The 60,251-nt window shown below is 33.4% G+C and overlaps 1 protein-coding gene and 1 long non-coding RNA gene across 2 annotated transcripts; both read right to left on the bottom strand.

Moving 5' to 3' along the window:
- Window positions 1-8,982: 8,982 nt before the first annotated feature.
- MBTPS2 (membrane bound transcription factor peptidase, site 2) lies at window positions 8,983-52,509 on the bottom strand. The gene is made up of 11 exons (XM_074300932.1): window positions 52,217-52,509; window positions 49,396-49,544; window positions 48,686-48,824; window positions 43,434-43,537; window positions 42,891-43,018; window positions 31,643-31,761; window positions 30,417-30,597; window positions 21,707-21,801; window positions 18,931-19,126; window positions 11,534-11,609; window positions 8,983-10,136 (listed from the first exon to the last, which is right to left on the bottom strand). Exons 1-11 carry the CDS (start codon window positions 52,289-52,291, stop codon window positions 9,914-9,916), a joined length of 1,485 nt encoding a protein of 494 aa, XP_074157033.1. The 5' UTR covers window positions 52,292-52,509; the 3' UTR covers window positions 8,983-9,913.
- Window positions 12,095-17,697, bottom strand: LOC141561417 (uncharacterized). The gene is made up of 2 exons (XR_012488045.1): window positions 16,906-17,697; window positions 12,095-13,286 (listed from the first exon to the last, which is right to left on the bottom strand). It is a non-coding gene; the product is annotated as an uncharacterized LOC141561417 (long non-coding RNA).
- Window positions 52,510-60,251: the final 7,742 nt, after the last annotated feature.

Here is a 60,251-nt window from a genome sequence, read left to right on the forward strand (position 1 = left end):
GTAGGTCCTATTTACAATGAGGAAACTGAGATGAAGAGAAATGGCTTGCTCAGCTTCACATAGATTAGTAAAAATATGAGGTAGGATTTGAATTGGGGTTCTTCTGACTCAATGAGCTGTGTCCTACTCACTATACTATCTCCTATATGCCAGGCTTTATAAAAGTTAAGTGCTAGAGATAGAAAAGTGAGATAGTTTTGCCCTCATAGAGCTTATATTCTGCTGGGGGTGTGTAGAATGTTTACAAGTAAATAAATACAGAGGACCCTACAGTATTTTTTATTTTATTTTATTTTTTGGGGTGATGAGTGAACACTAAGTGGAACGATCAGAAACAAACTCTTGAAAGTGTTGCCTGAGTCTTAAAGGGACCTTTCTATTCCAAGAGGTGGAGGTGAGGAGTGAGAATATTCCAGACATGGGGAACAGCCTGGGCAAAGTTAAAGAGATAAGAGATAGAAAACCAAGTAGACTAGTTTGGTTGGAATTTCAATGTGGAGAGTAATTGATAATCACTCTGGAAAGGCAGGCTAAAGCCAAACCCCAATCAAACAGGAGCTGTATTTCCAAAGCTTCATGAGCAGAGTGATTATTAGAACTCACTTGGGCGGCAATGTGAAAGATGGATTGAGGAGATGAGAGACTATTACATTGCTAATAGTCTAGGCTAGAAGCAATATGAGCCTGAATTAGGGTGGTTGTGGTTTTAAGTAGAAAGAAGTGCAAAGACACAACAGATGCCTTGAATGGATCAAGTGTAACTGACAAGACTTAATGAATGATTGCTTGGATATATGAAGTGATACTGAAGATTAAAGGAAAATCCTAGTTTTCAAAGCTGCAACTGGAATAATGGTAATTCCTCAAAAGAAATAGGGATATTGGGAGAAAGGATGAGTTTAGGAGGTAATTGATTTTATTTTGGATAGTTTGAGAAGTCTCTGGGACATCTGGATAGAGATAGCAGGCTGTTAGAGGCGTGGGAATGAAGTTCAGGAGAAACTATTGATCTGGATTTGGGAGTCAACTATACAGAAATGGCAATTGAAAACACTGTGAGAAGAAATCGAGAAGAGCCAGAGAACAGTTCCACTAATGGCTCATAAGAACATTAAGAAAAAGATGGAACAGTGTGTAAGGTAAGAGGACTAGGATTGTCATGTGTTTTTGCAGCCAGAGGAAGAGACAGCCTTATCCAGGAAAAGGTGATCAATAGTGTAAGTCAAGGAAGATGAGGACTCTGCTTTGGTGACTTTTGAAAGAGCTGTTTGAAAGGAGATGGGAGGGGGAAGGCAGATTGTAAAAGGTTGAAGAGTTGGTAGGGGTGAAAGGGAGGCATTAGAGATAGAAACCTTTTTAAAAATAATTTAGCAGTTAAGGGGAGGTCTAGTAGGAACACGGGACATTAACTGGATGAGACACAATTATCCGGTGAAGGCCTTTTAAGAATTGAGGATACATAAGCAATGCCTATTGCCAAAAAGGAAGTTGCCAGTAGAGACGGGACTGAATAAGTTTGGAGTACAGTACTAGAGACTATGGCATCAAAGGCTTAGTCGGAGAGTATTCATCTTTTTGAAAAATAAGGCATACTTTTTATCTGTGGCCAGGAGAGACAATGCTGTGAAGTCTTTGAAAAAGATGGGGAAAGATGGTAAGGGAGTTCATATTCTAAGACTCCAGTCTTCCTAGTGATAAGTAGTAAAAGCAATAAAACAAAACACTAACTCTTGGGGGAGGTAAGACTTGGGTAAATTAAAAAATTTAAATAAGCAATATTTGTCTCAAAGATGTTAGATAGAAATAAAAACCCAAATGGATTTTAGATAGAAAATTTATTATAAGTAGAAAAAATACTAAAATAAATAGCAACAAATACAATTCAAACACATATACTCAATTATCTTAGTTTCAACATTGTCAGAATGTACCACTCTCTGAAACTTACAAATAAACAATACATGTACGGGACAGCTAATCCAGAAATGCAATATTTCAGAATTACTCATTTAGAATACCCAAGTAGATGAAGATAAAGATTACATTCTTATTTTAAACTGAGAGAACCATCCACTCATAGATTCTATACATTTAAGATGAATGATAATCCACAGAGAAAGATATTAAAATCACAAAGCATTTGCAGGCAAGCAGATTTTCCAATTAATAACATTGAAATTATATACATATTTAATTATATATATGCATATATATATATATATATACACACACACACACACACACACACACACATACAGATGTATGCATATATGTATATAATTGAGAATACAATACCCCAACATTTTTGGAAATGACCTCTATTGTACTTCAATGAAATGTGGTTAAAGGGAAAATCATTTAACTGTTTTCTACATTTAAAAATACTAAATGCTATAGTCTTCCATATGTATGTAACAATATTTGAGGTTTTCTTGGGGGGGAAAGTTATTACTGAGCCAACAAGAATGTTAACATACATATGTGAAAAGATTTAAACTTTATTGTCAAGTATGATGGGAAGAATCCATGTATTTCTAGATGCTATACTGAGAGAAAAATTAATTGTACAGAAAAGCCTTAAACATAGGACCTCTCTTACACAAGAATTATTTTATATGTTAAGGGGTAAAATTTCCAAGTGAAGTTTCTTTGTAATATGAGAAAGAATATTTTTCATTTCCTTAAGTATAAACAGTGAATAAATTTTTTGTTTAATTTTAATACTTAGACCTAACATTTTGGTTAAACATATAGAAAATATCCCCTAGAAAATAAAGAGCTTCCAAGTAGGGCAGGGATGCCATTGAACCAGGGGAAAGGAAAGGACTATGGAAAAATGAAAGTTATAGAAATGAAAGAAAATAATAGGAAATGAAAATACTCAGTAACAAATTAACTCACCATCATTCACTAACATATTCTTTATAGAAAGGAATCAATCTAATTAGTTTCAGAGAGCAAATTCCTGGAGGGATTAAGGCACAGGTTAAAAAAAGGATGACTCCCTTGGCCTTGCATTGGCTGTTCTCTATACCTGGAATGCTCTGCCCTTTACCCTGGAATCTTTTTACTTGAGATTCCTTTAAAATTCAGCTCAAGTCCTATACAGTCCAAGTCTCTTTTACAAGAGACCTTTCCCTATTCCCCAAAGATGTTGGTGTTATTTCTCAGAGAATCACTTTCTTTTATCCTATATGATTCTGTATGTACCTAGTTATTTACTTTTTGACCAGAAGCTGTTTTGCCTTTCTTTGCTTGCTTAGACACTTAGCTTAGTGTCAGCACACAGTAAGCTCTTAATACTTGTTGACTTATTTAAAGGAAAAAAAAAAACACAAAAAAACCCTAAACAAACCTACTGGGCTAAAAGGAACAACTTTTGACAAGAAAGCTTAACTTCAACTATAGGGACATATCTAAATTCTTATGCTGAGATTTTTCTTTACTTGCTCACTCTTTTTCAAATGTAAAATCTGTAATACTAGGTCTTTCTAGGTAATACTGGGTCTTTCTAGTTATTTTATTCTGCAGTATATCCCTTCTCCCCCAGCAATGATTAATCATCTTGGGACAGTTTTAACATGTTTTTAGAAACTGCTGCATTAGCACAATTTCTTTTATTTATTCCTTTTGACTTTTTTCTGAAGGATGCCTATTAATCTTTAACCATGGTATGTAGTTTTTAGTTTGCCAATAAGAAACCTGGTGCCATTTCTCTAGTTTTTAAGTTTATGACCCTTTTCTTCCAATGACTATTCACATTTTTTGTATTTTTATTTCTTTACTATGAAGATACCTTTTCTTTTGAGAATTCCCATAAAATTAAAAATTTACAGAGTTCAATTTCTTTTTTCTTGTTTCAATTTAGATTTCCAATAGATAAAGGAGAAAAACTACCATTTCTCTTATAATTCTTAATAATGACTTGGTTCTTTAGAACAGCACAAAGGTCCACTTTGATGAACCATGGTCAGCCTAGGCAAGAAGTCTTTTCCTACCAATAAATTTTAAATTATAATATTCCATAGACTGCATGCTTTCAGATTTGGATCATATCAGTCTGTCCATGAAGAACAATTGATTTCAGAACCCAGTTTCGGAAATATTAAGCATTATCTGCTTCAAGAAGCTTTTTCTGATCTTTCTAATTTTAAAGTGATCATCTCTTTCTCCAATATTCCCGGAGCACTTTGACTCTTTTCTTTGATCCTATCATATTCTACCTTGAACTGTATTTCTGAACATATTGTGTAACTTACCATAGAGCAAGTTGTAAGCTGTGTGGGAGGGATTGTTTTATTTTTTTATCTTGGTATCCCTAGTGTACACAGACTGTACTTTAATAAATAAATTAATGTCTGTTGAAAGAGGGTAATCCAGGCAAATGTTGGCTCAGACCTTTTAAGAAAAAATGCTAGAGTCAAAATCAATTAGGCTACACACAAATAAGAGTATTACTAAAAACCAAAATCAAGTATTCATTGATTATAGTGATGAGGCACCGAGTGGATTATAGTGGATAGAGCACCGAATCTGGAGTCAAAAAGACTTGAATTCAAATTTGACTTCAGACACTATTTATTAGATGAGTGATCCTATGCAAGTCAATTAACCTTTGTCTGCTTCAGTTTCATCAACTGTAAAATGGAGACAATAATAGCAACTACCTCCCAGAATTGCTATGAAGATTAAATAGAAATATTTGTAAAGTGCTTATTATTAGCACAGTGCACACAGTAGGTGCTTAATAAGTGCCTATTTCTTTCTTCCATTCAAATATGTTATTTATGGTACTTTAGAATGAAAGCCTGACAGGCAAAGAAGTAGATATTTGAAAATAAATTTGATGGGAATAAAAATGAAATTGAATTAAGTTTTTTTTTTTTTTTTTTTTTTTTTTTTTTTTAAAGAAAATGAAAATGATATAAAAAAGTATTAAGGGTTTTTTTTTTTGAAAAAAAAAAAAAACCACCACTTTATATTCTACATATTCCATGGGAAGTAGTTAGCCAAAAACTATTTCTAAGACAAAGTAATACTTGCAATTATTCTGTTGAACCAAACAAACTCAGCAAAACATAAAATTTATAGAATTTTCATCATCTCCTGAAACTGGGAATCATGAAGTAAAGGCATTTCCCTCCTCTTCCCCCCCACCCCCGCTTAATACTAAAGTAAATTATACAATAGTGAACCTGGGTAACTAGAATTACAGCTTCCTGGATCCATTTTTATCTATCTCCACCCTAAGGAGTACAACCTATTGTACCATTAATAAGGTCAGAAAAAGAGGTTTTCCTTTCATTGAATTCATTTGCCATGCTCTGATAAAATATACAATGGATCATTCAAATGAGTGAAGCCTCACAAGTAAAATAAACATTTTAGAGACATAGATTAAAATAGGTTTATTGTCTCTTAAATAAAATGTAACTACATAGACTATTTAATTTTCTCTATTCTTTTGAAATAATGAACATATTTAATTCATCAGCAAGCTAACAGTCTGGAAAGAAACAGATTCTCTACTTAATCGAAGCAAGATTAAAAAAAAAAACTTTTGAGTATCAGAAATTATATTTTGATTTTCTTTCTAACTTAACTTTCATTTATCAGAGAAGTTCTATTTCTTCTTCTATCCCATCATAAACATAGAGCTCACACTTGAAAAGGGCTCAGGAATATCAAAGGATTTGCCTAGAGCAGAAAAAAAAAATCATCATTTATTACAATAAAATAAAAAGACTCAGGCATGAAAACTTCCCTAGCCAATTGTCCATTTTCAAGAAGTAAAATTACAGCTGTTCCTAACCTGTTTTGATAAGTGCAACTTACTGGGCTTTATGAAATACAGCCAGAGCTTGGGTGGAAAACTTTTTGAAAGAAATATTAGATATGGAGGTTTAAGAACTTGATACAACATAAAACAAACAGCTAAAATCTCTTTCCTGAAAATCCCTACAAAACTGAAACATTTTAAAAAGTTAATTGATGTAAATATTTTTAAAAATTAATTTTATGTGCAAATAAAATATTGTTATATCTAAAGGTTAAATACATCACCATAGACATAAAATTAGTTACTGCAAAAGAACAGAATTTAAAATAAGCTTCAGAGTTTGTACCAAGAATAGAAATTTCTGAAATCAACACAGAGAACCAGTGACTGGTTTTAGTAGGAATGTTTTCATTTTAGACAAAAATATGAAAATATTATAGGCAATTAAGACATTATTAAATCAACAAAAGAGAATTATTTAATCAGAAGGAAGTAGAATTGAATCAGTATAAACATAAAGTACAAAATTTAGTTTCATGTTGTTATTAACATCAGCTGCCAGCAATTAAGTTGTCTTTAAGTTGAAGCATAACTTTTTTTAGGGGGAAGAAGAGAAACTGGCTCTCCTTATTTTGCACAGGCTGGACATTCAGCAGCCACTGACGGATTATTCTCACTATTAATCAGTATGGAAACTTTAACCTGCTCTGTTTCTGACTTGAGACAAGTTGACCCTGCTTAGACAACCTATAGTTCTGTTCTCAAAGGGGCTAATCAGGTTGGTATCATATTTAGTTTAGACACCTGATCATCTTTGGCTCTACCACAGCTCAGAATTTCTGAGCTTCGGACTTTCCCAGCAGCAGGCAATACAGGCATACATTATCATGCCTAGATGTCTATTATTATTATTTTTTTTAAGAAAAAGGTTTCATTGTACATATAATACAGTATGGTCAAAAGGCTTTTTAGGAGCTTATGTATCACTAATATGTAGACATTTAATACATGCAATCTGATGATTTAGCTCAACAAGTTGATAATATGTTCACACATTTCAGTTTGGAATAAGGTAATGATTTCTACAGAAATAGTATCAGAAAGGTAAAATTCAGTATGTTTTGACAAGTGGAGATGTTTTACAGAAAACAAAATTTTAATTTGTTACATAAAAAATGTTTTCTAAAGAAAAAAGGAAAAAAAAGTATAAATATGGCACCATAGTTGGAACACTACAAAGTTTGGAAAGTAGTGGTTTCCTTTCTTAAATTAAATGGCAGCACAATGACAATTTTCTTTATTCCTAAAATAATTCATTTTCATAATCATGCTAAGCAATTAAAAATGGACATTATCCCATAAGACAAGTAACATGAGAACTACAATTTTTATATCTTTTGCACAAAGGCATATCTTGCCATTTTAAACACAGAAACATGTTTTCCTACTCCATAAATTTCTCTTTAATCATGATCATCTCATACACATTTCTATCAAATACCACCCTTTACACAATTCACTAGTGAACTCATTTAATAAAACAAATTCCACAGCCAAAGAAATGATCTCTTTTCAGTTTTCTGTTTTTCAAAATGGCATCAAGGGATGCTTTCCTGAAATTGTGTATAATTGTCTTTTATGATTTCACTCACATTCTTTGTTTTTATCTAAATTTGAAAAATTTTATTTCTTTAATCCTCCAGTTTATCCAGGATCTTTCGATGCAATTCTTTTCCTTGCATTTTATGGTGCCTTGGAGTTTGAGAAAACTTTTTATTACTATTCCTTATTGGAATAACAGAACTAGTGTGGTTGTTTCAATAAAAGACAAACTTCAATGCCTTCATAAAACACTGTCCTTACATATAATAACCATTTTAGCTTAAGCCTTCTATACCAATGGGACTATGAGGCTATTACTCACATAATACTTAAATGCTTGGTTCTGAATTTGCATTAACCTCTCTAAAGCATTCTTTAGTTGTTTCCAGGCTAAAAATATTTACCTTGATCTACTAAAAAGACCTTTCTCAGATTCCTCAAGTGATTGTCAGACTGGGTTATTTTAAGCCAAATTCTATTGGTAAATCTAAAATGGAAATGATTTTAGCATATTCTTGGAAATGTCTTTAAGCTCAAAAATCATTATAAATAAAGGACACCAGAACTTTTAGTTTGACATATTCGTGACAGATAAGAAAACTGGTTCAATCATGGAGACCATTCCTTCCTTACCTACTTTCCCAGATTATCAGGGTAGCTTGTGACCCAATAAAGGATAAGAAGGGCAGCCTAAAACAGGGAGAAAATCATGTTCAAGGGGAGAATTGGGAATTAAGAGAAGGGCTTGCAGTTGTCAAGGGTTTCACCCATATTGAATAGATCATAGAAAGGATTCAAGAAATATAAGAAACTGTAAATATCAAGTTGTTTTGAACAACAAGAACCCTTGCTCTCAAGAACACTATAATAATTATGGCAACAGAAAACTTAGGGAAATTCATTCTATGCACATATTGTGACAAATTAATCATACTATTAGTGTCTAGGGAATGAGTAGATTCAAAGAACTCTTCCCAAGTAACTAATCAATCTTCCCTCTTTCAGGGAAAAAAGATAATGCTCGTGTAAAGTCTAGTATCTGTGAGGCCATGTATTTCCAGAATGGCTCAGATCATACCAATAAATTATACTGACTTTTAGCCCTAATAAAGTCTTAAGACTTTACTTTGTGTTTGATATCAAACTGAAAGATCCATTTGGGCTGGGATGGAATGCCATTCCCGTTTCTATGTTCCCACTTAACTGCCTCCTTGGAAAGGTAGCTCCTGTTGTAGAAGTCTGACACCAAGGCTAGGACTAAGTGAAGCAAGCCACAAATGCCTTTAGTCTAGGGGAAAGTCAGACTCCAGCCAAACTAGCCAGGCACAGGAGAGGAAAGACCCTGAAAGAACATAATGTTCATAAAGCAACTTACTATGAGTAGCAGGTTTAAAAACACTGTCAAGGCAGACTGATAAAATATGACACAAGGTTACCAATAAAATGGTTTTTTAAAGATAAGATGATACCTTATCCAAGAGTTACCTACTGTTACAGTGCTAGAAAGGAAACCTCACGATGTGGTGGGTCCCAACTTCTACCTTTTTTTTCTCTCTAAGCATATTTAGAGTCACAGACAGGGCCTGAAAAATGTCTAGATGTTTTCTTTTTTTGTTGTCAATTTACACACACATACACACACCCACACCCACACCACTGAACAATTCAGGGAAATTTCTGAATACCACATCTATGTAAACAAAATTTTATCAAGAGAATAATGTTTAATCAGAGCTGCTTTAAAAAAAAAATTTTTTTTTTGGTCTGGATCTGTTGGTGCATTGGTGTGGAAAACTTGGGGTGAGGAAACTCCCTCTCCTAATGTTAATCACTAACAATTCTGTAACTTCCAGTCTTAGCACACTAATAGACATTGGTCTTGTCTAATGTTACAAAGCCAGCTATGTGGCAGATTCAGGATTTGCCCTCAAGTCTTCTTGACTCAGAGGCCAGATCTGCTTTTGCTACCCAAGCTTTGTCATGTGACACATAATCCAGCACTAAACTGAAAACAGTGAAAATCAAAGATTGTTTGATTCAGTTGTGACCAGCCTAAAAAATTCTCAGCTTTCCTATGTGGTTACAAAATATCTCTTGCTTCCTTCAAAACCTGATAAAATTCATCTCTTCATTCCCTTCCCCAAGATAACACACTGCTTAGACATTATAATACAATTTTTATAGATGAACTTATAAAGTCCAAATTAACGTACATGTTATCATAACCAGGCTAAAATAGTTTGAGGTCAGAGATCAGGTCTTTCTTATTTCTTTTGTTACTGGGGTAACAAAAGATATTTTGGAGAACACCTAGTGTAAAAACTCTAGATTTAATAGCATCTCATTAAGTGTTGCTGATTGAAATAGATTTAATGAAGTTTTTTATATTTCAAAACAAGCAAAAAAAATTTCTTTTAAATCAGCAACAAATTTTAGGGGTTTTGTGTTTTGTTTTTGCACATTATAACTCATAGATTTTGTTGACACAGTCCAGATACAGATATCTATACATATCATCTATATCTCTATATATTATCGGGCAGTCACCATCCAGAGTCCCAGGGCCACATTGGCAGCCAAAAGTGTACTACCAGCAAGCAAGATCAAAAATCCTAGCAAATCTCTATTTTGCTTGTCTATAATTAGTGAACTGAGGGTGGCTTCAAGAAAAGAGTTTAACATCCACTGTCCATCTAAAGCAAAACAGGGCACAGCATTAATGACAGCCAGTGCTCCTGAGAGTGAAATCAGGTATCTGGTTATCAGTAGTTAAGCAGAAAAAATAATAAAGGTTCTAACATTACCATTGAAAACCATAATTCAGAGAAACTTTTCAGTATCATTGAATTTAAACTATAGTAGTCTTTTCTCCTTAAAAGTAAAATCACTCTTTTTCCTAAGCTTTTGCAATATAAAAGAGGCTATGTCTTTTTTGACAATCAAATGAACATATTTTTAAGTATGATTAGCTTAAAGAAGATAACATGCCTTCCTTTATCATTAAGCTGTATAATTCTGACTATAATGATACAAAGAGGAGAACAGTTAGGGAGGGAAAGGAAGTAAAAAAAATAACTACTTTTTGACCTTGTGTACATTATGATAGGACAAATGAAAGTTTTGTTTCTTGAATATTATTTAATTTAACTTCTTAGCGGCAGGGTGTAGAGAATAATTCTCTTAATTATGGCAGCTATATAAATCAAATGGCAAATTTAATACCTTTTGAATGAATTGCATATATAGCTTCTTCCCTTTTCTTTCTCTGTTAAACCTTTAAAGTTAGAAACACAGGAAAACAGCAAACTAATATAAATTAATGCACTTTTCAAAATATATGTTCTAGTTGCCATCAAGCTTATTAAAACATTGTACTATATTCATTCTCCCCCAATATTGTCTTACTGATATATCATGTGATTAGATATATTTTTCAAGCAATGCAGTGGTAATAGACAATGCTACTCTGTTTATTTTCTTAAACACTCCTGTTTAGGGCTTGTTCCCCCTTAATGGCACAGATAAGACAAAGAGCTAGCTATGTTTACAGACAGTCTGTAGCCATGACAAAAAGTCAACAAATTAACTGGCCCAAATGGGGGCAGAAAGCATATCACTGCTCTCGTTAACAATACAAATGCTTTATCCATGTGAGGTAAGCACTAATAAGCCAAATCAATAGAAAAGTTTCTGATTTATCTATCCATCTAACTCTAAGTGTCTTTTAGACATTCCCAAAATATCTTATGCTTTATTTTTCTCCCTAACAATCTTGTTTTATATTCCAAGCAGACTTTTAATCTCTATCCAATTTTAAAATGACTCCCTTCATCACAGGGATTCTTGCCAGTTCTTTATTTACTTTTAAAGATTAAAAACATAAATTTATGTAGCGTTTCAATACACATGGTCTCAGTTGATCCTTGTGATGAAGGCAAGTATTATCCTACCCACTTTACAAAGAAGGAAACAGGCTTATAAAAGTTATATGACTTGCCTTATGACATGTTATAATTGATAAAATTGGGACTCAAATCCAATAAGGGTTATTGGTCCTATGCCCTGCTGCCTAACTACTATGTGCTCATATTCTGTGCAGCACACTTGTCATACAAACCTTTTGTATAAAATAACACATATTTGAAAGGATACTTGAAAAATGTCTCCATTATCACAGGTAGATCAATGCTTAGAAAGTTGAATCGTGGGATGAAACTGCTGAGGCTCACTAAAAAAAATAAAGGAAAATGGTAATAATGCGTATTATTGAGTCAACAGATAGCACATATTTAATGATTTAATTTAATTAATAATTAAATATATGCATTTATTCAAAGTTGATTAGTAATCTCCAACCTCTCAATCAGTGATTGGGCAAAAATAAATCATTAAAGGAAGTTCTTCAAATATACTAGGAAGGTTAGAAGTTTTAATAGAAATAGGAAAAAAGAAGAGAATCCCATTTTCTTAGGGTGTTGCTTTGGAATAATATAGAGTAGTAGAATACGGTATAATTCCCAACATAGAATCCTATTTGAGGAGAGAAATGGGATAAAGCTAGTGTAACTGGATGTGATTTTAAAAAAATATCAGAAACCAGACATCAAAAATGAGTTTTATTCCCTTTAAAATATCCATATCTTTTTCTTAGCTTTCTTCAACAGGACCAGATCATTCTGAGACTTAGCTCTCCATATTCTTTTTCTTTCTTTCTTTTTTTTTTTTTAATTATAGCTTTTTATTTACCAGATATATGCATGGGTAATTTTACAGCATTGACAATTGCCAAACCTTTTGTTCCAATTTTTTCCCCTCCTTCCCACCACCCCCTCCCCCAGATGGCAGGTTGACCAATACACATTAAATTCCATATTATTCTTAAAGGACCATGCTATTCTTACATATTCATGCTTGCCCTGGCTTCTATTTTCAGTACCTTTAAAAAATTTAACCCAGTTCAACAATATTTATCAAAGCATATGAAAAGTCCTGTGCTGGGTGCCAGATACAAAGACAAAACTAAGAATCTTTGCCCTACAGGAGTTTATATTATGCTGGGAGGGAGATAATACACGTATGTAAACAAGTACATACAGAGTAATTTCAGGAGGGAGATGGGTTTTAGATATTCAGTTGTATCTGACTCCTTATAACCCCATTTGGGGTTTCTTGGCAAAGATACTGGTGTGTCTCCTCCACCTCATTTTACAAATGAGGAAACTGAGGCAAACAATACAGTATTAAGTACCTAATTCAGGGTTACACAGCTACTAAGTATCTGAGACCAGATTTGAACTCAGGAACATGAATCTCCCAGACTTCAGGCTCAGTATTCTATCACTGAGTCATCCAGTTGTCCTTTTAGGGGGATAGCAACAGTGAAGTTGATAAGAGAATTAAGCCTAAAGAAAGACAAGGATTATAAAGAGGAATGATGAGAAATACATTCCAGAGGGTGAGAATAAAGATAAGAGATGACACATTGATAGTTGATCTGGAATAAAAATATGAAGGAAAGAATAATATAAAATGTCTATTATAAAAGTAAGAATAAGCCTGTCAAGATCTTTAAATGTGTTTGGCTGAGGAATTTGTATTTTATCCTAGACATAAGCAACCACTGAAGATTTTTGAGTACAGGATTGACATTGTTAGGCAAGTGTCTCAGAAATATTTATTTAGGTGCTATGTGAAAGATGGATTAGAGAGAGAAAATAAGTTGGGAAATCAATTAAAAGGTTATAGCACAATACCCTTTTATCCAGCAGTGTTACTACTGGGCTTATTCCCCAAAGAGATTTTAAAGAAGGAAAAGGGACCTGTATGTGCAAAAATATTTGTGGCAGCCCTTTTTTGTAGTGACCAGAAACTGGAAATTGAATGGATTCCATCAACTGGAGAATGGCTGAATAAATTATGGTATATGAATGTTATAGAATATTATTGTTAGGTAAGAAATGACCAGCAGGATGATTTCAGAAAGGCCTGGAGAGATTTTCGTGAACTGATGCTGAGTGAAATGAGCAGAACTAGGAGATCACCATACATTTCAACAACAATACTGCATAAGGATCAATTCTGATGGAAGTAGCTTTAAGCTTTACCAATGAGAGGATCCAAATCAGTTCCAATTGTTAAGTAATGAAGAGAACCAGCGACACCCAGCGAAAGAACTATGAGAAATGAGTGTGGATCACAACATAGTTATTGTCTACTTACATTTTTATTTTCCTTCTCAGGTTATTTTTACATTCTTTCTAAATCTGATTTTTCTTGTGCAACAAGACAACTATATAAATAGGTATACATATATTGTATTTAACATATACTTTAACATATTTAACATGTATTAGACTGCCTGCCATCTAAGGGAGGTGGGGGGAAAGAGGGGAAAATTTGGAACAGAAGGTTTCAAAAGGGTCAAGGATGAAACATTACCCGTGCATATGTTTTGCAAATAAAAAGCTATAAAATTAAAAAAAAAAAAAAAAAGAAATCATAAAAGAGGGGGAAAAAAGTTATAGCACAGAACCAGGAGAACATTTAAATAGTAATAGCAATATTGTGAGGATGATCAATAATAAAAGACTTAGCTACCTCTGATCAAGTCAAAGATCCAAAACAATTCCAAAAGACTTGTGATGAAAATTATTATCCACCTCAGAGAAAGAAGTGATGAATTTTGAATGCAGGCTGAAGAATTATATTTTTACTTTATTTTTCTTGTGCTTTTTTTCCCCCTAGGCTTTCTTTTGTAACATGACTTTACATATATAACCAATATCAAATTGCCTGATTTCTCAAGGAAGGGGAAAAAAGGAGTAAATTTGGAAGTTTATTTTTAAAAATGTAAAAAAAAAAAATTCTACATGTAATTGAGAAATATTTAACAATATATGTGCATATATGTGTAATTAAAAAAAAAAACAAACAACTACAATATATTCCAGGTGTGAAATAATGAAAACCCAAATAAGGGTGATGGATATATGAGTGGAAAGAAGGATGTGTGTATACACACACACACACACACACACACACACACACACACACACACACACTCTATTATAAAATAACAGGTCTAACAAGTGATTAATTCTCTGGGGTAAGGGAGAATGAGAAGTTAAAATGACAATGAAGTTGTTGTGAACCTGAAGAATGGAACAAAATAGTGCCCAGAAGAATAACAGAAAGTTCGATCAAAGGGTGGGTTTGGTAATAAAGACAATGTAATGAGATGGATGATGTAGATTACAATCTGTCTGTGACTCATCCTGAGTGAGTCACTCTATTCCACAGAAAAAGTAAGGAGGAGGACAAGCAGGGCCCTTTCTTCCTTATTGATCTTTGCTCAGAAGGTCTTATTTAAAATAGACATGAGGTGATCCAATAGGCAGAGAGGGTGGGTATGACTGGCTGTGTGCTTTTGGAATTTTCTCAACATTTTATAGATGTGGTTGTGGCTTCCTGAATAACAGATTATACTTGCCCTGGCCAATGTCCAGCATAGGATGAGGAGTTGGGAACTTGAATAGTTGAGGAAGGAGTTGGTTGTGTAAGAAACAAGTCCCATGATTACACATTTCAAGGAGAATGAGATGAGACACTTTCTCTCACTCTGATTGGTGATACACTCTGTTGGGTGATTATACACACTGGGTAATGATACTCATTGGTGATACTACACTCCATGGTGTCAAGTCACGAGCCCTACTTTAGAGACCACTGTTCTACAAAAATACAGAAAATTGGAGGAAGGACTGGTTTCAAGGAAACAATGAATTAAATAAAATATCAAATGATAAGAGTTGAAACAGACTTCAGTGACATTCTAATCCAATTTATAGTTGAAAAGGAATCCTCACTATCACAATCTGATTATTTAAACTTTGCTTTTAGACTTCTAACGGCTGATAAAGAAGTCCTTTCATTTCAAGGCAATTATTGGGAAATGTTTTTCTTCAAACCAAGCCTATATATACCTTTGCAACTTCAAAGTACTATTCCTGATTATATCAGTAGAGTCAAAAAGAATAGTCTAATCATTCTCCCACATAACAATCCTTCAAATGCTTGAAGATAGTTATCTATAATGATAGTTATCTATCATGTTTCATCAATGTCATCTCTTCTCCAGGCTATATTCCCAGTTCCTTCAACTCATACTCATTTTATAAATTCAAGATCCAATACCATCCTGGTTGGCTTCCTTTGAACACTTTAGCTAAATAATGTCTTTCTTAAACCATGGTGTCCCAAACTGAAAACAAAACTTCAGATAAACTCTGACATGGAGAGAGTATGAAGGTATAATCACTTTGGTTTTGGAAGTTATAACTCTCTCTCTCTCTCTTTTTTAAAAAATAATAATAGTTTTTATTTACCAGATATTTGCATGGATAATTTTACAACATTGACAATTGCCAAAACTTTTTTTCCCCAAAATTTCCCCTCCTTCCCCCCCACCCCAGATGGCAGGTCGACCAATACATGTTAAATATGTTAAGAATATAAAATTAAATACAATATATGTATACATGACCAAACAGTTGTTTTGCTGAACAAAAAGAATCAGACTTTGAAATAGTGTACATTTAGCATGTGAAGGAAATCCAAAATGCAGATGGACAAAATTAGAAGGACTGGAAATTCTATGTAGTGGTTCATAGTCATCTCCCAGAGTTCTTTCGCTGAGTGTAGCTGCTCTATTGGAACTGATTTGATTCATCTCATTGTTGGAGATGGCCACGTCCATCAGAATTGATCATCATATAGTATTGTTGTTGAAGTATACAACGATCTCCTGGTCCTCCTCATTTCACTCAACATCAGTTCATGTAAGTCTCTCCAGGCCTTTCTGAAATCATCCTGTTGGTCATTTCTTACAGAACAATAATATTCCATACTATTCATATACCACAATTTATTCAGCCAATCTCCAATTGATGGGCATCCACGGGAATTATAACTCTCTTAATACAATCCCAAATTTCATTAGCTTTCTTTCATATCACACTGCTGATTGCCCCATGTTAGCTCACTGAGACTACCAGATAGTATTCAAAATGCTATCAAATAATGCCTAATCAATTAAGTTGATTTTAAAAAATTTACATATAAGATTCAATAAGATCTCTGTTGAATTACATCTTATTTGATTCATTCCAAAATTGTAGCCTCTCATGACCTTTTTGGAAACTGACTCCTTGTCCTAGCTATTCCTCCAACTTTGGATCATTTTGAGTTCTACTTTGGATTTGCTGGGGTTTAAGATACTTGCAAAGGGATATCCAGGTGGAACTATCCAACAAACAGTTGGGATGCAGAAATGAAGATCAGGAGAAAGACAGGGTTAGGCATATAGATTTGGGAATCATTTAGATGGAACTAATAATTCAGCTGATGGGAGGTGGTAAGATAACCAAAAATGTAGAAAGCCATAAGAAATGAGCTCAGGAAGGAGCTGTAATTAAGTATCCCATCTTAATGGATAGGAGATTGATAATGAGCTTGAGAAGAGAGACTGAGCAAACTGTGGTTATGAAAGAGTAGGATCAAGAAAAGTCAGTTTAACAAATATAAGTAAGGAAAGCATAACCAAGAGGAGAGGGTGTTCAAAAGCTACAGAGAAGTTGAGTTGAATGAAGTCTTAAAAAAGGACACATTGAATATAGCAGTTAAGAAATCTAATGGCAATCTTGGGAGACTGAAAGGAGTTAAGAACCTTCCTACCAAATCAATCTTCTTCTTCTTTTTTTTTTTTTTGAGGCTGGGGTTAAGTGACTTGCCCAGGGTCACACAGCTAGGAAGTGTTAAGTGTCTGAGACCAGATTTGAACTCAGGTCCTCCTGAATTCAAGGCTGGTACTCTATCCACTGCGCCACCTAGCTGCCCCCAAATCAATCTTCTTAAAACAAATATTTGAAACCATCTATAACATCTGAATCAGTAATGCCACTGAAGCTTCCTCAAGAAGTCAAAGATAGAACCAAAGGTCCAACACATGTCATTCTTTTGGGTGCTAAAGAATTATAAAGTAGATGATCTTTGATAGGGGAAAAACAACCCTCAAAAAACATAATTTGGATGTTGTTTATTACTGTGGAACATAATGATGAATATGAGGAATTCAAAGAAATATGGAAAAAATAGAGAAAATAGTGCAGAGTGAAAAAAGCAGAATCAAAAGAACAATATATACAAAGATTGCAATAATGTAAATGATCTTATCACTATAAAAAAGTAGGACAAATAATTAGAAAACCAATTAACAGTTAAGAATGTCTTTCCTTACTGCAGACAGCTATATACAAATAGGGTCCTCACAATTAGTTTCTTTGCTAGTTTTTTCTTTAAGAAAGGGTTTGATCTAGATATGGAACAGCTTTTAACTTTGGAAACCCATGAAGTATGGACAAATGGCATCAGTAGAACTTAATTATAAAATAAACAAACCATAGATTTGATCATGCCACATTAGAGTGATGAATGAAAGAAAAAGTTGGTCTGCCTTTGAACCTCTCAAGTATTTAATGATGGAAGTTACCAAAGAATTTTCTTACAGCACTACAGTGGGAAAAAAGAAATGGATTTGGAATCAAAAGACTTGGGTTCAAATTTTGATTCTGTCTTTTCCAGCGTAACCTTCAATAATTTATTTGACGCTGAGTCTCATTTTCCTCACTTAAGATCCTTCTAGTTCTAAATCTATGACCCTGTGTGCTTCTAGGCAGGAGACCTAAGGAAATGGAAACAAATCTAAACTGACTGCTGAGTGCCTTGCATATATATGTGGGTCTGTCTGGACAGCTCACCCTTTTCCTCTATTTCGTTTTCTTTCCTTAGTTGGTGGTGCCCTAGTTTCTGTCTCCATGGCTTTGTAAAAACTCTCCTCTATGCTAGTAATGCTACCCTTCCACATTTCTGCCTCTTAAGATCCCTTTTAATGTTAAGTTCAAACATTATGAGGCTTATCCTGCATGTACCAGTGCTAGTGCCCCTCTCCAAAATTCCCATGTGCTAACTTTGCATAGATTTCTTTTGAGGCAGATTAGTTCATAAATTTTGAGAGACATGTTGTCTCTCCTAACAGAATGCAAAGCTCCACGAATTAGGTCTGTTTGATTTTTGTACTCACAGTGTTACCCTGTTCCATGTACTAGTTTCTTAAGTGGCTCTGAGAGATCACTGGGGGAACTAGATGAACTGGTGGCTGTCCCACACTGCCAGCTAACACAAAAGACTCTATATTTGAAATGGATATGTAGGAAAGCAACAGCTGGTGAAAAAAGGAAGATTTTTCTCCCCCCACTACTATTATATATTGCCCAAGGAACCAGAGAAGAATAGCCAGGCAAACATTCTAAGAACGTTTTTGGTTTGGTCACCTATATTTAGTTTGGCTTGCTTTGAGTACATTCTCAGAGTAGCCTTTGAACAACAACAACAACAAAAAAATTGTTCACTTTAGAATAGAATTGGTGCCAAAGATTTTCCAAGAGTATTTGGGATTTCAGAGATTCTTCAAGGTTCTAACAATAATTACTAACCTGTATACTGAAGATGCAATGGATGTCCTACAAACAGCATGTCAATCTGAGGTGAGTGTTTCACTCTTATTAATCGAGTTTGATTTTCCAAAGAGGGTATTACACATAAACTTGAAATAAAGTCCTTTTGACAATCTGCATTACTTCGACAAACTTGATTGGCTTCAATTGTTTTCCGGGCTGGCAGACAGGCATGCTAGAAATAAAATTTTAATTAGTCATAAAATCAAAAGCATTATATCTTAGTTATGAGTCATAACTATATCAATTATGTCTTGTTATAAAAACAAAAGTGATTCATTTTCAGGAAAAATGTAACAAGTTATATTTTCTCATACTGATGACATAGCACATCTCTTATTTGATACTCTTTTGTGTCACAGGCCCCTTTGTTTCTTTTTTCAATAGTAACTCAATTTTTCTAAATAAGATAAAGGCAAAGATAGTTTTCAACATTTATCTTTGCAAAATCTTGTATTCCAAATTTTTCTTCCTCTCTCTCTCCTCCCCAAGACAGGAAGCAATTAAATATAAGTTAACTCTTCTAAAGAAATTTCCCTATCTGTCATGCCGTGAAAGAAAAAGTAAAGGAAAAAAGGGAAAAAAAAAAACACATGAGAAAGAAAAAAGCAAATGGCAAACAAAGAACAATAACAAAAGGTGAAAATACTATGCTCTGATCCACATTCAGTCTCCATAGTTCCTTCTCTGGATGCAAATGGCACATTCCATCAAGTTTATTGGAATTGCCTTGAACCACCTCATTGTTGAGAGGCAAGTTTTGGAATTTATAATTCTGTTAAAATCATGGCCTCTTTTTTTGAATAATTTTTTTTAAAATTCACAACTGAAGGAATACTATATTTCAACAAAAGATTAATGAAAATAAAAATGTAATTTTTTTTTCATATCCAAGTTTACAGACTACCTGATATCTATGGACTCCTTGGGGTTCTGTGGACCCCCAGATTAAGAGCTTCTGCCTTTTAAGCATTTATGATTGCATAGGTCTAGGTACTTGTTCAGGTTTTTTATGCTGTGCCTTTCACAGAAGCTCTACTCAACACATAGGAAAAATCTTCAGATTCTTTTAGTACCCTAAAGATACAATTATATCACTTTAGCTATCTTTCATTCTTCATTTCTGACCAATTTTATCTTGTTTCAGTGGTGATATTTATACTTTTGATAATGTCTTTTATATCATAACTATTTTAACTTAAATGCTTCAGAAGCTGTAAAGGAAAGTCATTTCATAAAAATAAAATGGTGATAAAATAAATAAAATGATGTCTTATTAAAGACATCATCACTATTAACCAGTACTTTTTTTCCTTTTGGTATCAGTTTAACTATCTGTTAAATGAGGGAATTAAAAAAAGGAGTTGCAGTTTTGAAGTTCTGACTTGAGATCGCAAGTCTAGCCTATACAGAAATCATTTTGGTAAAATAAATTGGTATTTAATATGAGTATGTTCTTCGCCAATCAAAGTCTTAGTAAGGCAGAGAATACTGTCTATCAAATGAGCACCAGCTTAGTTAAGTTAAGAGATTTATCCCCAGAAGTTTGAGCATTAGGTGATCAAAGATTGCAGTCATAATAATTTAGGAAGAATAGGTACTAAATCATGCAACGTTTTGCATCTGTAGAGGTGATATTAGCTTGGATGCTTGTTATTCCTTCCCTTTCTAGTTTTCTCTAATGCAGCACTCTATATTTTACCCAGAAATGTATTTTTACAAACATGGGGCTGGGGAACTATGTTAGTCATATTTTGGTTCAGTGGCTATCTAGGGTCTCCAAGACCATATCCCAGTTCCATACCTTATTTATTGTATTATTTATTCAGGTCTTCTAAGACAAGTGAAGTCAAACTCAAATAGAAACAGGTCACTAAACTGTACACAAAGATCCATTTGGGTTGAACATTAAACTTAGAAAAACACATATTATCATGTTTACTGTATTTTAAATTTATTTTGCTAAATAATCATATTTTAATTTGTTCCTAGCCCACTTGGGAGTGTTGCCCCTGAAACACTTCTGTCCCAAGGCACTGGGATATGTTTACATTCAAGTCTTAGATGGCCAAAGACACTTATGCATTGCATCAGCATTGTGTAAAACTGCATAACACAAAAATGCTTTTGGTACCCCTGAAGCTCAAAATTAACATCCAATTAAAATATGGTATAGTGCAAAGAGTGCTGGATTTTTGATTAAATATTAAGTGATAAAAATGAAGTAATAGCAATAAAAATTCTATTTTAATTCTTCATGTTCATTTTATCCTTTAAACATTCCCAAAGATCCCTGATTTCATCTGGGTGGATATTTCCTCCATCAATGTAGATCACTACCTTTACTTTGTAGATGGTTTCATAAGATGCTGTAGCAAACAAAACAAAAAAAAAAACAAAAACAAAAGAAAAAAAACATTTTACTGGTAGTCGGGCAGCTTTTCAATGAGCAACAACTCTAAATTTAGGCAGGCTGGTTCTCTATCATCAAGGCTGAACTTGTATCCTTTTTTAGCTTAATGAGTTTGGACTAAGTTTGTGCTCCATTGGCAAATTTTTGAAGAGTTGGAGTTACCTGCATTCTTAAACAAGGCATTACTCGACAAGATACTTTTATGAAGGTGACACATTTTAAAGTAATTATATCTTTCACTAGCTTTTCCATTGTCAGAGTCATTACTTTAGGCTCAATTTTTGTTTTTCCTTATTCTGTTTATGCTAAGATAATTATCAGTCCACTCCAGAGATTACTTACCAAATGAGTATCCACATTATTACTGTAGGAAAAGCAGATATCTGTGAGGCTGTTGTTGCTACAACATTCAACTGTCCCATCAAGCCTTTTGTAAACTACAGAGAGACATAATTAGTTACATGAAAAACACACTTATAATAAACTTCAAGGTTGAAAAGAGAAAGGGTTTTTATAAGTTAAAAGAATTGAATGACTTCTAGAGTTGCTGTCATAATTTATATTTTAGCTTAATGATTTTTTACAGTCTAGTTTTGATAGTTTATTAATATTATGAGGTATATATCCATTTTTCTAACTGATGAATAGGACTGATATCTAGAGTTTGGTTTAATTATAGAAATTTAATTATAATCTGAAGTCTCACCAAAATCACTCCCATATCACTCCCAATGAATTAACTAACAAGTCTTTACTGAATACCCATGTGCCCATTATATAGTAAGTTTAATGTAATATAATTTTAAGTCTGATATGGCTAGCCACCTTCCTTTGCATTTTTTCCCATTAATCCTATTGATATTCTCGACCTTTTGTTCTTCCTGGTGAATTTTGTTATTTTTTTCTAATTCTTTAAAGTAACTTTAAGGGCAATTTGATTGGTACGGCATTGAATAAGTAGATTAATTTAGGTACAACTGTCATTTTAAATATATTAGCTCGACCTATCCATGAGTAAGTGATATTTTTCCAAATGTTTAGATCTAATTTTATTCATGTGAAAGATTTAGAATTGTGTTCATATAGTCCCTGGTTTTGTCTTGTCAGGTATAGCTCTAAATACTTTAGATTTTAAATGGGATTTCTCTTTCTATTTCTTGCTGCTAGGCTTTTTTTTTTATTAACATATAGAAATGCTGATGATTTATGTGGGTTTATTTTATAAATTGCAACTTTGCTAAAGTTCTTAATTGTTTCAAGTAGTTTTTTAGTTGTTTCTCTAAGATCCTCTAAATATATCATCATATCATATGCAAAGAGTGATAATTTCGCTTCCTCATTACCTAATATAGTAGGTTCAATGTGTTTGGACTTTATTCATTCAAGTTTTCCCCTCTAAGTACCCATACTGCTGCTAAATTCAGAACATAGTAGAAGATAATGCCTAGGGACTATCTAGAACTATAGACATTATTACAGAAGTATGAAGAGGTATACTATATGAAGAGGTTTAATCCTATAGTAAAGGGACAAAAGATGAAAGCTTCAAAGAGGCAGATTTAGGTTTGATGCCTAGAAAAACTCATAAAGGTATAGTCCCAAAGTAGAAAAAGCTGCCCTAGGAAGTAGTGAGAACCTTTAATTAGAGGTCTTTAAGCAAAGGTTGTATGACTAGTAGTCAAATCTGTTGGAGAGAGGATTCTTGTTCAGGTCAGTTTGGAGTGAATGAGTTCTGAGATCCCTTCAAATTCTTAGATCCTGTGAAGTCTGCCATTATTGCTCACCTTGGTAACTTTCTCACAGGGGCCTACTTTGACCAAATTGAACTGTTTATTGCTATTTATGTAGAAGGTCTCAGACACCATTTTAAAAATGATATGCTGAAGGATAGACTGTTTACCTCCATGGATTTTTTTTCCCAAATGTTCTTTGGTATAATACAAGTAGACATCAATTCCCCTTGGGGCAATATAAAAAAAGCTAGCTTGCTGGTCCACATGGGGAAAAGACATTTCACTTCATCATTTCTGGTCTTCTTCACTGACTTTAAATGTTTAAAATTTCAAATGTATTAGATACAAAAGAGTAATCAGAATTTAGATTTAACTAAAAATTAACATCCTCAGACTAACACTATATTTCAAGAAGAAAACTATAAATTTTATATGTATATAATTCTTGGGTTATGGTACAGTTTTAATATTAGCCTAAACTATTATATAATTCAAAAATTTCTTTAATACCATTAACAAATGGTTTACTTCAATAGTTCTTGGCATCGTGCAAAAATTCTGAGGTCTCCTAATGTGTTTAATTTGGACACTTAAAACCTTTATAATTTTGAGCTTAGTTTTTTCATCAGTAAAATGAGATAATTTGAAGGTGATTCTGGAGATCCTTTCCAGCTCTTTTATTTATGTGCATTAGATGTTGATATGATATCCAAATATCTATATATGTAAAAGAAAATATTATGTAAGCTGTATTAGTAAATCAATATATGATTATATAAAATGACTAGAAAGAACCTTCAAAATCACCTAATTAAATACTTTCAATTAATAAATTGAGGAAAATTAAATTAAAGAAATTGAGGTCCAAGGTCACAGAGGTATTAAGTGTAGACTGGGAAGACTAGACGAGTTAAAATTTTCATGCTGACATAAAGCATTTGTTAATGATACTAAATAGTCTCAGATTGTAACATGTTGGATTTTTACACTGGTAAAAAGACTAAACTTAGCACTTATAAAGACGCTTTACTCTTGAATATGTAATTTTGTTAAACTGAATTAGTAACATTTTAATTAAACAAGAAACATATATGGTCTAAGATTTAGGTCTTAGATGTGTCAGGATGTAAAAAAGGATGCTTGTACATGTGTGCAAGGATACACATAAACACTTTGGGAAAACATTTTTTCCAATCTTTTCTATTTATGCAGGTTAGTTCTTTGTAATGAAAACATGGTACAAAATACAGGGAAATATTAGGGTAATTCAGGCCAGTTCAGATTTTTCTAAGTATGACAATTGTCGTTTCAAATTTCCACTTTGTTTTGACTGTTAAGACATGCTTTTTTTCCCCCTTTTAAGTAATGACTAAAAAAAATAAGAATTTAAGGATGCTTAAAATACCTCTAGGACCCATGATTTTATTATTGTGGGTTAAGGCTAAAAAAAGAAAAAAAAAGTGAGTGTGCAACCTTCTGACCACTAAACGCTCTGAACTTAAATAGTCTAGTTCTCAAACAAAAAGCCTAGTGATCACCCTAGGACTGGACTCAAAACCATTCGATCTTGAGAGGGTTTGCCAGAGTGTGTACTATGCTAAAATAATCTTTAGAAACCTTTACACTAAAATGAAATAAAACATTCAAGTAGGATTTTAATGGAAGTTGTTGATGCTCACTTAGTTGAAATTCTTATTGCAAATTCCTAAGTATCTATTGGCAGACAGCTCTAGTATATGCCATGCTTACAATTACTTGACTGATTTTATCTACTACTCAATCCTCAAATACCAATCAATTATCAAGAATTTACCAAGTACTTGTTATTTTCTAGGCTCTGTGCTAGGTGTTGAGGACACAAACAAAAACTAAATAGTCTGTGCTTCCCAGGAACATACATTCTACAGAGAGAGAGAACTTGTATAAAACATATGTATACACAATAAATACATGTTTGTATAGGAAGAGAAAGAACTTTTGTTGAGATGATCAAGAAAGACTTCATGTAGAAGGTGATGCTTGAGATGAGTATTGAAGGCGATAAGAAATTCTATAAGGAGATGGCAAGGGGGAAAATCAGTAAGCACAAGGAATGACCAATACAAAGGTACTGAGATAGACGATAAAAGGTAGATAGAAAGTATGTGAAAAATAGTAAGAACTAGAAATTGGAAACTGCAAGAAAGAAAGTAATGTATAATGAGGGTAGAAGGTTAAATTGGGGACAGATATGAAATGTTTTAAAAGCCAGTGAAGTTTATTCCTAGAAGTAATAAGGATCTACTACAGTTTATTGATTATTATCAGAGCTATGCTTAAGACCTAAATCAATTTCCTATTTTTAATAGTGAATAGGAATTATAATGATATCTAGCATTTTTCATTAACATATTTCTTTTAAGAAACACACACACAAATAAAAATATTGATATAACTGTAGTCTCAGTATACTATATGTATGTGTGTATGCATGTACATATGTGTATATACACATAAATGTGTATATGTATGCAGGTATATATGTATGTGTGTGTTCTGGTTGGCAGCATTAAAGCCAAATAATCTAGCTAAAGTTAATTTAAAACCTCTAAAATAGCCAGACATGTGGTCCCTGAACTTTCTAGCTAATGTTACTTCATTCCTAAGAATGTCTAAAGATCATAAGCTGCTTGAGGACAGGGACTGCTTCATTTTTTGCCTATGTATTCCAAGTATATAAGCACAGTTCTTTGCACATGACAGGTACTTAAATACTTAAATGAATGGAAAGGTAAATCCAATTCTGTCCCAGGAAGTAAAATTAGAATAGGACTGAAATGAGCCTTAGAATTATTAGCCTTAGAATTACTCTTTCATCTATTTTGCCTGTGGAAAGTTATAATTTAATTTGGGTGATCTTTTTTGAAAAACAAAATTAATCATCGTAGGGTAAGTTTTAGTATTCTTGGCTCAAATATGCTGCCTATGATTGTTTATTTGGAGATGATTTGGTTCACAATAAACTGAAGAAAATAAATGCTAATATATATATATGTATATATATATATGTGTGTGTATATATATATATGCTAATATATATAACTCAGTATCATCACTGTTGCTCTCTCTATATATGCTAATATATATAACTCAGTATCATCACTGTTGCTCTATTCTACCAAGGGCACATAAAACAAGATTTCCAAGGAAAAAAAAAAAGTGCATTTATGTAAAGTACCAAAGAAATATAGATGAAAAAAGATGTAAAAGCAAGCCAATGTTAGCTGAAATGTGCTCAAATTTGTGTTGATCACCTAATAAGCATTGCTTATTGACATGTCATTTGAGATCCCCAAATCAAAAACCTTTTAATAAACAGAAAGTATGCTACACATTCTTACACAAATTAAATCAAATGCCTGTAAACCTGGGATTATACATTTCCTACTTTCCTACCCCCAAATGACTCTATTTTTATTATGCACTGAAATACTTTCTAGATTTAGAGAAAATTTTGGTACAGAAACAACTAGTGATGCTACAAAGGTTCAAGGAGTTTTAGTTTTATTAGTTCTAAAGTTAAGTTAGAATGGTTCTTGTTATGTTACTTCCTTTGGTAAAGATTAAATTGGATGACATAATAGTCTTATCCCATTCCACTAAGGGCATATGCCAAGGGTTCCCTCACCTCCTTTAGATGGGGATTAAGGTTGTCCAAGTGGGATACGTGAGATCTGACTCATAGCTTCAATTAGGGGTCTCAATTTTCTCCTTTAGTATTCAATCCCATTCTCCTTAAAATAGTAGGTTCATCCAGGCTGGATTTGCTGAATATGTTGCCTTTTAGCCAACACAATGCTTTCAAAAAAGAAAAAAGGAATTTAAACTCCATAAATATTTGAAATGCAATGTCTTTCAAATAATGAAAAAGAGGGGAGAATGTAAACTATCTTCAAGGTAAAAATAATAACAACAAAAATTCAAAACCAATCAACCAAGAATTAGAATAGCATTTAACTTTCATTTCTATTCAAAATACTAAGTGGGAGATGAGTGTACAATCAAAACAATGCCAAGAAGGGTTTTGCTAATTTACCAGCAGATCCTCAGGAATTTGGATCTAGATGCTAAGTTCAGGGGAAGAGTTTGCCTGCTATGTGTTCTAACCCATAATAGCTATTGAGAAATTTTTTGTTTCAGAGATACATTGGAAACTTTAGTCTATAACTGCTAAGAGTCAGTGTGAGAGAAGTGGGTAGAGAGCTGGCTAAAAGACATGGATTCAAGTTTCTTATAAGGACTGGCACTATCACTATGGTCAAATCACTTAACTATCAGCTCCCCCAGACAAATCTCTAAGGCAAAATTGAAGAATTTGCATTAGTATGAGTTGAATTTGCTCCCTAGGATTTCCATGCATCAATGAAGTCACGGGTCTGGACTACAACAAACCCCAACAGACAACTATTACAGAAGTAGCCCTTCCAGAAACTCAATTTTCCCAAAATTTATTCTGAAATCGATAAATGAAAGACCAATGAAAATCCTCCCAGACCCAGCATTATTATGCCCCCAACTCCAAAAATAGCTTGAGATTAGACTGTTCTTTAATGGGTAAGGGCAATAATTAAGAGTAATAGGATATTTAACCTAAATTAAGAGAGTGAAAATTAAGATAACAAGAAATTGATTCTAATGATTTTTATAAAATACATAGTTAGGTAAATTGTTTTCCTGAGCTTACTTATCAGAAATTTAACTTTCTCTCTAAGAATGCCTTTTAAATTAACCAAGTACTCTATAGCTGTTCATACAGCTTTCTTATTTTCTGTGACCCAGTAATGGACATTTCTTTATTCAAAATATTTAATTACTTCTATTACCTACTTAATGAAGGCCAGAGTTTAGTGGTTTGTATCAAACTAAGAAATGACAATCCATTTCCAATGTACCAACATAAGAAATGGAGTAACAATGTACCAACATAAGAAATGGAGTAAGGGTGGGGATAAAAGAGTCAAGAAGAGAAATCAGGTAAGGTAGACAAACTGGGAAAATCAGATAATTCTTTCCATAGTAGCTTAATGAGTGGAAATATTATGATGTATCTTTCTCTCAATTTTATGTAACAATATTAAAATAAAAATTTAAAAAGCTTATTCCATATTTAATATAAATGACTTTTAGAAAAACAGCCTCTAATTTTTTCCTCTATTCACATTAAGAAATGACTTATAATTCATTTTACTGAAAAGGGCAGAAAATCCACTTTTAACCAAAATGTAGGTACAATGCTTATATGAGATTTGTTTATTATCTTAGTGCCTACCCATTTGACATGCAAATATATTTCAGATTACTATTTTAAAGCCATTTATAGCTCTTAAAAGAATGGATAATATCTCTATAAATGAACTAATTATCTATATTTTAAAAAACAGATGGTTAAATTGAAACAAATGTTTATCAGGAACCACATAATAAGAGTAATAAAGTTGGTATTAAAATCCTAAGTGCTCCATGTTCTAATCTAGTGTTCAGGCCATCATTCCAAATTAAATACGAATATTGTGACCCAAAAGTAGATAAAATGATGGCTATAGAAATATATTTTGATTAAACTCTATAATTGATTCCAACTCCAGAATGGCAAAATTATTAATCATTTTTGACTATTTAGAGATACCAATAAAAAAGCATTTGAACCACACAAGCAATAAGGAAAAAATTTAGAAAGATTTCTGAATAATTTTTACCTAAATTCTAAATGATAAGAAAAGTTTTATTGCATTTGGCAATGAAGGCATCCTTATAAAACTTCAGAATTGGTCAAATTTCTTATTAGATTATTAAGTCACTTGAGATTTCATAGTTTAAGATGGAGACGAATCACAGAAAAGCAAAGAAGATGACAAAGGATTGAAGACAAAACTGAACAAAGCTTAACATAACTAGTTATTTAGTTATCTAAATATCAGGAAAAAGGATAACTTAATAGTCTTCAATTATTTGAATTTTGAAAGAATATGGTGTCCTTTTTGGTCACCTGTGAGTCTAGATTAAGAAAAATGTATTAAATATCAATCTTAAAGAACTGTATTAGGCATAGGGAAAAACATCCTTATCATAAGGTATTTTTGTAATCAAGAACTTTTTTTAAAACTAAGCTTTCATCATTTACTTGTCTTGTATAAGCTATAACCAGTAGTATTATCATCTAATCTTTCATCTATAATATTGTGAATGTCACAAAATACTTTTTAATATCTATTTTCTGATGTGAGTCTCACAATCATCTTGTAAGTTAACAAGAGAGGTATTACATCATTTTGACGATGTGAATACTGAAGTTCAGGGAAGTTAAGGGTCTCATACAAAGTTATATAACTAATTACGGCAGATATAGGCTGGAACTCCAAACTCTGGATTTTATAGCACTGATTTTTTAACTAAACTTCTTAAATTACTTCAAACTGCTTTTGCTTTAAAAGGATCATAAACATCAATGTAGGATACTTCTTTCTAGCAACAAAGATACACGTTGTGTTCTTAACTCCTGTAGCTGACCTTAGGTAAGATGGGCTCCTTCAGCTTCAGTCCACAATAGCTATGTGATCCTAAGAACCAGAGCAGTATCAGTCAAGATAGAGTTATCCCTATTACCCAAAAGACTGTCTGTGGATGTGTGTATGCTCCGTCAAGTAGCAGACATCGCAATAGAGTGGACAAAGTCGGGGAGTCAGAAGATCAGGGCTTTCTTCCCTGCTTTGGCACTTACTAACTGTATGAGAAATTATGTTATTCAACTAGGCTTTGCTTCTTAATGTGTAAAATGAAGATAAAATACCCACTTTGCCAAGATCATAAAGTTGCTGAAAACTTCCCATAAGATAATACTTGTGAATAAACGTCTGTGAGTTATAAAGAATTGTAAAAATAACTGATTGATACTTTCTGCATAGCCACTATTTATATTGTTAGGTCTTAAGATAATGATCATCTAAGTTTTGATACATTTTTGACAGAGGCAATATTAAGTTCAACTTTTTTATTCTAGTTTCCTTATCACTGCTGACTGTACATACATATCTTTGAAAGTATAGGGAAGTAACTTTAGAAATTTCAAGATTTAAGAATGAAATAGAAAATTTCAACAGGCTGAAATGGATTTATGAAAAAGAAAGTTTGGATGACAATATCAAATTTAGTAGAGAAAGACCACTAGTATTTTGTTTTAGTACAGTGCTACTGAATTTTAAGAAATCTATCTTTGAACAAAGAAACCTTAAAGAAATTATATGCTTAACGTTACAGGTTTAGTATATTCAGCATATACACACCTCTGGCTGGGAAGGTTAACTGTTGCAAAGTTGCTGAACTTATACAGTAACCAATCTGTGGTTCCTGTGAAATGATCCCTAAACAGGAATTCCAATCTTCCACTTTATGAACTGAACAGTCTTGTAGTTGGGTGACTAGGTCTCCCACAAAGAGACCTCTGGGTCCATTAGCAGGTGAATCCTTAAAAATAAGAAGGAGGAGGAGAGTTTAGGGGGAGGGAGAGAAAAACAGGCTGGAAATAATCCTTTAAAGTATTTTCACTTTACTCCATTTACATATAACATGTGAAATCAATTTCTAAGTACCCTAAATATATAGTACTTAAAAAAAGATGAGTTAATTTATCTGGAATATTTTTTGTTACTACAGATTAATTTTAATTGAAGAACAATATTTTTATTTAAATCAATATTAGATGTTTTTAGCAACATCAAATATATTTAATATGGTGTAGTAGTAAACTGAAAAGCTTTGTCTAACTATAATTTGTACACATTCTACAATTGTTTTTATTAAAGGACAAGTGCTTTTAAAAACAACAGCTTTTCATTTTTCCAAATACAGGAAAAGATAGTTTTCAACATGCATCTTTGCAAAACCTTGTGTTCCAAATTTTTCTTCTTTCCTCTCTCCTACCCTTTTCCCCTAGGACAATGTTTTAAAACTCTTTAACATTTTTCAATAGATATAAATTTTAAGATTTTTTTCCTTCTGACTAAAACTTTCTATGATTCATTGATCATTATCTATCTGGAAATTATTCTTTTTTTAAATCTAGAATCTAAACAAAAATTCTAATATAAACACTCATAGTATTGTCTGAATTTAGAGAATTAACTTGTCCTCCCATTAAATCTACCATAAAACAAGTTTCAGTTTAATTTCTTTATTCCTTAAGAATCATCATATTTGAAAGATTAAGCTACAAATTTAAACACAGAGAAATCATCTATGTGTATCAACAAACAAAAGGCATCACATTCTATCTTTGATGATTCTGTAAGTCTGTCTGCCTTTAAAAAAAAAAAAATCTGTTGTTTTACATAGCATAATTTGCTAGAACTATAAGGCATGGAGCAATTTCTCTTGAACAAAACTAAGTCTTTTGTACCTAAGGATATATAGACAATTATTGTTCACATTAAAGAATATGATACCATATAAAGGTTGATAGAATCTTTGTTGCTGCTGCTGCTAATTAAACAATCTGCCTGACTAGTCTTACCTCAGTGACATCAAGGATAAGGGCCCCAACTCCAGTGTAGTAAAGTGGAAAAAGAATTACAGGTAGCAGAAAGAGAGCCACAAGACTTAAAACACCAAGTACAAAATTGTGCCAGACACCTGAAAAGAGAATAAAATCTATGAATATGTGCAGACAACAGTAAAATGTATACCATCTTAAGAGACATCATAATTGCTTTATACAACTTATTACAAGTGAAATAATTTTGAGAAGCTGATCTAGTTCCTTTTATTTATTTTTAAGGTATACCTATTTAAAATTTAAATGTAAAAGAAAAAATAACATAGAAAAAGAAAAGAAAAAAAAAAGTGTCATATGCCTAGCAGATCAGGAAGAATTTAAAACATATCATGATAAATTTCCATTTCAAGAAAGAAAATACAATAAAAAAGATATTATATCCATGACTATCTATCTTTTCTTTGCTGCCTTGTAGGTTTTCTTTTGTTCTCCTCTGTGTAATTACTTCATTCTTTTTTTCCCCTTTCCTTTTCTTCCCTCCACTCCCTAAAACAGGTTATAATTAATCAGATATATATATAATTGTACACTCACAATATATATCCATATCTATCCACCCATACATCTACATACATATATACATATGTAGATATACACATACATCTAAAACAATATTACTATTACTGACATATAATGGAGACCTCTTAATTAAATCTTTTAAGTTTGACTTTGAGATCAAAGATTACTAACCCTCCTTTATTTCCCAATAATTTCTACTGCTCATCATTGTTATTGTGTTTTGTGTATGATTTCCTTTCCCTGCTAATTCTTCTACTTTAGTTCTACTCCTTATTTTGCTAATTAAACTTTCCATGGATCCCTCCTTTATCTTCTTCCCACAGCTTTTTCCTTCATCTTTATCCCATTCCCATTATTCTATACCTTATGCCTTTCCAGTTAATCTACATACCCTTCTTTATCCTATCTTATCCCATTCCCTCCTGCCTTATTTCTTATAGATTTTGGAGAAGCCTACCCCTCTTTAAGCCATTCCCAATGTTAGGTTTTCTCAACTATAGCCCTCCTTTCCCAACTAATTCTTCTGTTTCAGTTCTTGTTCTCCCACCTCATTCATATAGCATAATTACTATTTTTACCTTCTCCTAGATGGTTCTGCTATTTAGTGATATCACACTCAGCTCTACCCCACCTAATTACTGTCAGCCTTTGACTGACATATGCATAAAACAAATAGTTTGTCCTTATTGAATCCTTTGAAATTAATCTTTGATGTTGGCTCTTATTTGTTAAATTTCCATCAAGTTCAGGTTTGACACAAAATGGTAAAAATATGAGAGTTCATTGAATGTCAATTTTTTGTTCAATATATTTAATTTTACTGGATATAATCATTTCAGCTGCAACTCTAGCTCTTTTGATTGTCAATATATAGTATTCTAGGGCCTGATAAAATAATAATTTTATCATTAGCTGCTAATAAATTCTGTATAATTCTAATTGTAGCTTCAACATATTTGATTATATTTGTTTCTTGTTTCTTTGTTTGTTTCTTTCTCTTTGATCTGGGGGTTTCAAGATTTAGCAAAAATGTTCCTAAGTGAGTAGTGATGTTCCTATATATTTTATTTTTTTGTTTTGCTGAGACAATTGGGGTTAAGTGATTTACCCAGGGTCATACATATAGGAAGTGTTAAGTGTTTGAGACTAGATTTGAATTCATATCCTCCTGACTTCAGGGCTCGTACTCTATCCACTGTGCCACTTAGCTGCCCCCCCACCCCAATATAGTTTCCTTGTAGGACCTCTTCTCTTTGAGGTAGTAATCAGTGTATTTCTTTTCTTTTCTTTTTCTTCTTCTTTTTTTTCTATTTCTACTTTCTTCTCTTGTTCTTTTACTTCAGGACAATTTTCCTTAATCATTTCTTGCACTATTGTGTCAAAGTTCTTTTTTGGTCATAGCTTTCAGGTAGTCTTAAGGATTCTTATGTTTTCTTGACATGTTCTCCAGATTTGTTGTTTTTCTTTTTTTTTTTTTTTTTTATTATAGCTTTTAATTTACAAAACATATGCATGGGTAGTTTTTCAACATTGACTTTTGCAAAATCTTGTTCCAACTTTCCCCCTCCTTCCTGCCCTCTCTCCTAGATGGCAGGTAGTCCAATACATGTTAAATATGTTAAATACAATATATGTATACATATTTATATAGTTATCTTGCTGCTCAAGAAAGATTGGATCTATAAAGAAGGTAAAAATACCTGAGAAGGAAAACAAAAATGCAAGCAAACAGTAACAGAAAGAATGGAAATACTTGTTGTGGTTCACACTCATTTCCCATAGTTCTTTTTCTGGGTGTAGCTAATTCTCTTCATTACTGAACAATTGGAACTGATTTGGAACACCTCCTTGTTGAAGAGAGCCATGTCCTTCAGAATTGATCATAATATAGTATTGCTGAAGTATATAATGATCTCCTGGTTCTGCTCATTTCACTTAGCATCAGTTCATGTAAGTCTCTCCAGGCCTCTCTGAAATCATCCTGCTGGTCGTTTCTTACAGAACAATAGTATTCCATAACATTCATATATCATAAGTTATTCAGCCATTCTCCATGTGATGGGCATCCATTCAGTTTCCAGTTTCTAGCCACTACACAAAGAGCTGTCACAAACATTTTTGCACATCTTTATGCAAAACAAACTCTTTTGTGTCATTTCTTTTTTGTGAAGGGTCTCTTTCCCTTCTTTAAGATCTCTTTGGGATATAAGCCTAGTAGAAACACTATTGGATCAAAGGGTATACACAGTTTGATAACTTTTTGGGCATAGTTCCAAATTGCTCTCCAGGAAGGTTGGATCCGTTCACAACTCCACCATCAGTGTCCCAGTTTTCCCACACCCCCTCCAACATTCGTCATTATCTTTTCCTGTCACCTTAGCCAATCTGACAGGTGTGTAATGGTATCTCAGTGTTGTTAAACATCTTAAAAGATGTTTCACATTCTCTTCCATATTTTCCTTCTTTATATGTTGTTTTGTTATTTCTTAGTCTCTTACAGCTTTTCTAACTTCCTTTGCTCAGTTCTAATTTTCAAAGAGTCATTTTCTTCTTTAAGGGTCTGGATATCCTTTTCTAGTTCATTGACTTTCTTTTGATAATCTTTCAGATTAAAAAAAATTTTTTTTTCCTTAATTTCTCTAATTCACTTAAATTTTTTTTTTAATTCTATAGATTCTTTTGGGGCAGGTAATTTTTCTTAAATTTTTTTAATTAAAGTTTTTTATTTTCAAAACATGCATAATTTTCAACATTCACCCTTGCAAAACCTTGTTTTAAATTTTTTTCCTTCTTTCCCTCATTCCTTCCCCTAGATGGCAAGTAATCCAATATATGTTAAACATGTGTAATTCTTCTATACATAATTCCACAATTATAATGCTGTACAAGAAAAATCAAATCAAAAAGGAAAAAAATGAGAAAGAAAACAAAATGCAAGCAAAGAACAACAAAAAGAGTGAAAATGCTATGTTGTGATCCACACTCAGTCCCCACAGTCCTCTCTCTGGGTGCAGCTGGATCTCTCCATCACAAGGCTACTGGAATTGGCCTGAATCACCTCAATGTTGAAGAACCATGTCTGTCAGAATTGATCATCATATAATCTTATTGCTGTGTACAATGTTCTTCTGGTTCTACTCACTTCCTTAGCATCAGTTCATGTAAGCCTCTCCAAGCATCTCTGAAATCATGGCAGGTAAGCATTTAACGTCACTGTTTGGGGTAGGGGCGTTTTTTACTTCAGTATCTTCCTTTGAAGATGAAACCCATATTCCTTATTCCCATAGTAACTTTCTATGACTGGGTTCTTTCTCCTTTGCCTGCTAATTTTAAAGTAATAACTTTTAGGGGCAGCTAGATGGAGCAGTGGATAGGGCACTGGCCGTGAAGTTAGGTGGACCTGAGTTCAAATCTACTTCATGGCATTTAAGACTTCTTAGCTGTGTGACCCTGGGCAAGTCATTTAATTCCAATTGCCTCAGCAAAAAAAAAAAAAACAAAACCAACAAAACTTATTAGTGTAAAACCCTAGTTTTAAAGTAGAGGATGGGGTACGGTGCCTCTGGCTTCACTTCAGTTTTCTCCTCTGGCCTAGAACCCAAACCAAAGCTCCACTGTCCTGCAAATGCCCAAGCCAGTAGCTATCCTGCTTTACTGCTTCTGTACTCACTGGGTATGTTGATTCTTTCCTGGCCAGGGTTACAACTCAGCAGCACAGCTGGGCCAGCACCAGGGCTCAGGTTGGTATTTTGGTGGAAATAGCCTGGGAGGTATTTACATTTCACACTGGTTAAACCTCTGTGACCTGGGATCTTCTTAGTTGTCTTCAGAGGATCCCTGTTCTGTCTCAAGTCTTATTTGTTTTTCACCAGTCTATGTTCACCCTATGGTCAAATTCATTTTATTTGTGGGAGAAATCTGGAGCACTTGGAACTTTTACTTGGAACTTTTAGACCTGTGCTCTTATCTTTGCAGATCCTCCTCTATCTCCTGATCTCTTAGCAGACATCATTCAAGATTTCCTTTTCCCTTCTAATTAAGATCTAAAATATGAAAATAATCAATATTAGTTTCTATCTAGGAAGACATGCCAAGTTTTAATTAAATGTCTTCTTAATTTTTCAATTAAATGATTCATTTTAATTAAAAACTAATTTTTAAAAATATCCATATCAATTTTCTAAAATTTTCCTTTTTACTATTATAAAATCATAAACATAAACAAATATTATATGTCATTAATTTAGGTATACTAGTGGCAGCTAAAGTGAAGTCCCTGGCACATTTACAAAAACCATTTAAACAAAAGAATACCAATTTATCATCTCACATTAACATCTAAATGAAATATCACCTTCATTCTACTCTTGAAATAGATTTAAGTTAAAGAAATCTGGATTGTAAATTCATTTCTAATTAATGTACTCTGGACAAAAATATAAAACTTGTGGGAGAAACTGGATTATGTAGATGGCACAGTGGATAGAGACCCAGGCCTGGAGTCAGGAAGATGTGAGTTCAATCTAGCCTTAAACATAGATATGTTTAAGCAATGCGCAAGTCACTTGACCCTGTCTGCCTTGGTTTCCTCATCTGTAAAATGAGCTGGAGAAGGAAATGGCAAAATCACATTTGACAAGAAAATTCCAAATAGTGTCCCCAAGAATCAAAAATGATTAAACAACATATAAGTGCAATGAAAATGTTTGAAAGTTATAAACTATGTAGCAATATTTTAGGCCTAAATTTGGAGAATAAATTAAACAACAGAATCTAAAATCCATCAATTTGCTTATTTACTTAGAAAAATTCATTAAACATGTATTTTAAAATAATTCTTAATATATAAATGATGCTTTAAAGTTTGTAAACCATTTCACATAAAATATCTCATTTGATCCTCAAAACATGTGAGAAGGATGCTATTATTATTTCCCCTGAGACGGAGTGTCTTCTCTAGGCTCCTACATTGAGTAAGCAATAGAGACAGGATTCAGTTAGGTCTTCTAGACCCCAAGTAAAGTTCTCTGTTCATTAAGTTCACAAAGTACCAATTAAAAAACTTATTTATGCAATTTTATTTTATAGGATTAAAAGATTGCAGTAGTTCAAGGATCCTCAAAGATCCTTTAATTTCCTTTCTTTATTTTATAGATATGCCAGTTATCCCACAAAGTTTTTATTCTCTTCTCATTCAACTTAAGACATAAAATCCCCTATTGTAAGTTAGCTTATAACTTTAAAAATTTACCAATTTAACAACATGATATTCTATTTCTTAAAGTTCTACATAGTTGCATAGAATTGCTTAGTTTTAGTTGAGGGTTATTTTATATTAAAATGTGAGGATAAGTACAATTAGGAGGGATATTAAGCTACAATTCTATTATTATAACACTTTGCTTTTGGAAACAATTGCCCACTGCAATTCATTTTCCTAACATCTGCAAGTACTGAAAAGGAAAGCAGGATGAAGTGTAGTTGGGGTAAATGAGAAACTGGCCCTTAAGAAGGTTCCATGCTAATAAAAGCTCTTGTGGAAATTACCTTGTAGGAACACAAATCCTTGCCCTTAACAATATTATAATATTAAAGAAAGGATAAAATAAATATACAAATAAATACAAGGCCTTATAAGTGTTAATATAAATACATATAAATATAAATAACGATTTAAGTATCATAGGAGGTACAAAGTCCTGAGACAGTTCAAAAGGATGAGATAATAATTAATTGTTGGGATCAGAGAGGATTTTATGGTTGATGTTGAATTGTTTTCAGTTTTGCCTGTCTCTTCATGATCACATTTGGGGTGTTCCTGGCAAAGATACTGCAGTGATATGTCATTCTTCAACTCATTTTACAGATGAGAAAACTGAGGCAAATAGGATCAAATGACTTGCCCAGAGTAAATGTCTGATAACAGATTTGAATTCAAATCTATCTGATTCCAAAGGCTGGTGCTCTAGCCACTGAACCACTTAGCTGCTTGTCTTCATGGAGATATCAAGTTAAGTGAGGCCTCTAAGGATGATTAGAATTTTAGTTGTTATAGATCAAGGGAAGGAACTCTTTCTTATGTGGGAGTAACAGTAAATATAAAGACAGAGAATGTTTTCTTTTTAAAGCACAAGTTAAAAAAATTTTTTTAACATGACATATATTAAACATGAAGACTTCTACATACAAAGAAAACCTGAAAAAAAAGAGAATTATATATGGAAGTGTGCACAACAGTCTATGCTTAAAAGTATATATTAACTAACAAACTAAAAATGAGCATAAAAGAGAATATCTTGAATATTATAAGAGAAATAACAGAAAGAATTATAGAACTGTTAAGCAAAAGTAAATGCTGATTCTTTGAAAAGACTTACAAAATTGATAAGACCTTTGGTCAATCTAGATTAAATAGAGGGAAGAAAATCAAAGTAACAAAATAAAAAATAACAAAATGACCAAAAAAATCACAACAAATTTGGAATTAGAAAAAAGAATGATTAGAACCTACCACACAGTTACTAGCTAAGAAATCAATTATCTACAAAAATATAAAACATTCAAATTATTAACATCAAACAGAAATGTTAAATAATTTAAACTCAGAAAAGGAAATTAAACTGTAAAGAAACTACCAAAGAAATTAACTGCTGATCTGAATCAAACTTTTAAATAACATTTACATGGTCAAAAGTATCAAATTCGTAGACTAGTTGAAGATGGAAACTGAGAAAAATCTAAGTGATAGATGTCCTTCCTTTGAGGCCAATTCTTATAAAGTAATAAAGGCAGACTAGAAGGAATTAAGGAATAGTGAGAAGGTGGAAACTATAGATCTCAACTACTTTTTAAGAAAAGATGGTAAGATCAGCAGAAACAAGAATTTTTAAAAACATAGAGAAAATTAAAACAGAGTGAGAGACAATGATAAAAAGAACCTAAGATGAAGGATTCAAATAAAAAGCCTAATGGAACAGCTACTAGAGAGACATGAAAATAATGACAAGAAATAACAGTCAAGGTCCCTGGTGAAATTTAGGAGATGCAAAAATAAAAGCTATCAATAAAACTTATAAACAAAAAAGAAATTAAAATGATCAAGTTTGTCTTTCAAGAAAAGATATGAGAATGCATCACTATTCCTTTCTTGCAGAGATGGAACACTATGGTTATGGAACACTGCATATAAAATAAAACTTGGTTGGGGAGTTATTTAGTTTTGCTGGGTTGTGGTATTTTTTTGGTTGTTCTTTTTTATTTTTTTGTATAACTATATACTATATATATCACTAGAGAGTCAGAAAGATAAATATACTGGAAAATGTAGCTAAAAGCTATCTATAAACATTTAAAAAACTACACTCCTCCCCCCCCAAAAAAACAAACAAACATAAATTTCCTGGAGCACAGAAACTTGAATATTTTTGATGTCCTTCAAATACAGAGTCAATATTCCCTAAATTCTCCCAAACTAAATTAGAGAAGCTACCTCAAATGTTCATGGGGACTATTTGTGGCAAAGAATGCATTCTGAGGCCTTATCGATCTGATCACCCACAGTTGGACACAATGTAAGACAACTCTAACATAATGATGATGGCATTTTGGTGCTCTACAAGAATTCAGGACAACAACCAACCAAGTTAGCTATGTATTTGACTTAAATATAAGTGCTACAACACTAAAGTGGACAGGGCTAGAGCAAACCACTCCAGTGTCTTTGTCAAGAAAATCTCCAGAACAAAAAAAGGATATATTGCTCTAGTATGGGTTCTTAATCTAGGGCCTGTGAACTTTTAAAAAATATATATTCTGATAACTGTATATCAATATAAATCAATTTTCTTTGTCATCCATTGTACCTTATTTTATTTTGAGAAGAAGTCCATAACTTTCTGTCTGTGAGCAGTGGGTGAAGGGTAAGAAAGAGGAGGAAGAGGAAAAGAATTAGGATCCTTTTGTTTAGACAGCTAAAGGAATTCATTAATAAAATGAGGTTAAGGCATTTAAACTAAAATATATTAAACCATAGCAAAAGGGATTCAGATTGGCATCGGTGTCACAAAGAAAGAATGCCCTCTATTGGACTCATTTCTAAATAATGCTTCCAAATATTTGAATGAAAAAACCTTAATGATTAACTTATTTAACTGATAGTTTTTATTTTCTCCAGTTCCAGTCACACCTAAAACAAAGAAACTCATATATAATATATATGCTTACACATATACATATGTGTATATACATTAAGTAATAGAAAATCATATCTAAAATATGAAAATTTTAAATAAATCTGAATCAGATAACAGATATAATTTATATAATTGTGTATCATACCTGAGATGAAGTAAACTACATCTAATATTTCTTTTTTTTTTTTTTTAACAAATGATATTTCTAATAGAATTGTGAAAAGAAAAGACATTTTCATCAACAATACTGATGATGATGAAGCAAAGTTGAATTAAAGCTACCTTCTTTTCCAAAATTATACTGGCACATAATCTTACTTTAAATATTTTTACTAGAATTAAAGAAGAATTTCTAGTACAATGACAGCTTCCTCTGAAGGTGATTTCTAATTCTTATAGAGGTAAGAAGATAGAGCAATGCAGGAGAAGTGTCTAACTTATCTGGAGATAAATAAAATTAGGCAGCCTTTTTTATGTATATTTTCTACTTCCACCAATGTCTTTTCAAATTTATTTTCTTGTACTCAAAAGTCCTCCCTAACTTCCCAAAAGAGAAGAATTGATTAATTAATCAATCAACAAGTATTTATTAAATATATGCCAGGCACTATGCTAGGTCATGTGGATACTAATGAAATAGTGCCTCCTTGCAATGAGCTTATATTTTAATAGAGCAGATAAATATATCAGCTATACATTATATATGCATGTATACTTACATAATATATATACATATATACACAAATATAAAGCTTATATTTGTACATATGTATATTTATGTGTACATATATACTTTTATTTTAAACTATTCTGTGTACAAAGATATTCATTATCTATTAAACTAAAACATAATTTGGTTTGGGAGTATACAAGAAGAGAGGGCACTAGAAAACAGGGCAATCATGAAAACCCTTCACATAGAAGACTGTCTGAACTGTATCTTAAGGGAAGCCAAGGACTTTGGGAGGAGGGGGGAAAGGAAGGAATATATGCAAGGTATGCAAGAAGGCAAATGCAAAAGCATGCAGAAGATGGGTGGCTCATATGGGGCACAGAAAGAAGATCAGTTTGATTGGATTACAGAGTGAGGGAGGGAGAGTCAAGTCCAATAAGGTCAGAAAGGTAGGCTGGGGCCAGGTTGAGTAAGGCTTTAGAAGTTTAAAAAAGGGGTTTTTATTTTGCTCTAGAGGAAACAGCAATCTAATAGAATTAGCTAAGGATGGGAATCACAGGATTAGATCTGTGCTTAAGGAAAATTACTTTGGCAGCAGCCCATAGGTGGCCTAGAGTGGCAAGAGACCTGACATAGGGTCCAACTAGGAGGTTGTTGCAGTAAATATTTGCTTCAATCTTGGAGTAAAATTTACAAACTCCTTAGTTAACAAAACCTTATGATAATTTTAAATTTTAGATTGATTTATAATGTTTAGGGCTGTAATTCCTAGTTCAGAGACTCTGCTGACACAGATTAGCAATCTTAATTTGCATAATTATAGTCTTCCAAAATTTGCCAAGCTATTAAGTGCCAGAAGCAGGATTTGACCCTAGGTTTTCCTGACTCCAATGTCAGCTCATTTACACACACACACACACACACACACACACACACACACACACACACACACACACACACACAAATGTAAAGACTGGAAGGGATAGAAGCAATTTTAGTGTACTACATTAGAGGTAACTGGCTTGACCAGGAGCTCAATGCCAGCCTCAGACATTTCCCAGCTATATAATTTTGGGCAAGTCACTTAACTGGCTTGCCATAGTCTCCTCATCTGTAAAATAGGAATAGCACCTACCTTGCAGGTCTGTTGTAAGCATAAAAGATAATATCTGTAAAGCATTTTGCAAACCTTAAAGCACTATTGAAATATTAGTTAACATCATTATTATTACATCACTCATTCATTCAATCAATCCATGAACACTTAAGTGCCTACTATCAGTACCACTATTAGATACTATGCTAAGCACTAAGGATACAAAAAGAGGCAAAAAAGAGTCTCTACCTTAAGAAGCTCACAATCCACTATCATCACTGTTATTATTAATAAACTAAAAACCAAAATTAGCATGACATAGCATAATTTACAAGCAGAGGCATCCATTTAAATCTCTAAATTTCTAATTTATATCTCCAGATTGATAAATTGCAGGTTGTAATTTAGCAAGTAAGCACATTCTGTAATTTACAATACTCTTCTGGCTTATATAAGGGCATTTCAATGCACCATGAAAATCAACTTATAACCCTAACCAAATATTGGCACAAATGAATAGTTTATTTTTTAGGTTCAAGTCATATTTAATCTTCTTACCAAGTTTTCCCATGAACAGCAGTAATATTTGTTGTATGATATAGACAATTATTAAGAAACACATTCTGAAAAAGACATGATTTTTTTTTCATTTGTGATGCTGTAAGAGATAGATACAAAATGAACTGATAAAGTTGACATTTAAAGGGACAATTTGAAATCACTTACCTGCACAGAATATTCTTAGCTGCTGGACTGGGGATATAAGTTGCAAATGAGTAGTGAATAGATCAACAAATGCTCCAGGATAAACAATGAAGATAAAAATTCCAAATCCATTAAATCGAACTTGTTCTCTAAGAAAGAGAAAAAGGATTAAGAATTTAGTAATGTTATTTCAATTCACAAATCAAGAACTAATACTAAGCTTCTACACACCAATTTAAACTTTTGCTAAAAATTCCCTTTTACTTTAAGAAGTTCTCAATTTTTGTTCTTATCATTAGCACAAAAAAACTGAAGGTAATATATGTAAAAGGCAAACTAAAATGGACTGCCAATTTTTATTAAAAGCATTAGATCTAGCTTAATAATCTAATAAGATAACATTCTGTAAAAAGACAAATTTAAAATGTAACAAACGACTCTAAGTTGAATTTTCCATTTAAAAATTGTTATTATTTGTCAGTCTAAGCAGTTAACTTTAAAGCAATAGTTCTTTTAAAAGCTTTGGTAACATACAATAGAGAAGAAAAAGTCTGATTACATTACCGGATAGCTGCCACCCCATGGCCAATTTCATGTATGACACCACTAATAAGGATTGCAGTAAAGAAATAGGTCAGTTGGCTGACAGGTAAATTAACACCAGGAACCTGTTCAAGCAAACAACAAAACACATAATAGCATATCAAGTGATTTAAAAAAAAATTTTTTTAAAGTTGTTCCTACCTCAGTTTATCATCATCATCATACTGTCATGGCCATAGAGCTAAAATAGGCATGAAAATAAATGGCTGTTTTTCATTTCTACCATAAATTTTATTTATTTAAAATTTTTTATTATAAACTAAATGGACACAATTAAATAAACACCATTGATCAACAAGCATTGATAGTTAACAATATGCCAGACAGTACTAAGCTCTGGAGTCATAAAGATAAATTAAAAAATAGTCCTAGGCCTCAAAATACTTTTGATGTGCTTAATATGTGCCAGAAACCATGGTTACAATAACAAAAGAAAAAAAAAGAAATGGTCCCTGTACTCAGGAACTTCTCTATTTGAAGGGTACAACGTGTGTGTGTGTGTGTGTGTGTGTGTGTGTATGTGTGTGTGTGTGTGTATACCATGGTAAAATTAGTATGAATAATCATCCCTAATGTATGTGCTTTGTAAAATTATAATTAAGATTCTCATTTACAAGTGGTTTCTCTATGTAAAGATCACCAATATCCTGGCTCTCTTCCAATCTGCTCAAAGAAACTATATGTAATGGAGAAAAGGAACCTGTTGGGAAAAGCAACAATGATGGCACAAAAGTGGACTAAGGTGGCCAGACCACGAGAGTGGTCCTTCCAGCTTGCCTGCCTATAAAGAAGGTCTTACTTGAATTTATTTATTTATTTTATTTTGTGCTCCAAATTTGTTTGTTTGTTTATTTATTTTCAACATGCATTGTGCTTTATGAATCATGTCGGGAGAGAAAAATAAGAACAGAAGGAAAAAACATAGAAGAGGAAAGAAAAACAGAAAAAAGAAATGAACACGGCATGTGTTGATTTACATTCAAGCATCATAGTCCTTTTTTCTGGATGCAGATGGCATTTTCTATCCAAAGTCTATTGGGATTGCCTTGAAATTTTTTTCCATTTCTACTTTGTTATAAAGCCTAAAATCTCATCTATTGGAGATTCTTTTAATGAATTATTTGAAAAGAATAATAGTCATATATCTTTTTTATACCACCTCCATTTCCAAAATCAAGCTATCCCAAAAGTCTTGGTGCAATTTTGTTATTAAAGCTTAAAGTACTTGGAAAGAAGATATTAAAAAAACACAAAATAGAAAGATGATATGGTGAAGGTAATACAAAAAAAGCTTTAAAAGTTTAAAATTTCACTAAGACTTGTGAGATGCCTTGTATCCCTCTCCCACTTTCTATCTCCTCCTAATCCAAAACATCAGCCAAGATATGTAATATTCTACACCAATAGTCCTTCTTTAATCTCCTCTTTTGGTCAAGCTTGATCATTACATTTATTATTAAAGCATTAGAACCAAAAAGGACAACAAAGATCACTTAATCCAGCTTCTTGATTAAATGGAAGAATTGGGTCTCAATAAGATTAAGTTACTTGCCCAAGGTCACCCAGCTACTGCAAGTATAGCCAATATTTAATCCCAGATCTTCTAGGTCCAAATCCAGGTACCTTTGCCATGGTACAAAGTGTGCATTTGGTTTGTTGTTGCTATTCTTTCCATTTTCATTGCCAGAATTCTGTCTTTGGTGTATTATTCTCCTGATTCCATGGCATCCTTTTTAGACATGTTAATACCCATGGGAGGATTAATGGGCTCTGTCATTCATTTATCACTCTAAATTAATTCAATTAAGTTTCTTTAATATTAACATCTGGCTAACATCAAATATGCCTAAAGAATGATGATTTTTTGATTAGCAAGATGGAAAAGAAGCTAATTACAAAGTTTAGAGGGCTAGGGAAAACCTAGGCAGGATGCTACATTAGCAACCTTGAAGCAGTACCATGACATTGGGTGCATGGGGCTAGGGGCTCTAACAAATAACAAAAAGATTGATAAGTGAAGGCGGGAAGATGAATGTTCTCAAACTTTCTTTCTGAATCAACTAGGCCATATTTTCTTTTACTGATAGATAAGCATATACTTGTGACAATATAAAAACAACAGCTGGCAAGTCATAATATCTAGCTGACTAGCACCTAATTTGACCCTTTCTATGGTCTTGTCTATGCCAGGAGCACACAAGATATTAGTTGTACTGATCTCTAAACAATTTAGAACCCCGAATGCTTATGCAATAATAAAACTAGTCTAATTCCACAAGGCATTAGAAAATAAGTAGAAGACATTCTTACAGTTTCAGAAATTTAATCTAATTCTGCAGATAAGACATTTAAATACGTAACCCCCCCAAAAAAAAACAAAACAAAAAAAAAAAAAAACACAGGGATCTCAGGTCAGCCTAGAAGTTGTCCAAATATAGCTCAATTCAACAATACAATGAAATGTTTTGGCAAGTTCAATAAAGTGAGAGGCCAATCTTGGAAATAACTTGTTCTCCACATGAATAATATGAAGATGAGAGAAAATCAAATATCTTTCCTAGATCCCTCATCCAGATAAGCTACTGACTAGATACTACTAATTCTCTGTAATTCTCTGCAACTAATTTCTTTTTAAAATTTTAATTATTATTTATTTTTACATTAAAAAAAATTTTTTTTGAAGGATTGCACATATTTAACCTTTATCATATTGTTTGCTATATTGGGGAGAGGGAACTAAAGGACAGAGGAAGAAAAATTTAGAACACAAAGTTTTACAAAAATGAATGTTGAAAACTATCTTTACATGTATTTGGAAAAATAAAATATTATTGAGAAAAAAAATTTTTGAGTTCAGAATTCTTTCTCCCTTATGTTTCCCAAAACTGAGAAGGCAAGCAATATAGCAATTATATACATGAAATCATGTAAAATATATTACCCATATCAGAAAAAATAAAAAAGCAAGAAAAATAAAGTTAGAAAACTATATTTCAATTTGCAGTCAAAAATTCTCAGTTCTTTCTCTGGAAACGAATTGCATTTTTCAGCATTAATCCTTTCGAATTATTTTGGAACATTGTTGTGATCAGAATAGCTAAGTTTTTCAGCTAATTGTCATTGCAATATTGCTGGTGTAAAATGATCTACCAGTTGTGCTTCCTCTACTTTCTGCAACTAATTTCTAAATTCATTCTCCCTGCTACTAGTAACTGTAATAATACTATTAGTGATAATAAGTAACAAGTTAAGATTAGGATCAAGTTGCTAGGTTTTAAAAAAAAAAAAAAAGACCTGCTACTAAAAATTAAAAACATTTTCCAGTTAATGTGGATCTTATCAGTAAGGCAAAATTCCATAACTGAAATTTAGATGACAAATGTAAACATTTCTAATAAAAATCAATTGACACAAGCAAGTCAACAGGGAAGAGGCTATTTACATAGGAGAAATGTACGGTTGTGTCACTGCTACTACTTACATGATCCATAAATGTAAAAACAGATAGAAAAGAGTGCAATGGAAAGGGTAATGATTTGAGCCTCAGAAGGTCAGAATTCAAGTCTTAGCTCTTATATTTAATAGTTGTATGGCAGAGTCAATTGACTTTCTATCCCTAATTCCTCTCAACTGTAAAATGGAGAAGATAAAACTTGCAATATCTACTTTTAAAAGGCTGCTTTGAGGAAAGTGTTTTCAAATATTCAAAAAGTGTGAATAGATGTCACTGAGAGACTCTTAACAAACAAACAACAGTGTTTATTCATAAAAGGGGCATTATTTCATAGAAATTAAAATGTATTCTAAGGACTGGGGAGATGTAACTTTCCTGTATAATGATCTGAAGTTAGCTCTATTGTCCCTTTATTATACTAATTTTTTTTTTTTACTATACCACTTCCCCCCCCCCTTTTTTTTTTTGCTGAGGCAACTGGGGTTAAGAGACTTGCCCAAGGTCTCCAGCTAGGAAGTGTTAAATGTATGAGACCAGATTTGAATTAAGGTTCTCCTGACTTCAGGGCTGCTGCTCTACCCACTGCACCCCCTAGCTGCCCCTAAATTATACTTATTTCTTTTTTCTTTCTTTCTTTCTTTTTTTTTTTTAATATAGATTTTTATTGACAAAACATATACATGCAAAAACTTCTGTTCCAACTTTTCCCCTCCTTCCCTCCACCCTCTCTCCTAGATGGCAGGTAGTCCCATACATGTTAAATATGTTAAAGTATATATTAAATACTATATATATATATATATATATATATATATATATATATATATATATATATATATATATATATATATATATATATATATATGTATATATATATATATATATATGTATATATATATACACACACACACGCGCACACACACATACATGTTTATACAGTTGTCTTGCTACACAAGAAAAATAGGATTTAGAAAGAAGGTAAAAAGAACCTTGGAAGAAAAACAAAAATGCAAGTAAATAGTAACTGTAAGAGTGTAAATACTATGTTATCGTCCACACTCATTTCCCAATGTTCTTTCACTGGGTGTAGCTGGTTCTGTTCATCACTGATCAATTGGAACTTATTTGGATCCTCTCCTTGTTGAAGATATCCACTTCCATCAGAATACATCCTCACACAGTATTGTTGTTGAAGTGTATAATGATCTCCTGGTTCTTCTCATTTCACTTAACATCAGTTCATGTAAGTCTCTCTAAGCCTCTCTATATTCATCCTGCTGGTCATTACTTATAGAACAATAATATTCCCTTGTTGAAATGACTATCACTTTCAAAAATACTTTTTAAACAGCAACATAAATGAAATGTGTTTTCCCCAAAGTATTAACTCAACTTCTTGGTAAGTTTGAAGAGTAAGAGAAAAGTTCTACCTTTAGCAGCAATTGTGCACAAAAATGCAAGTGTGCAATTTTCCTAGCATTTTTTATCTTTATTAATGTAATATTATTATTATTATACTATTAGTCTTCACTAGCCATTAATTATTTCTCTTAAATCCCAAAACTTTCACATTAATTTCTCTCATTTTCAAAAAGAGCTCTATGTATATTTTGGCCAAGTCACAGTATTTGGAAAGGTATGAGACTTCTATTTTCACATCTATATTTGGAGGAGTAGTTGTGAAAAACAGCTATGGGAACCATTTTCAATATACATTTCAAGAAAGTAAGTGAAAAAAAGAAAAAAAAAAGCCACTGACCACAACTTGTAGCATCCGATCATTTTGAGCTGAAGGAGCTTCAGTCAGCATTTGTGACAAAGTCTGTATCAGGGTTTTCCCAAGGAGGAGAATAGAACTGAACATGGCAATTATTCCAAAGACCATTCCTAAATTGAACCTGTCACAATGAAATTTAGATTAACATGGAGTACTTTACACCTCGAATATCATTAGGTTCAATGATCTGTCATATATTTTACTTACTAACTTAAAATAATGACAAGTAAAGGAAATGTAGTTACATTTGTGCTGCATTAACCTCAGACATGCCTACTGAAGTAGGAGAAACTGATCAATCTGCTAAATAAATTATACCAAAAAAATTTATGTTTTGTTGAAAAGGGTACCACTGATAAGTCTACCTAATTTTTATAATTTAAGCACAAAAAACAATTAGTGCTTGACACTAAATCAAAACAGTATTATTGGATTTATTTATACATTCATTTCAATTGTTTTACTGAACAGTAGTAATGTATGTGTACATACTTTACCTGAATATAATAAGAATACAAGTGTTCAGTACAATTATTTGTAGGACATTGTATTACATTTGTTAATGGGGTATTTTGCTTTTAAATTATCGTACAAAATTATAAGGTTAACAAATGTTAGTGTTAAACTCAAGTAACAAATTAATGTCATTGTCTCTTTCATCAATTAAAGCCAAAATAGCACACAAAGAATACCACTGGTAAAGCAGCCTGGGTTTCCAACGTCCCCAATCATAAAAGAAACGATTGAAGACAGAGGTTTGCCATCGTATGTGGAAAGGGGAGATGCTCAATCCGTAAGATGTCAGCCACTCTTCATAAGAAGTCTTCAAAGAATCTGATGCCTAAAAGAAAGAAATGACTGTATGATTTTGAAGACCAACTTTTTTTCCCCCCAATTTTTTTTTTTATTATAGCTTTTTATTTACCAGATATATGCATGGGTAATTTTACAGCATTTACAACTGCCAAGCCTTTTGTTCTAATTTTTCCCTTCCCCCCCCCCAAGATGGCAGGTTGACCAATACATGTTACATATGTTAAAGTATAAATTAAATACAATATATGTATACATCGAAGACCAACTTTTTAAGGAAAATAAATAGAGTATTTCCTATGAATTATCAGAATCAGGAAAACAGATTTGAGGCTAGAAAGAGCCTAAGTTTTCTCCTAGTCCAACTCTCTTACTTTAGAGATGAGGAAACAACACAGAAGTACCCTGACTTCAATCCAGCATTTTTTCTGATGCCCTGAGTTAGACTGACACGCTCCAAAGCAAAAATGATTCAACTAAATGATTGTCTTGTTTCTTAAAGTTTAATAACCTACCTGAAGGTTTAGATTTTCCTCACAATAGCTCTATAATATAAGGAATATATATGTTATCATATATAACATGATTTTAGAGATGAAAGGAACTAAGACACAGAAAACATATATATTGTCTATAGTCAATTAGGAAGTAATAGGATTTGAATTCAGGGCTTGTAACCCTAAGTCCAGTGTACTGATCATTTTGTGACATGTGAAGGAAAGATGATGCAAAGAAAGATGCTGTTTTGTTGGTTTTTTAAAAAATCTATAACCACAGTGAAGTGTTCATTGCTATTCATAGAATGGTGAGGCACTTGAGAAGTGATCTAGAACAGGGCTTAAACTTTTCCCACTCTCAACCCCCAAATCGGTATACAAATCAAACATTTGCTGATCATAATTCATAATAAATCATAATTCCTGACCACATTCAGTTACAAGACCCCATAGAGAGTCACAATCCATATTTTAAAAAAAACTTTGCTCTAGAGTAACCTTCTCACTTACAGATGAGGAACTGAGATGTAGAGGAGTGAGGGAATATCTTTAAGGTCACACATGGTGTAAAAGGGAGAGACAGTATTTAAACCCAGGCAGGCCCTTTTACTCCAAAGTCAGGCCTCTTTCTATTGTATCAGTCTTCCATTTCATTTTTATTAATGTGGCCAAATAAAAACTGTCATATTCCATTTAAAAACTGAGCAGTTTTAAGGAGCACTCACTGTTCAAATCCCACCAGTGATACTAGATCTGTGAACTTGGGCAAATTGTTCAAACTCTTTGCCTCAGTTTCCTCATCAATAAACAGGAGGACTAGAGGGTCTCTGAATATCCAATCATGGCATTTATTTATGGGATTTTCTTTATGTAAATTGGGATCTAATTCTCTTCCTTCATTGTTAGGGGACAGAGAAAGGGGATTAATATAGCAGGGAAACCTGACTGGAAATTTTGTGACATGTGGCTTTTTGATTTGCTGCTAAGTGCCATATACTATTGCCTCTGAGTTGTTTCCTCTTCTATAAAATAAAGCACTGGACCAGAAAAGGGATTCTTAACCTTTGGGACTATGTGTGAGTATGTGTGTCCTATGGACTCCCTCTTGACAATTTGGTGAAGTCTATGGATTGTATCTTAGAATAATAATTCAAAAATGCGTAAAATAACATACTAACAAAAATTAGGATTTACACAAATGCTTTAAGGTTTATACAATACTCTACATGTTAATTCATTTGATCTTCACAACAACTCCATGAAGTAGCGGCTGGCTAGCTGTGCCACTCTGACAAGTCACTTAACTTCTGTTGGGCAGTTTACTCATCTGCAAAATGGGGACAATAGTAGCACCGACCTCTTAGAATGGTTGTGAGGGCTACATGAAATAATTACAAACCACTCAACACAGGGCAAGGTACATAGTAAGTAAGCTCTACACCAGGGGTTCCCAAACTACAGCCGGCCCGCTGGGTTATGGCAAAAAGCTGAAGGGCCAAGACAGAGTGTGAGGTTTTGTTTTTACTACAGTCCGGCCCTCCCACAGTCTGAGGGAAGGTGAACTGGCCCCCGTTTAAAAAGTTTGAGGACCACTGCTCTACAGTAATGTTATCATTTTACAGATGGGGAAACTGAGGCTAAGAGATGTATAGTTGCTTCTGTCCAGGGTCTGCAGTTACTTTAAATGTAGGACTTGATCTCAGATCTTACTGACTCCAAGTCCAACCATTGGGGGGTGGGGAGGAGAGGGAAAGAAAGGAGAGGAAGAGAACGTAGTTAAGTAGCTTGGTCAAAATCATTACAAAGCTAAGGAACAGAACTAGCAAAGAGGTTTCTTAGAGAATTGACAAAAAGACAAATAAAACAAACCCCCATGGAGCTTGACCCCGGACCTCCCCCTCCCCACCCAACTAGAGGAAGGTGACATGAATTTCCATACGGGGGCAATGTGGGCCCACATGCGGGGAGAGGATTAAGAAGGAGGTGGGAGGACTGCCCAGGACGAGCAGCAGAGGGAGGAAAAGGAAAAGGGAGGACTGATGGGAGGAACCAAAGGACTGAAGGAGCACTCCTGGGGATAAGGAAGGAGGAGGATTTCCCACCACCCTTCCCCCTTCACGCCACCCTCAGTTTCCCCTTTCACAGCCTGAGCTGCATGATTCCAGCACCGAGAAGCCGGAGGAGTAGGGGCCCGAGCCCTCACCTTCAGCAAGGTGTCGGCCAGGTAAATAGCGCACCAACCCCCCATCACCAGCACCACAAGCGGAATCGGGATCATGGCAGCGGCAGCCAGGAAGGAAGGATAAACCTTCCCTCCGGCGTCCAGCAACCCTTCTCCGAACCGTGGAGCTCCTACTGACTCGCCATCTGTACCGGAACTAAATTACCCCCGGTCTATTTGTCTACCGCAACTACTTTTTCCAACCGGATACTTCCGGCTGGAGAACGCAGAGATGAGCAAAAGGACGCGCTAAGTGTTTCCTTCTTCCGACGTATGGCGTAGGCGTGCTTGCGTCTGACGTCACTTCCTTGTCCCGGAAATTTAACCTTTGCGTGGCTGTAGCTTTTCCTTTTTCACGTGACAGTTTTCTCCCCCCTATTAAAACGATTTATGTTCATTTATGTTTGTTACCCGCTCCTGTTGTGATCAGATATAAAACAGTCCATGGAGTTTTGCAAAAAGATTAGTTAAAACAATATATGAATAGTAGAATTTTCTTGAATGAATTCAGAATAAAACAAATCGTTCTTTTCTTAATTATTGTAATTCCTTGAAGAAATTCTGCAGTTTGGTTCCAGTTAAATAACCTTCCATTACAGGAGTAGTTATTGAATTGGCCCATTTTGACTCAGTTGAACAGACAATAACTTTCACTGAAGGGCAGTGTATTTAATTTCCTCTACCATATTAAACCTCAAATGTATTAAAAGTTGAAGTTTTGCTGAAAAACAATTGAGTTATATGAAAGTAACAAATCTCTTAAGTAAGTGTAATAAAATTGGAAAGATAGAAAGGTGCCAAATAATAATGAGCTTTAAATGCTGAACAGAAATTTATATTTGATTCTGGAGGCAGCATCACTTGTGACCCCAACTAGTTTGAACCTGATCAGGGTATTGGTAAGACTATGTGTTGTGGTAAGACTATGGTTGAAAAGGATACAGGGACCCGTTTCTGATTGGTTGGATCCACATTAAGCAACTTTGTTGATTATTATCATAATTCTCAGAATTCTAGCTCTCTCTGAAAAAAAAACAAAATAAAACAAAACAAAACAAAAAAACCTTATTTTTTACCCCATCCTGGGGGGCCAAACATAACATTTTATATTTGGTTCTGGAAGCAATAGGAAACTGCTGGAGTGGAAAATCATTTCAGTAGCAGCCAGATGGAGGATGAATTAGAGGGGGAAGAGACTGGAGGCAAGCAGACTGGGCCTGCAAAGGAGTGGTAGCAGTCCCAGAGAGAGAAGGGGATGTATTCCAGAGATGTTATAAAGGTGAAATCACAGACTTTGGCAACAGATTGAATACGAGGGAAAGCATCTAGCAGTGGATCTCAAACTTTTTAAATAGGGGCCAGTTCACTGTCCCTCAGACTGTGGGAAGGCAGACTATAGTAAAAACAAAAGCTCACACTCTGTCTCCGCCCCTCAGCCCGTTTGCCATAACCCAGAGGGCCGCATAAATGTCCTCATCAGCCTGCAGGCCATAGTTTGAGAACCCCTGAGGTGACACTTCCGGTGTGAGCCTGAGGGACTGGGAGGAAAAAAACGCTGCCTTATATTATTATATAAGGGTAGGGTCTAGGGGAAATGTAATGAGTTCAGTTCTGAGCACATTGAGTCTAAGATGTCCACTGAACATCCAATTCAAGATGTCTGAAAGGTAGTTGGAGATGTGAGATTAGAGGTCAGAGGAGAGACTGGGGCAGGAAAGCATAGAGATGCTATGCTTTAAGAGAGCTGATGAGGTCTCCAACTGAAGTAGCACAGAGGGAAAAGACAAGGGAGGCCCAAGACAAAATCTCAAGGGCTACTCATGGTCAAAAGATGTAAGCTAGAGGAGGATCCAGCAAAGAAGACAGAGAAGGAGTGGTCTCATGGGTAAACAGAAAACCAAGAGAAAGTTCTGTCTTGGAAAATAGAGAAAAGGGAATGTTAAAGGGGAGAAGGTGATCTACAGTGTCAAAGGCTGCAGAGGGGTCAAGGGGAATGAGGATCAAGAAAAGACCATAATATAGTTATATATTAAGTCTCTTTTTTTTATTGTAGCATTTTATTTACAAGATATACACATGGGTAATTTTACAGCATTGACAATTGCAAAACCTTTTATTCCATTTTTTCCCCTCCTTCCTTCCCACCCCCTCCCTCAGATGGCAGGTTGACCAATACATGTTAAATATGTTAAAATATAAGTTAAATACAATATATATATATATACATGTCTAAACAATTGTTTTGCTGTACAAGAAGAATAGGACTTTGAAATAGTGTACAATTAGCCTGTGAAGGAAATCCAAAATGCAGGTGGACAAAATTAGAGGGATTGGGAATTCTATGTAATGGTTCATAGTCATCTCCCAGAGTTCTTTCACTGGGTGTAGCTGGTTCAGTTAATTACTGCTCTATTGGAACTGATTTGGCTCATCTCATTGTTGGAGAGGGCCACATCCATCAGAATTGATCATCATATAGTATTGTTGTTGAAGTATATAATGATCTCCTGGTCCTGCTCATTTCACTCAGCATCAGTTCATGTAAGTCTCTCCAGGCCTTTCTGAAATCATCTTGTTGGTCATTTCTTGCAGAACAATAATATTCCATAATATTCATATACCACAATTTATTCAGCCATTCTCTAACTGATGGGCATCCACTCAGTTTCCAGTTTCTGGCCACTATAAAGAGGGCTGCCACAAACATTCTTGCACATACAGGTCCCTTTTCCTTCTTTAAATATCTTTGGGATACAAACCCAGTAGCAATGCTGCTGGATCAAAGAATATGCACAGTTTGATAACTTTTTGAGCACAGTTCCAAATTGCTCTCCAGAATGGCTGGATGTATTCACAATTCCACCAACAATGTATCAGTGTCCCTGTTTTCCCACATCCCCTCCAACATTCTGCATTATCTTTCCCTGTCATCCTAGTCAATCTGACAGGTGTGTAGTGGTATCTTAGAGTTGTCTTAATTTGCAGTTCTCTGATTAATAATGACTTGGAGCATCTTTCCATATGGCTAGAAATAGTTTCAATTTCTTCGTCTGAGAATTGTCTGTTCATATCCTTTGACTATTTTTCAATTGGAGAATGGCTTGATTTCTTATAAATTAGAGTCAATTCTTATAAGTCTCTTTGACTAAGTGATTAGAGTCATGTCCCCTAGAATCTCATCATCTCTTATTATAATATAATATTATAATATATATAAAATATTATTATAATTTTCATTCATTGATTGTTAACCAGAGTTGATCTCTACCTTTTCCAAGGGCATATAAGGTTTGAGTAGGTTTCATGATGGGTTTTTGGTATTCAATAGTGCCACTGACCCTTTTTATTAATTATCTGCTAGCATGATTAATAAAATTATTAATTACCCAGAAACTATGTCTCTTGAAATTTTAAGTCACAAGCTCTAGATTTCCTTTTGTCAGTCTTTGCAATCTGTACTGTGGGAAGACAGCTTACAGATGAGAGACAATATGCCATCTTTGGGAAAAAAACAGTCAAACCTGGTGAATATAGCTTCAGAAGACTTTGGATTCAGAATTCTGCTACTCAATTAATCAAGTGACTTTGGACAAGTCCTTTAACTTCTCTGAACATGGTTAATAATGTTTGTATTATCTTACTTGGTTGTGGTTAGGATAAATTGAGAAAATATTCTAGCTTTGTCACTGGACAAAAGCTGTTTGACTTTTTGGTTCTCTCTGGGTTTCTTTATCTGTAAAATAAAAAAAAAACTGTACAATGTTATTTCTGAGGTCTCTTCCTTTTCTTTGCTTGTGAATCTGTGAATATTAAATATTTTATAAACTTAGAATGCTTTAATATTGGAATGAACCCCCAGATTACATATCGAGATATGGGAAACACCTTAACTTAGAAAGGCCAAAGTCAACCATTGCATCCTGGGCACCAGTACTCATAAGGAAATTTGCTGCTGTACTTTGATGACATAGCTCTGTACAGCTGCCTCACTTAAACTGAATTCATGTGCAAGTGAAGACATCACCCTCATGATGTCACTGGCCCTCTTCGAGAAGGAAGATTTTAATAAAAGTGGTAAACATTCAAATGTCCTCAGTGAATGAAAAATAGAAAGGCCAAAGAAACAAAGATTTGAGAGTTATTGGAAAGATGTAATGAAAAAGACACAAATACCTCCTAAGTTCTAGGAAATGAATTTGTTTACTTCAAGATTTAATTGTCAGCTGAGGCTTTGTGCTAGCAGCTCTTTTTAAAATTCAAATGATAACCAAATTAGCCTAAGATGGCATCAGAAATAGCACAGGGCTCCCCTGCCTTCCCTTTTTCTAGGACAAGAAATCTTATCCAACTCCTGCCAATTTAATATGTTCCACATTAGTAATTCATCAGATTTAAAAATTTAGTGCTGCCAGAATTCCCAAAAGAGATTCTTATGTGAAGAAATCTCATTCTTTATTTAGAGATTTTGCCATTTATTAGGAAAAATGAGTTTCCTTGTGAAGTTCAAATTATTTGGATTAGTTTCAAACAAATATTTTCTAGGAGCTAAATTCTCAAATTGGAAGAGTATAAGCCATGGTGTATTTAACAGAGTATTTGGCTAATCTGACAAATCCTATTCTGGTCAAATATTAGAGTGTAATTCAGAACTGAGCCCAGGAGTGAATTTAAAGAGTATAATCCTCATATATACAAATATCATAGTGCATATTGTGCAAACATCAATTCATTTTATTCTCATAACAACCTTGTGAAGTAGGTGCTATTATTATTCCCTACTTTATAGAAGAGGAAACTGAGGTAAACAGAGATTAGGTGACTTTGCTCAGGGACACACAGTAAGTGTCTGAGGCTGGATTTTAATTCAATTTTAATTTCATATTCTAGGCTCGATGTTCTAGACAGTGTATTATTTATTTTTTGCTGAGGATATCCACTCATTAAATAGAGGGATCCTAAGCTAGTGTCTATACAACCTGACCTGTGAATCTGGAGATATATTTATATATGTTCTACACACACACACACACACACACACACACACACACACACACATATATATATGACAAATCATAAGATATTTAAAAACCCCACAACAATCCAATTCCTTACATTAGTATCAGAGAATAAGGACCTGTTTTTGTAACTACTATATAATTGTGTACCTATTATGCAATTAGTATTTTATTAAATGATATTGGGATATAAAAGCATCCTCCAAGTAGGCCATATAGCCTAGTTTGGTAATATGCTAGTTCAGGTCTTTCTCCTCTTATTATTATTGAGATATTTAGAATAGAAGGAGTTGCCTGATTGTATTACTCCAAGAAAATATGAAGCTACTAACTGTAGTGCTGTATAGGAAATCCACTTTGACACTTAGATACTAAAATCAGACAAATTAGAGTAATTCAGGATTCTTTTTATATTAATTTAATCCAACTGCATAAGTTTACCTTTTTTAACTGTTAAAAATGTCAGAAAACAATATGTCAGATAAGATGTGGAAAAGGTAAATGGCAAATTTAATGGAATTAAAGAGAAAATTAATATAGTATAGTGTCCTAATAATAACCAGTAATTTCTCTGAAGTACTGTAAGAATAATAACAGCTAGTATTTATACAGCATTTTAAGGTTTGAAAAGGTTTTTTTTTTTTTTAATATTTCCTTATTTTCACAATAACCTGGGAGGTAGGTTCTAATATTATTTTTATTTTACAAATAAGGAAATGGAGGTAGCCAGATATGAAGTAACTCTATCTGAGTCACAAAGGTAATAAGTTTCTGAAACAGGATTCAAAATCAGGGATTTTATCCACTGCATAGCCTATCCATCTGCTTCTGCTATTATTTTAAGTAGAAAAATGAAGGACAGTTTTGTAAATCTTTCTAGTTATTAGATGAGCCATGATTTAAATCAGGGGTTCTCAAACTACAGCCTGTGGGCCAGATGCAGCCTGCTGAAGATATTTATGCGGCCTGCAAATGGGCTGAGGGGCGGAGACAGAGTGTGAGCTTTTATTTTTACTATAGTTCGGCCCTCCAACAGTCTGAGGGACCGTAAACTGGCCCCTATTTAAAAAGCTTGAGGACCATTGATTTAAATGTTAACTTTTCAACTCTGCTACTCTTTTATCCTGAAAGTCAGGCAGAGGTCATAAAGTCTCTTATATGTCACTTTTATCTATAAAAATAGGATATGAAGTCAGATAATATTTGTCTCATTAAGTTGTAGGAAACGTTTAAACGTTTTTTAATACATAATTTTAAATTTTTTATTAACAAATGGAAGAATTTAAGTAAATGAGCACAATCAATATTTTAATAGACCTATGAGCTTATCAATGTTATATTTTACTATGGTACATGTTTCAATCCATTCATATCTTCTTCTTCTAGATGGTTTTTAATTCTTAGGACATCTGAAGAAGAGAACCTGAGAGTATCCAATAGTTAAACAAATCTCAAAGGTGGACATGTTATCTTTAATATGATAGTAGCCAGTATTGTGCCATGGAAAAGTACTTAACTAGGAAGTAAAGATGGTCTGGCCTTGAGTTCTAGTCTTGTCATTTAGTAGATATGTGATCTTGGACAAATCATTAAATATCTCAGCTTCCTATCTATATATAAAGTCCTCAGCTTCCTTATCTATAAAGCAAGGGAAGTGGACTCTATAGCCTATAAGGTCTCTTATAGGTCTGAATCTGAGTTTGTAATTTTGTGATCCTGTGATGTGGCCTAACTTTTCTTAGCCTCAGTTTCTTTATTTTGAAAATGGAAGTGAAAATACCATTAGTGCATACTTTGAAAGTTTATAATGAGGAGTAAATGCAATACAGTTAGATTCTGATAAGGATGAATAGTTAATTCCATGAAGTAGTTAGTGGCATTGTTTGAATTTGAATGGTATATTTCTATTGGTCAGGAACAAATGATCATATTTTACATAATTGTGACTTTGAATTGTATTTGAATATGTAGTACCACTTTACTAGATTCATTTTTTTTTGCATATGCCTATAGACTTAGAATGTAATAGAATGTCTTTGTTCTAATCTTTGTGATCCATATTTATTATTTATTTTTTAATTTTTTTGCAGAGGCAATTGGGGTTAAATCCCTTGCCTAGGGTCTGGAAAATGTTAAGTGTCTGAGATCATATTTGAACTCAGGTCCTTCTCACTTCAGGGCTGGTGCTCTAACCATAGTGCCATCTAGCTGCCCATTTTTTTGTCTTTTGAAAACAAAATTATTGCTGTTCAAAATTTTCACTAAACAATTATAGTCAGTGTATGAATTTTCCTTTTGACTCTGCATTACTTCACATAAAGGCTTCCTGCAGAAAATGTGATTTGAGCTTGGCAAAAGACTAGAAAGAGGCCATAACAGGAAAGACTTCAAATGCCAGGAGATTTTATATATGATGATGTGATAAGATTTAGAGTGTGTGTGTGTGGGGGGTGTAGTCAGACCCTAATTTTAAGAAAATTACTTTGATAACTGTTTGGAGGGTGGATTGGGGGAGGGAGACACTTGAGGTACTTATTGGAACTTGTGTAATATTCTAGGTGTTAAACTCAAATAGACACAGGGCCATTAAACCATACTCAAGGATACTTTTGAGACACATATTAACCTTGAAAAACCATCTATCAACATCACCTATATTCTATTGTATTTTAAAAAATATTTCCCAGTTACATTTTAATCTATTTTTGGCCCCACTAGGAGTTGTTTCCTAATATTATAGCTCATAAACTCTATCTGTTGTGCTTGCCCAATGATTAGTAGTTGATATTGTTACTTAGATAAAGTTAATTAGTTTTAGAAAGGATTTTTTTTTAGTAAAATGGCTTAGTATTAAGAGTTGTATAAACATTTCCCTTATCTGAAGTCTGTGTTGTACTTTTCCTACAATCATAGAGTCTGAGGGAAATGGGGCTCAAAATTAGAGCAAAGGATATGACTCCTAGCCCTGGATAGTCTATTAGCTAGAAGAAATTTTTTCTACT

The sequence above is a fragment of the Sminthopsis crassicaudata genome, chromosome 3 (assembly GCF_048593235.1).
Source record: "Sminthopsis crassicaudata isolate SCR6 chromosome 3, ASM4859323v1, whole genome shotgun sequence".
Classification (NCBI taxonomy): domain Eukaryota; kingdom Metazoa; phylum Chordata; class Mammalia; order Dasyuromorphia; family Dasyuridae; genus Sminthopsis; species Sminthopsis crassicaudata.

Coding starts and splice junctions, on each gene's coding strand:
- MBTPS2 (XM_074300932.1), bottom strand. CDS start 52,291: ATGATCCCGATTCCGCTTGTGGTGCTGGTGATGGGGGGTTGGTGCGCT. Junction 48,825..49,395: donor CCCAGGCTGCTTTACCAGTG/GTATTCTTTGTG, acceptor TCATTGTGACAG/GTTCAATTTAGGAATGGTCT. Junction 19,127..21,706: donor ATAATGTGGATACTCATTTG/GTAAGTAATCTC, acceptor TTTTATTTCTAG/CATGCCTGTCTGCCAGCCCG.